Source organism: Callorhinchus milii, unplaced genomic scaffold (assembly GCF_018977255.1).
Source record: "Callorhinchus milii isolate IMCB2004 unplaced genomic scaffold, IMCB_Cmil_1.0 Scaffold21, whole genome shotgun sequence".
Taxonomy (NCBI): Eukaryota; Metazoa; Chordata; class Chondrichthyes; order Chimaeriformes; family Callorhinchidae; genus Callorhinchus; species Callorhinchus milii.
Genome location: NW_024704762.1, coordinates 7,366,194 through 7,438,282, shown reverse-complemented (window position 1 = coordinate 7,438,282; position 72,089 = coordinate 7,366,194). Strand labels below are relative to the sequence as shown.

Here is a 72,089-nt window from a genome sequence, read left to right as displayed (position 1 = left end):
TGTAGATGTTTCCTGTGTACATCGAAGCGTCCGGTGGAGTTACCGTCTCACCTCGTACACGAAGAGTGGTCATTGGGGCTGGAGGTAAATCGCTGCTCGTGGAACTAAGAGGAGGGAGGGCTGTATGATTACAAGCCAGTGTCCATTTGGTATCAAAAATGTACAACATATAAATCACAGACACTGCTTACTGAGAGAACACATGTGCTCAGGCGTCGTGAGCCAATGCCTCTCAACCACAACACTAAATGATTTGGTGACCACAGAATTTAATTTTTTTTAACATATCACTTACCATTTTTCCCTGTGATCCTCTCCACCTCAGGTGTAATCCCAAGAACAGAAGCCATCGCTGAGAGAGGGCGAATAATGATTTTTTTCCCGCAATCTTGCAGTGTTAGCCAGCTGGGATTAGTGGCTTGTTAAAGCTGGAGGGAGGGAACCTCATTTCCCCCAAATGAGGTTCACACTTTCTTCACTTAAACTGAGTTTATTTGAGAAAATTGTACCTGATTTTTATCAGGAGTTCCCAGGATTACCCTCCCTAAGGGGAGCTAGCCTGCCTTTGCAGATAAGCACTTTATTGGGAGAGGGAGGGAGGTCTAATGGGATTACCAGTTATTTTCAATCACACAAACAGAATTCGGCTCCTAGTTCTTCTATAACAGATGGTTTTGGCAGCAACCCAACTAGGAATGAGCCTCTCACGACAGACTCCACTCTCTTTCTCTCTCGCTGGCTCTTTCGTTTCGCCCACAAAATCTACAGCCAATTCACTTTACAGTGTATCCTGTGAAACTCCTTGAGACGTCTCGAAGACATGATAAGGCGCTATATCAAATGCAAGGATTATTATCATTTAATTGCTCAATCATTTGCACAAATGACGGCGTGTTAAGAAACTGGTTGACTGGACAGGTTTGTTGAACTGAGCTGCAAAACTAACAACAACTTGTGTAACAAATTACACTTCTACAGCGCCCTACAGAGTCCCAGTCTCTCTCGTGTGAGCTATCGGGTTCGGATCAGCTTTTTTGAGACTCAGGGCTCCTTTTGATGTGTTGGGAGCATATTTTTAACTCAAAACAAAAGTGCTGCAGCTGATTTGAAAACTGGGTTTCTGTCGCCATGCCCGGGCTGCACAACTTAAAGGAAAATAATAGAGTAAATTCATAGAAATATAGAAACGTAAACATTTTCTGCACAGATGAGAAATCAGTGCCATTAAATTCACTGTATTTTCTGCATTGGGGTGTGTGTGTGATGTCTGAGGTTTGCAACTTGAATAGTAATAACAATAATCCTTGATATAATGCCTTATCACAACAACAACAAATTACATTTGTTTAGTGCCTTTCATGTCGGGAGGATATCCCAAGGTGCTGGACAGTCAAGGATTTGGGGGTTTGGTAAACTCATGTTGTTGCGATATCTCAAAGCACTTCACAGGATATACTGTAAAGTGCCTTGACTGTGTTTTTTGTTACAACTTCTGGTACTAATCCTTCCCTGTGGTCACTGAATAGCAGACGCTTAGTGTAATTAGACTGAGGGATGCAAACCCAGATAAGCTCAGGCTGATTTACGGACACAAGGCGTTTGATTCTGATGATTACGCTTAACAACACTGCACACAGAGACATTACTAGAGGACGTACACCAGACAAAAAAATGAACCGGGCTTTTTGATCTGTGGGACATCAGCCGAGCCCGAAGGCATAACAGAGAGAAGGGCTGATAAGATAGGGAGTAGGATAGGGTGTATGTGTGTAAGTGCATCAGAGGCTTCTGGATGTGGTGGCTTGAATCCTAAACTGGTGGATTACATGTGTCATCTAGTCTGGAGCATTTGTGTCTGCAGGAACAGTGAGGCTGAGAGATTCCTACTCTGACTAACAGCAGTATATCTCCCTATGTGACTCAGGGTTTCTCACTCTCTCTCTTTCTCTCCCTGTGTGTGTGTCTGAAGGTTGCTGGCTTCTAGCCAGCTCTTTCTACCCGCTGACCCATGCTTCAAATCGAAGCTAGAGCTGCAGTTTGCTGGGCCATTTCTCCGCCCTGCCTTTTCAGTGTAAAGTTAATTCAGGTCTGCTTTAAATAGATCGTTCCGCAGTAATCAAATCAGTTTGTGTGCGTTTTAGCAGAAATCAGCAGCTCAGTCACAGTGCCTCGCTCTCATTTTATTTCACGCACGTATAAATCAGGCTACCGTTTGCATCTTAATCCGGATCCAGTTAATCTGGATCAAACCCTAAAGTAAATTCTGAGCTGAATTGAGGTGTTTTTGTTTTGCTCGCAGTGCTACTGGGTTTAGCCTCTGATCTTTGGCTGGGCTGGCGGATGCCAGTGTGTCAGTCAATCGCTTTTGTCAGTGAGTGCCATTGCCAGTGCTACTCCCTCGCTTGGCATCATGGAGGGGGCCTGGGTGGAATCAGAAATGCCAACTCTTGCGACCGATAAGGCGCCTATTATGCTGAAACGTCTCTCGAAGCTCCCACAGGGAATTGCTATCAAGCGTAGTGACTGTGTAGCTGTGTATTTAAGAGCTCCGAGACGCTACCCAGTGTGAAGGCTGCTATACAAATGCAAGTCGTTGCTATTGTATTTGTAGGTTAACGTAACGCTCTCCTCCCCACCCTCCACGCCCACCCCCACACCAACTCCCACCACCCGCTCCCCACCCAGCCCGGTATATCACTAGTGTCAGCCTAGACTCCAAGCTCAACTGCTGACATTGAGCTTGAACCTACAATCTTCTGGCTCAGAAGTGAATGCCCCGCAAATTGTGCCAGGCTGGCATCACATACAATGTGGTTTCACTTGTATACGACACACAGAGGTGCCTTTACTTAAATAACAAAAATTGCCAACCCCTCATAATGGGAGCACAATATGAGACCCAAGCAACGGGACCACGTACAGTTAGTACAGACTTGTACTTTCAGTCAGACTCGCTGACTGTGTCAACAGTGTTTTTATAAAGAGCCAATTTCCACGTCTCGCTACAAATAAAATAAACCCAGCTGGATTTAGCTTGGTGGTTTTCCGTGTCCGTCTCATAGTGTTTCTTAGAAAAACTCACTCACTGCTGGCAATTGTCTGATCCTGGCAGGCACACAACTAAATGAGCAAGAGGGAGAAGCAGCTTGCAGACAGATTCATTAACTCTCTGCCCGCGTATAGTGCTTTTACCGTGCATCCCACTGGATTATCATGAGGCTAACACCTCCTGTGTTTTACAACGTGAAGTTTCTGGAGCTACTGTTTACACAAGCAGCGTCCTTCAGATGAGACATTAAACCGAGATCCTGTCTACCTCTGCAGGAGACAGTTAAAGATTCTATCCCACGACACTATTCAAAAAGAGCAGGGGTTTATCCCCCCGTGTCCTGGCCAACAAAAATCAGGTGACTCAATCCAAGACTGTTTGTGGGGACGCTGCTGTGTGCAATTGGCTGCCGCGTTTCGCCCACAAAATACACAATCGATCCACTTTACAGTATATCCTGTGAAGCGCTTTGAGACGTCTCAACGACGTGATGAGGCCCTTTATCAAATGCAAGGATTATTATTAAGTAAAATTGGTTATTCGCTTCATGGCTATTTGGGGGACACCGCTGTGTGCAAATTGGTTGCTGTGTTCGCCTCCAAAATGCAGTCACTACGCTATGTGAAGCACTTTGACGCAACACACACTGTATGAAATGCAAGATTTATTACAACGGTCAACTTTGCACCTGCACGGTTGTTTCAAAGTCTTACAATATTCATCCTTACACTTGATTCAAGACTGAGATCGATAGATTTTTAAAAACTAAAGGGATTAAGAGATATGGGGATAGGGCGGGCAAATGGAATTAGGTAGTAGATCAGTCATGATCTTATTAAATGGCGGAGCTGGCTCAAGGGGCCGAATGCCCTACTCGTGCTCCTATTTCTTATGCTCTTATGTTCTTGTGATACAGCACCTATAATAGTGTAATAGTGGAAAAATCTGAAAACACTTTACAGGTAATTATTATCAAGAATAGTAATAATTTTTGCAGGCACACATGGCAACTATTGTACACACTGGAAGGTCCCACAAACAGCTGCGAAGCAATTGATCAATTTATCTGGAGGTTTGTTGGCCAGAACACCACGAGAAACTTCCTTCTCCTTTCTGATAGTATCATGGGATCTTTGAAAAGTTGCCCGAACAGGTGACTTAAACATCAGTGCAACATTTCAACCAAAGCACAACACCTCCAACAATGCAGTGCTCTCCCTCCCTAGTGCTGCTCTGGCGTATCAGGCTGGACTGTGAGCTTAGGTCTTGAAGTGGAGTCCGAATGTACAACCTTATTACTGAAACAGTAATGCTACCAACTGAACCAGGTTGACACCTGCCAGTGTGGCCTGTAGTTTGGGCCAGGCATCTGATAAGTACTAAAGAGGAGACCTTTACATCACAGCAGCACAGAGTTCAGGGTTTCCATGGCCACAGTGTTAGCTAAAGAGACTATAAATCACCAGGGTTGGTGTTCACATCCTTCTCCTTCTGGTGCAATGGAGCCTCTGATTAGCATAATTAAAACCAGAGTGGCTCTTGTTATCTGGCCTTGCCTCCCGTGTCATCTCATAAATTTCTGATTGATGCTGAGGCTAAACAGGGACGCTGCTATCTGTGACATATGGCATTCACGGCAGTAGGATCTGCAGAGGGGTCCGAGAGGTCCCTGAGCATTAAAAACACGACTCGGAGCAGGGTGAAGGTTTGATTAGGTTCCAGAGTCTGGCCCCAATCTCAGTGATACAATGAGGCAGTATGCCTCCGACAATCACTTGCTAATGAGCCTAATGGAAACTAATCAGCCCAGTGGATAAGGCTGATTCCAAGGTGCCTGTTTAGGGGACGGAGCCAAGGTTTGAAAGGGGGACCTTTACGATGGGTTAGTTGGACAGTCAGCCTCCAATACACTCATTGATTGGATTAACTTTACCTGGGATAACTAATTCATACTCATTGGGAACATGTAAAGCACCAAACCTGGAGGGTGAGGGCAAAGTGGGGATTACAGTCCTTTAATGACCCTTTAGTGCAAAACATAATGGAAGGTGAAAGTCAAAGTTCAAAACGTTCATCTAATCTCCATGGCTAGAAGGACACGCATGGTGAAGATAAAGATAATTTGTATTCTATCAGTGAGTGTATTACATGGCTCACTGACCCATTGCACTGACCCTGTTTCTAATCTCCCCAAGTACCTGATTATGAGAGTTGCTGCCTAGCTATCTTCCCATTTGGAGGTGGGTGGGGGGGTGTTCGGTTGAGAGAGCTCCAACAGTATAGCAGCTTCGGTTACCCCCCACCCTCCTTGCCCTCCACCCTTTCTGATTCCCAACCTCCAGCTCGGGTGTAAATCCTTGCTTGTCCAGCACCTTGGGACGTCAATTAACTGTGAAGTACTTTGAGACAATTCTCAGGAATAAGGTGCAGTAATAATGTAAACGCTTCCTTCTGTCTGATGCTATCAAAAAAAACACAGAGTCTATCGAGGACAAATTGTACAAGTCCCAGAAATAAAATCCCTTATCTCACCACTGCCCACCCCGCTTTCTGACTTGTGCTGGTGCTGCTGTTAGGCAGCTGCTGTCTTGGGCTTTAAGAGGAAATGTTGGTTACTTCCAAGGATAGCATGTGATTTGCAATCAGCTGATTTCCTTACTGTGCTGTCTCTTACAAAACCCGCTGGCACAACATGTTACAGTAAATCTCGTGAACCTGTTTGAGACATCGTCCTGTTGTGAAAAGTGCTACATCGAACATAGGGATTATTTATTTATCTATCATCACCATGGGGTGAGCACGTGAGCAGCAATGCAGAAGGGGGGTTTTTTCCACAGTTTTATAAACGTTTCTGTGTAATGGATGTGCTTGTCGAGAAGGAACTGGGTTCAATACAATTCCTCATAAGGTGCTTTTTGCAAAAAATAAATTACTTGTTTGGGTATTTTCGTGTTTGAAGTTTAAGAAAATTTCGCAAAGTTTTCCCAGAAAGCGAAAGGGACTTTGGGGGAGTACAGAAAATACCCGATAAGAATTTTAATGAATATTTCTGAAATGTTTCAGTCCTGGTCAGTGAAGGTCAATTCTATTTGGTGTTTCTTTTTCTCTCTTTTTATTATTAATGAGAGTATCTGATGAAACTGCGGCAAAAAATGTACATTTCTAGATATGCCCTGGCCAACAATCCCCCAAATAAAATTGGTGACTCACCCTGTAACTATTTATGCGACGGTGTGCAATTTGGTTCCCGCCTTCACCTACAAATGCACAAAGTCACTTCGCGGTAAAGTCCTGTGAAGCGCTTTGAGACGTCCTGATGACGTAATGTCAAATGCAAGGATTATTGTAATATGTCTTTATGTTTCACAGCCTTCTCAGCAGGCATAGCTTCCCAGGTACTCAGTGACTCATGAGCCATTCCGGAAATGTCCTACACGTGAATGCAGTCAATTGGCAAGCCAACTGTAATCTGTCACAAGTTCTCCCAAGCTGTGCGAACAGCCAGGCAATCCCAGCATGACTCTTTAACCTTTTTCTTCAGCGCGGCAGTGAGGACCGGAATAATAAATAAATAATCCTCGCATTCGATATCGCGCCTTATCACATCTTCAAGACGTCTCAAAGCGCTTCACAGGATATACTGTAAAGTGAGCTGACTATATTTTGTGGGCGAAATGATTAGTGTAATAAGAAAACACAGGCTGTACAAATCTTGCTTTTTAAAAATAATTTTTCACCTCCTATCTTGGTGTACTCACCGGTGTGCAAACGTATCAACATAAACCAGACATTAAATTGGCTGTACATTAAATCCCTGATCTGTGCTGAGTTAGTTTCTCTCAACAGGGGCAGTTTCCAGGAATAAAATTGGCTTTCAGTTAAGGAGCAGAAATCAGCCATGAGTTTCACCTTCACCCTTATTTAGAGGGATTATTAGCCCCAAAAAGTGATTCACCATGCAACTAACAACCAGGTTCCTAGTTAACGCTAGAGGCGTGGGGAATAAGGAAACTTGCCTAAGGTTTCGCTACGTCCAGGAATCGAACTTGGGTCCTCTTGCTTGCAAGGCGGGAGCTGTAACCAACATGTCACAGGGCTCTCCGTCACTGATAAATCACTGATCAAGTGATGGTGCGTCAGATTGGTGCTACTCTGCACCAGACGACTCACACTGTTGTCACTTAAATGTTAAGTGACAAGAGAGTGTTGGTCGCACGGTGGAGTCAATGCACCCGAATGGGATAAGTGAGCGTCTTTAGCAGTTTGAGATCAAGTGACCCCAGTTGCAACGAGTCACAAACCTGTTATGTCCTGTTTACACTGCTTCTCCCTCCTTCCTCCCCACCCACCCCGGACCGATCTACTTGCAGGGATCACATTACACCTGTGTCAGCCTGACCGCAGCTGAATGCGAGACCGCAAGGCAGCCAACGGTCAAGTTCAAAACAGGGAGATGTTACATTATCTGCCCTGACAAATGGCACAAAACTGTCCAGCATCTCTAAGCCAGTCCCTGATGCCTCCTCCCACACAGTGAATACCAGACTGATTATGGATCAGGTCCATACTGAAGGCTGGGGCGAGGGAGTGACATTCAGTCTTGGCTGCCAATGAGTGGACGATCAGCCGACCATCAGGCGAGAGATGATATAAGCGTATCTTTGCCATCAGAGTTTTGAAAGTTCCTTTAGCCTTAGCCCGTGTAGCTTAATATTTAAGATCACACAGATGTGTGAAAAATTCTGAAGTTTGATCTTAATTTGGAAGCCGGTTCTGTTTAAGAAGCTTCTGAATTAAGGCTGAATTTAATATATCAAATTCAAATTTATATCAAATTCAAGGATTATTATTATCATTATTATTATTATTATCGCACGTTACACCTGCCGTCTAAAGTTACGGATGAAAAACGGTCGCTTGGGCTGAGATAGCGGAGTGCGTTTGGTTTAACCCAACTTTTTATACAGAGATGGAACGGCAGAGAAGCCAACTCCACATCTAGTGGGGGTGGGTGGGGGGGGGGGACTTAGTAACAGGGACACAAACTAGCAGCAGAGGATTGTAGCTGCTGATGGACAGTCCCCGCTGGCAGGGAGTGGCGGCCGACACTACTTACTCATTGTACCGGCTCGCTGCAGAAACCCCCTGACTTTCAGTAACAGATGAAATTGCATTGTGTTCTCTCGAGCGCGTGTCTGAATGTGGTTGCTTTGCTGGCGTTTGATGGACTCTCAGTGGCAGATGGTGCCGTGACTGACATTGGAGCGAGCGGAGTGAATGGGGAGCCTGGGGACAGGTGCAGAGCCATGAGCCCTCGGACATTACAATGAGAATGCAGAGGGAATGAAACCCAATCGGTCTGTCCCAAGGCACGCGTCTAAACTCCGCCAGCATTACAATGACAATCCCTACACCCTGCTCCCTCACAAAGTACGGGCCATGACTCCACGGCATTAGAATAAGAATGCAATAAAGAGCTGCCATCCCCAGCACGAGCCGGTACCTAACACACTGTGAATATTAAAGACACTGAGATAACCTCGGCTATTGGGACTGTTGCCAGCACCAGAATCTGGGTCCTTCAATTTGTCCGCTCAACAGTTTTTCCAACGTTAACTCTTTCCCTTCCTTTCCCTGTGGCAGTTACTGCTTGCTCGAACAGCCTCTCTCACTGTTGTCCCCTGTCGTTAACGTTAAGGGAGAGGCACAGTCAAAGTCATTGGTAAAAGTATTTAGCTGTGCACAGATAGATAACCTCAGCGAGGGGCAGCGATAGGCCTGCAATAAATGGGTGGTGGTGGGTAGAACTCTCCGAGACACTGCCCCTCGTGAAGGACACTGTATAAATGCAAACAGGAAAAAAATCAGCTGGAAAGGTCACTCTTTCAATCACTGGACAGTCACTCTGCAGCAAAATACAATATGTCACTGTCAGGTGCAGGCAGGATTGGCCTTGCCTTACTCACTATGGGAATTTTCTTTTCTTTTCCGAGCAATAATAATAATCATAATCCTTGCATTTGCTGTAGCACCTTATCGTATCGGAAGGACGTCTCAAGGCGCCGTGAAATAGAGCGACTGTGTATCTGTAGGCAAACGCGGAGGCACAAATGCGCGCAGTAACTTCCCACAAACGTGTAGCTTTCACACGATGCACAACAGGGTATGATATTATTACGGTCTTTAGTGGATGGCTTGTTTTGATGCCAGTTTAGGCTGATCCACGTGAAGCAGAATGGGAAGGGTTACTCTGTGTGTGTGTGTGTGTGTGTGTGGGGTGGGGGGTGGAGAGAGAGAGAGCCTGTGTGTTCCAGTGGGCTGTGAAGCCTCGGAATGCGTGTCAGGCTTAAGACAAAATGCCAATTGTTGGACCGAGAGCCTTGTGTGGGGATCAGCTGTCGTGTGCCTCATCTGTCTGGCCCTCCGTCTGACTCGGGAACAGCTGCTGAAGGAGCTTTTTTGTTTTTATCTTTCATTGAAATCATCGATTCAATAGAGCGTGGCAGCAGGCACACGCTGGCTGCCCAGGTCTAACCCAGTTGAATGGAAGCGAGCGAGTGTGTGTAATTATTGACAAATGTCTTTCTGAGGCCGGCAAAACGAGCCTTAAACTGACCGTAAAACCCGGCTGCAGCCTTTTAATTCTCTTGTATTGGAGGTGAGGACTGAACTGATGGAGTGTGTAATGGAGGTGGGGGGCGGTGGGGGGGGGGGAGGTGGGGGAGAGCAACTCAAAGCTGAGCAGATGCCACCTGCACACTTTCTTTATGACACACAAACACTCACACGTAGGGACCACCACAGCAATTCTTTGTCCCAGGGGAGAATGGGGGGGGGTATAGTTCTATAACAATGTTATAGCAATGTGCTGGTTCTATAATGAACGACAACTTGCATTTATACAGCGTCCTTCTCGCAGGGAGGCTTCTCGGAGTTCTACAGGCGTGGGGAATGCGGGGGAAAGGGAGGGAGAGTGGGAGGGAGGTGGGGGCAAGAAGTGTGAAGAAAAGCAACTGGATAGCAATGAAGAACAGGATCCCTGACTACTGATTTTCTGCCATCCCTAATTCAGGGGCGTTGAGGCCAATTGCTGTCCTGGTTAATGTCAGTAACTCAGCACTCACTCACTGAGGAATACTACTGTTTAACAACTCCACGTGAGTCGTGCTCTCTATCAAAACAGGAATTGAGTGGAACTAGGATTTCTGTGTTGCCTTGTGATAAGTCGTGTTCCTGTTTTTAACTCCCTCCTGTGCCCTGTCAGTCCTCACACTGTCAGCTCAACATGTACGACAAATAATGGTAATGTTTTTCGGAAACACCAGCTCACAGAGGTTTTTAAATAGCAAATGTGTGTGTGTGTGTGTGTGTGTGTTTTTTAAATCAGGATTAACTGGCCTGTCAACCAGCCAGCATAACATCCCACGACAATAATAATAATCCTTGCATTTGATATAGCGCCTTATCACGTCTTCGAGACGCCTCGAAGCGCTGCTCAGCATTTAGTGTAGTATCCCACGTACAGTCGTGGATTCAGTGACCAAATTATTATTTATTTTGAAGGAATTATTACCCCCGGAAAGTCGATAAACCAATCGACTAAGAACCGAGTTCCTACTTACTGGTAGGTAAACAGAGGCATGTGGAGTAAAGAAAACTTGCCTAACGTTTCGCCCTGCCTGGGAATCGAACCCAGGTCCTTCACAATGTGGGCGAATGCAGTAACTAAAGGTCCATTAAACTTCCTTAGACGCGGAAGAGAGCCCCCGGGTTTGCCTTGCGACTGGGGTCACTGGCAAAGGTCAGCACTTCTGTAGCAATGTTGCCCGACTCAGGCGTCTGCTTGGGAGCACCCAGACAGCATGTGCCTACATCTACATAAGAAAAGCATTGGGTAAGAGGGGAATAATGGTTTCAGACTCTGTGGGGTAGAAATTCCTTTGTCCTCGACTGGCTGAGATACGGACAGAGCTGTGTTCCTATTTAGAGGCACAAAAACCACAGGACAGAAGTGAAATGTTCTTAATTATCTTGCAATGTTTAGCACAGCGACAAGATGACCCCCTCCCCGCCACCCCCCTACCCCCCCGCCACATACCCCCAAATCCATTACCAGACATTCGTATGAACCGTGATCCTAATTTAAGTGCCCCCCCACCCAACCCACTTCTCCACCCACCTCCCTGGTTCCCTATCATCGTTGTAATAATAATCCTCGGATTTGATATAGAGCCTTATCTCGTCTTCCAGACGTCTCAAAGCACTTCACAGAATATACTGTAAAGGGAATTGACTGTATGTTTTGTGGGCGAAACGTGGCAGCCAATTGCACACAGCAGCGTCCCCACATGGATTGAGTAAGGGTTCTGCCAGGGTGTTCCCTCTTCAGTGCTCGGACAGCATTGAGCTAAGTTGTGATGTTTCACCCAGTTAGGACTGACTGGCGCACACACGCACACTCTCTCTGACCTGGTCTGACACAGGGAGAAGGGCCCCTGGTGAAGGTACCAGTGCAGGGCTGGCAACGCCTGCCTGTTGAACTGTCCGCGAGCCAGCGTCATTACAACAAAGGAGACGGGAAAAGTGTGTGTGGTGGCGGTGGGGGCGGTGGGGAGAGAGGAGATAGGGGAAAATATCCTGAAAGGAGCCAGCTGTGGGTAAAGAAAGGCAGCCGGTGGTGGAGTGTGCCTCATTGCAAAGTACAGACAGCCTTCGAACAAAGCAAATCCAATCGTACCATTTCACAGCCTTCTGTGCTGCAACAATTATTGGCTGCTTCAGCTGCACAGTGCGATGATTGTTATGCAGATGCAGGCACATGCTGGAATACACAGAGACACAAGAGACGCAGAGATAGAGAGAGAGAGAGAGAGAGAGGGGGGGAGAGAGAGAATGCGTCAGCGATATCCAGGCACATGCAGCAGCAGATGTCTGCACACGGGGCATGTGTCTGCCCCCTTTTGCACGAGCATGTCCGCCATGACCAATGCGTCCTGCCTGACAGAATGTAACCTGTGGTTACCCTGACTATTATCGGGCTGTTCCTGCTCTGAATGTCTCGGTGTTCCACCAATTCCGAGTGACTTTGATGGATTAATCAATAAGTAGTCTGCCAGCTATGGGGGAGCAGCAACAACCCAGATTTATATTAAAGAGGGCATTGTCCTCCACCTCATCGGGAATGCGTAGCTACTTCACTGGGAACACATCAACTCCAGCGATGCAGCCAGTGCACTTTAGTCTCTTGTTTGGAGAGAAAAAAATAAAAGTTTTGCTCCTCCGCTGAAATTTTCGGTGACTTGTGTTCTATTAGCCATCATGGCCGCCTGTCCTCACCGCCCCACGTCCTCACACACTTACTCGGGGGTTTGCCTTTGGTCTCAAAGTGCCAGTCCTTAAAAGTCGCTCAATCCTCGAGTGTTTGTGGGACGCCGCCGTGCGCAATTGGCTGCCGCGTTTCGCCCGCAATATACACAGCCAATCCGCTTTACGATATATTTCCCTGCAGCGCTTTGAGACGTCTCAACATTGTGAGACCGGCCACATCAAATGCAAGGATTATTTTTATTAAGGTTCAGCGAGTTTAATTGCAGCTGCTTTAAATACAATGTTAACAGAGCTTTGGCGGAGTGGCGGGCGGGTGGGGAGGGGGTATTTTTTTGTGGGTGGGGGGGGCGGGTGTGCAGCAATGTGTGGCAGCAGTAGAGCTGGGCTCCGGGAAGTAAGATTATTCCTGAGTTGTTCAAAGGCTCCAGATGCCAACAGCCACAGTCTGACTGACCTGTCCAGAGTCCAGCTGAATCATACGTTTTCCGTCACTCGCAGACGGCTCTGAACTGATTACTTTCAGTTGCTATTTCCAGTCATGACTCCAGCCTCCCTTTGTCTTTGCAATGGGTTGGTGCAGCATTTGTCTGGAAATGCATGTGCTTGATTACTCCCTTGCCTGCCCTGCTGACTGCTTGGGTGTGTTCCCTATTAAATCCCTGCAGCGTAGTAGAAAAAAAAATCCCTCGCCAGCCGGGCCATCTCACTAAACCAGCCCTTTCTTTATATTTTTATATTTTTTTTCTCCCCATCAAATTTTTTGGGGGCTGCCAATTTTCTCCTCTGTTGAAAAGCCACAATTTCCTGCTTTCACGGTCTCTTTTCGGCCTTTTGCCAAAGTGACTCTAATTCAATGTCAGGCTTTTTGTGGGCAGGATATTATTATTTGACCATGAGAAGGGGAACATCAAAGCGAAGCCAGATCCTGTGCACACACACACACACATACACACACATGCACAGCTATCTTTCAGCGAGCCAGATCATGATCAGGAGCATGCTGATTATTATTCATCTCACAAATTCAGGGCAAAGCAAATTGCGAAATCTCCAAACTGTCCGCTTGCTCTGATCAGCTGCCCCAGCACAAACTGACAATTGCACTGGTGTTTCTTGCTGGGCAGAGGACAGTCAGTTACTAACAGGATAACACCTCTAAACCAAGGGGAGGAGCGTTCTGTGACAACTGGTAATGATCAGGTGTGTCAGGCTTTAATCTCCTGCAAACAGTAACCAACTGAAGCGTACTCCACACGAAAGTTTTGTTTCAGGATGAGGCTTGCAGAGTATTTATTAGTTTGGTGTATAACTCATTACAGAAGCATTCTGCCCTAACTTCTGTCAAGATCATTAGTTCTGAGTTGAAAGCAATTGATGAGTCAGATGCAGTGTTGCTGGTGGAAGTCTAGACTGCTCATTCCCAACAGAAACAATTTAGTCTGCAGACACACATGCAAACACAGGCTTCCTGGGAGGGAAGTAGTCTAGCTCCCAGCTTTCTGACAGTGGGGTTCCTGGGAGTGGAGTGATGCATCATATCCTAAAAGGCCACTGCAGTCTGTTTGCTGACCTTGGGACCTCAATCATCTTTTATTTTACACAGTCAACTCACTTTACAGTATATCCGCACACGTTCTCACGTGTGTGAATGTTCAGAGAGGATTCTTCTACGTGTGTAAACAGATGTAACTATAGAAATTAAGGAAGGCATTACTGTATTACCATCTTTCTTCGCGTTCTCAACTCACGGCTGTTTGTGGGACACTGCTGTGCACAATTGGCTACCGCGTTTCGTCCACAAAATACAGTCACTACTTTATAGTATATACTTTATAGTATATTCTGTGAAGCGCTTTGAGACATCTCAACAACTTGATAAGGCGATCTATCAAATGCAAGCATCATTATTAATAATAACAATAATTAATAATAAAGTATTTGTTTTGTTTTAATCCACTACTACTAATAATAATCATTGCAGTTGATATAGAGTCTTATCGCGTCTCAAAGCGCTTCACAGAATATACTGTGAAGTGCAGTGACTGTGTAATATATTGCCTGTATATGCCAAAATATCTGAAAGTGCTTCTGAAGTATTCTGCAAAGCACAGTGGCTGAATATTCATAGGTGAATTCGGCAGCCAATTTATGCACAGCAATGTCTCATAAACAGCCTGGAAATAAACAAATGACGAACTTTAACTGGAGGATTGTTGGCTGGGACATTGCAAGAAACTCCTTTCTCTTTTTTTCAACAGTATCATGTAGTGTTTAGCTTCAACCTGCACAGGCCAGACAGGACCTCATTTTAACGCCTCAACCAAAGGATGGCACCTCCAACAGACAGTCTTCTTGCTGCATTTTTCCTCTAAATGAATGTGCACTTGACATTGTATTCTGGTTTTCTATTTGAGTTGAAACCGCAGCCGCAAGACAATAGCGCTGCTTTTGGCAACTGCGCCACGGAACAGGAAACTGCTTCTCAGAATGAACAGGAAGTTTATTGGCTTCCAATTTGCGCACAGTGTGAGAGATCAGCATGAGTAGAAGTGAGAGTGTTCCACTCGTCTCAGCCCAGGTCATCGGGGAGACATCTTCACTACATTTCCATTCCAGGGGGGAAAAAAGGATGACAGCTCTAATAGCAGAAAGATTAACTGCCAATGTTTTCAACAATTCTTACAGCACAAGAATCCCTCTTAAAGGGGATGCTATATCAGTCATAGGTGATTGATAAATAATGTGAAAAACTGGTTGCCGCATTTGCCTACAAACACAGTCACCAGATGACGTGATAAGGCACTCTATCAAATGCAAGGATTATTATACAGTTGAGCAACAAGTGGCACAGAGTTAATAATGATAATAATCCTTGCATTTGACATAGCGCCTTATCACATCTTGGAGACATCTCAAAGAGCTTCACAGAATATACTGTAAAATGAATTGACTGTATATTTTTTGGTAAGCGAAAGTTGGGGGTGTGGGAGGGGCGAAGGAGGAAGGGGGCTTACTGGCTGCAATTTCTGCAAACTCAGCATTTCTGTTCTCGCACAAAGGCAAGGCAGAGGTCAGCAGAACAAACCCTTTATTACCCTTAACTGTCCAGTGTGCAAGCAGATAGATAATCATTGCTGAGAGAGTACGTAATAGTAATAATAATAATAATAATCCTTGCATTTGATATAGTGCCTTATCACGTCTTTGAGACGTCTCAAGAATATATTCGCAGAATATATTGTAAAGTGAATTGATTGTATATATTTTGTGGGCGGAAACCCGGCAGCCAATTGTGCACAGCAGTGTCCCACAGACAGTCGTGGATCGAAGTGACCAATTTTTTAAATTATTTTGTTTGAAGGAGAAATGCCCTACTCACCCTCAGTAGAACACAGGACACAATATAAACATGACACATTTGTGGCTGGCAGCTGTATGAGGAAGCAGTGAAAAATCTACATCAACTGAGAACCAAACAATTTTTTAAAATTTGTATACCGGTGCCCTACAAACCAGTCTATTTTTAGATGCTGATCCCTAAATAGAAGTCGGGGAAAGATTGTGTATTTTTAGCACAAGTAGATTTCAATGCTGCCCTTTGTGCAGTTTCTTGCCAACAAAGGTTTCTTTATAATCTTTGGCAATGAGCAGCTCAGTGAACACCTTTCTTTAGCCCGTTTGCATCATTCAGTGTGTAAGTTTTCCACAATCACAGCACCTGTGTAGTGTGACATCACTCACTCTTTCTTGGCTGTTGATAAGGAAAAGCTTATGAGATCACAAACACACACACATACGCACACAGACACAGCCGGAACCGGAGAAGGGAAAACACAAGGCTTTGTTAACTCGCGCATAGTTTCAGAGAGAGTGTGAGCTCCAAGCTACTGAAAAGAAAGGATTCCTTTTTTTTTCGGTGCGGCATTGAAAGGGGATCACATTTCTGAGGTGGGTTTGATTGATAAAGATGACTTCAGTATTGAGTGGGCTGCAAGGTTCATAAAGTCATTGAGATAATCGCTGCTGCTCTTGTAGTGCATTGTAGGCCCACTCTCAACGTCTCAACTCCATCCAAGCATTTGGCTCGGGAGCTGGTGACTGGTGTCACTGTTCTGTTCAGATGAATCTAGGTCAGGTCCTGAGCTTTGCAACATACATCGCTTTGCCACAAATAGCTATTATAAGCCTTACATCAACAACAACTTGCATTTATATAGCTCCCCTCACCCAGGGAGGCGTCCCAGAGCATTTTGCACATATATAATTTTGTATGTATATCTGAACTTTGTAACTCTTTGTAAGTTTGAATATATGGACCTGTACATATGAATCAGTTCATTGATCAATTGAGCCTGATCCTGTACACACACGCGCGAACACACATTCCAGTGGGAAGTTTCTGGATCAGGAGTGGAGCCCTGGCTATTCTTTTCTCTTGTTTTGTTTTAGCCAAAGGCTTTGAGACTAATTGTATCACCCCGTTCTGCTACCTTGACTGAGATTAACTAACTTCACAGGACAAGCTGGAAATTAAACCCGGGACCTGCAGATCTGTAAAGTTGTTCTGGGAATCTGCCCTGTGCAAGGGACTCATTTATAAAAATCAATTTGGTGTTGTTGTTCTCCACAAGATAGTGGCTTACACACTGAGTCATTGGGGGACTTCCCTATTTGGCTTTCTTTTAAATTGGTTTCAGTTCATTCCTTCCAAAAAAAATTGGACACTCACTCCACGACTGTGAGCTATTTGCTGTCGAAATGATTCAAAGCGCGTCACAGAATATACTGTAAAGTGAATTGACTGCATATTTATAGGCGAAACATGGCAGCCAATTGCACACAGCAGTGTCCCACAAACAGTTGTGGATTGAAGTGACCAATTTTTTATTATTGTTTTTTTTCTTGAGGGATTAGTATCAGGCTTGTGGAGTAAGGAAACTTGCTCAAAGTTTCGCCCCGTCGGGAATCGAATCCAGGTCTCTCGCTTGCGAGGCGAGTGCTCTAACCACTGAGCTACAGGACTCCTCACTTTACAGTATATTCTGTGAAGCGCTTTGATATGTCTTGAAGGTGTGATAAGGCACTATATCAAATGGAAGGATTCATATTATAAACTTACACTGTGTATTTAAATCTGAACAAGGAGCCTTTTTTTCTAGTGTGAAACATGAGACATACAGAACCAAAAAGTTCCAGATCTAAGTCGACTGAGGCGGGAGTTGAGGGGAGAAAAGTCAAAGGTGTGCTATATCAAATGCAAGGATTATTACTAGAGTAGTATCATTAGTATTATTATTCTCTGGCTTCTTCCCTTTATTTCTTCTGTATTCTCTATTTAACATGCAGTCCTGAATATTATTTAAAAAAATTATCCATTGTTTTTTCCTTTATTTTAGTTGGGGTCGTAACCCAGGATATCTAGTGACTGGGGTTTTGTGAATTGAACCCCATCGTGGGTCATTGTTGATCCAGGAGAAGAACAGAAAGAATTGGATAAGTGGTGGGGGGGGGGGGAATATATATGTTAAGCTACAAAATTTAGAATTGCTCGTGAAGCAGCTAACTGAACTGAGAACAGAACAAACACAAATTCAGCAGCACGAGCTGGAGACGCACGCTGTTGACTGTGCTGTGAGTAGGGGCCACAAGGACAATACACACACTGTCTGCGTGCTTCATGCCTGCCCACATCAATGATGCCCTGACTGCGTCACACAGGATCAAGCCATTGTGCGGCTGTAGCTCCAGTGACTGTGAATCACTAGCAACTCGGGAAGCTGAGTGGGGAAGCAACTCTCATGTCTGCGTCTCGAAAGTTCACTTTCCCTCTGTTCCCAGCTCAAAGCAGCGACTGAATTTGCCTTCCAATGAATTAAGCAATTACAGCACCCGCTCAGTGTTTACCCTTCCACGTACTGTGATGTCAGAAATAATCCAGTTGTTTTTCTCTGCCTCCTGACTGTGAATCAAACTGTTCTGCAAAACAACAGTTTCACTGGAGAGATCGGGTACCCAGGCCCTTGCAGGGTCAGGGGTGATTTATTATTGGATGGATTTGGGCTGCTTCTGATTTCAAGATACAGTATTAGAGCACTCGCCTCACAAGCAAGAGGACCTGGGTTCAATTCCCGGGCAGGGCAACAGCTTAGGCAAGTTTCCTTACTCCACATGCCTCAGTTTACCCAGCAGTAAGTAGGAACCTGGTTGTTAGTCGATTGCCGGTTCACTTTCTGGGGGTCAATAAATAAACTTGATCACTCAATCAACGATTGTTTGTGGGACACTGCCGTGTGCAATTGGCTGCAGAATTTCGCCCACAAAATACACAGTTAAGCTACTTTAAAATATATTCTGTAAAGCTCTTTGAGATGTCTCAACGACATAAGGAACTATATCAAATGCAAGGATTATTATTAGTAGTAGTATAGATATAACTTTACAAAGAGAGTGACAGAGACATTGGGATAATTACAGCCTGTAGCTGATCAAAGAGTTCATAATAAGAGTTCAGTATAAGAGTTTATACTGGGAATAATGGATAGCTGCAAGTGAATTGGAGCCTGAAAGCTAATTGAGAGAGTCGGAAGAATTATTTATAGAATAATGAATCTTGTCAATTTTAGACACCAGGAAATCCATGACTTTCTTGTATTTGGGGTTGGTGAGGATGGAGTAGGGTATACAAAAGAGGTAGTTGGTGCTAGAGAAGTTTAGCCTGAGGTTATCAAATCAAATTTCCTGTGTATTTATAGTACAAACGTGATGGACTGAAGAACTGTTCTGTACTTAATATTCCATTGTTCATTAAAGTACGTGAGTATGGATACTTCTTAGAAGTAGTAGCTGGAAGGCAGCTTAAAGCCACAAAACAAGTCCTGCCTTTCACAATCCACGTCCCACTGGCTCCAACTCATGAACACTTCACTCAAGAAGCTCCATTGCCCAACTGTTGTTTTGTTAATCGCACGACAAGATTATTGGAGAAAGCTACCGTGTTGCAAAACGCAGAGCTGTGGCAGAACTGAGGACAACACAAAGCTTCGATATTCGTCACTCTTTACAGCACTTCTCTATTTCTATTCCTGGAAGACTAGTACACGTGTTCACAATGCATGTGCCCACTGCAAAGAGATGGAAATCATGTGGCAAGTCACGGTCAAACTGCTGATTGTGTTGTCAAGTGATTTTTATTTGAGGATGACTGGAAAAATATTTTGGAACATATGTTCGGGGAAAAGTGGGTTAAGTAGGCCGGGGATCCATTAGCGCTGTGTTGTCTTGTGGAAAATTTCTTCGGCACAGTGCTGCCTTTGTGTGTGTGTGTGTGTGTGAGATCAGTGCTTATGAGTGGCCTTCAGAACTACCACTGTCCTAATAGTCCTTTAATTACCGCTTCTCAATAAGGCAAAGAAAACAAGGTAGAATCCACAATGGCTCCTCCGCCTCCACCGTGCAATAAATTCAGGTAACTCTGCAATGGAAAACGGGCTTGAGATCAAAAGACCAGGAAGAAAACCTGGATCCTGTGAGCGCTATCTGGTGTGAGGGGCGCTGTATAAATACAAGCTGTTGTTGTTGCCCTACCCATTCTTAACAACAACTTAGATTTCTATAGCAACCTTCACGTGGGGCAGTGTATCGGATGAATAAAGGGGGAATACATATGGGGAATACATATTCCATAGCCAGTAGCCGATCTAAAGCAGGTTACTTTTTGAGAAAGGAATAGAAATAGTACTGAACATTCGACTCCCAAAAGCATGGATTATCCCCCCATGGAGAAGTAAAGTTAGCTACTGACCTCTTAACGTACAATAAACAGAACAAGTTCATCAAACGGTTTAAATACTACAAAAAGCATAAATGATGTAGTCCCAAAAACTGAAAAACATTTGTTCCCTATAAAAATTAAGATTCTTACAATGGATGCATTGCCAACCCCCCAATAATACGCATCCCATATTTTCCACACAGACAATAACAACTGCAACGTGTGTTTTTCTCAGCACGTACTAAATATAGGATTGATAGTGGCATCCACAGACCACAGTGGAATTTGTAAATCCTTTCAGTGAGTTACTCACGCATGCCTCAGGCCAGCTGCGGATTTCAGACACAAGTGCTGGAGGAATCGGCTTGAGGATCAAGCTACTAGCTTAGCTTTGATTTGCTGGGTTGAGCAATGGCATGTTGTTTGCCAATACCCCGTATCAAGTCAGGCTGATACAGTGCACAGGCAGCATTACAAAATACAACCCAAAATTACATGTGTATAGCGCCTTTCACATTGGGAAGATGTCCCAAGGCATTACACTGAACATAGGTTTGTAGGTTAGACTCCAGCAGTTACCCCCAACGCATGCTCTGGATTCCCCCAAGCCTTGGGTCTTGCCAACCTGCACTTGATACTTTCCAGAATTAGGTAAGCAGGAAGTGTCCCTCCAGGGAGAGAGAGAGAGAAAGAGAGAGTGCGCATTCCATTCCAAGAATCTATCTTGATATTTCCATGTGTAGATGGATTCTCAGCTTGGTTTAGATAGTCTTAAGCATGTTGGTGGGTTTCTGCATTTGTCAGATAACCGGCTGATTCCACCCCACCACCCCCCAAAAAAAATAGGTTAAGCAATTTCTTAAGAAAATTTCATCAAACGAAGCAACATCTCATTGCTGGTCTCAGAAGACTATTTCGAACAGAGAAGCCTGGAGTGTAGGGCTATGAGCCACAGGATACGAATGTGGTTTGGGAGACCTGGGGGGAAAATCTTCAACAAGATAATATGTGAAAAAAAAGAACTTGTTTCTTTCAACTCTGGTTACTCTCCTCGTTTCCAAACACATCCTCCACTTCCCCACTGTGATCAGCAGGACCAGCCATGCTTCCTGCTCCCAGGACTCCGGCCCCTGCAACAACCCAATAGGGGTTCATCAATGGTGGCCAACCGTGGCCCGCGGGCCGCAAGTGGCCCTTGAGGGCCGTGAAGAAGTGGCCCACCTAACATTCGCACTGGTCTAGGTGAATCTGTTTTAAATCAATGTTACTGAGAGGCGATGTTCATGGTGTGGCCATGAATCAAGAAATATTGAATCAATACATTTTTTGGTGGTGGGGGGTGTCCGACCAAAAGGGTTGCTCATCACTGGGGTACATGTATCCCACAGCAACTCTGCCCATCTGCATTTGTCTCCCTCTGAAGTTTCCACTAACTTGGTCCAGCCACGGTGAAATGTAACCTCTTCCCTTTTCTCCGGCTGGCTTGAGATGAACACAGTTCAGAGCTGTAACTCGATTTCCTCTGCTCGCTGACACTAACAATGAGGTGGCTAACAACAACAACAACAACTTGCATTTATTTAGCGCTCTCCATGCAGGGCGGGGTCCGGGAGCATTTAAGATTAGGAAGGGCGGGTGAGCATGAAACCTGACTCCTTGCATATTGCTATTTTACTGTTCAACAGAATCACCGATTTAGTTTAAAAAAAACGAGTAGATTAGACACAAGAGGTTTTCAAGTCTCTGAAAGGCCCCTTTAACACGGATGACAATCCCACCTCCTGTTCTAAGAAATGAGCAGTGCTGGCAGCATAGTGTGCATTTATTAAAGGCTACTCCGGCAGTTAGACTGGGACTGGCAGAGTCCCGAGGGGAAGGAGCAAATCTGAAACAACTTGTCGTCCAACAATCAACAAACATAACAGCTCAAACAGCAGTTTTGAGTCAGAAATAAAGCCCAGGAATAACCCTGTACCTCAGCCCCCACACGTGGCATAAATATTCATTAATCAGTGGATGTCTACAGTCACCAGCACAATTAGCTGCCTCGTTTCGCCCTTAAAATACACAATTTACAATATATCCTGTGAAGCGCTTTGAGACGTCTCAACGATCTGATAAGGCGCTATGTCAAATGCAAGGATAATGATTATTATTATTAAATATCATGAACCGAGAGTCACTAGAAGCCATGTTTGTGTTTACCTCTTTCCCCTCTAGGCATCTGACACACACTGCTGGTATGAGAGGAGTGTGTAACACAAATACTCATGACTCATCATAACAAAATAATTAAAGGTTTACTTTCTTACGTGTATTTAACTTAAGTACGTCCTTCATTTACACTTTCACATACAGAAACATCGCAAAAGTGCTTAACACAATGAGATTAATCAGAAATGAAGGTTGTGTAGGAAACTGTAGCAGTCAAACATTGAGATGAGTAATCCAAGTACAGTATTGTGAATTTTCTCAGTTTTGATCTCCGGTTTGCGCTGAGTAAAGTTATCTTAATTTTAAGACCAACAGGGACAAAATCTGGCCTTCATGCCCCTGGGCTATGGAGGGTCAAAGAAAATCAGCCAAGGCTTTTTCCCAATCATTGATTGGTGACCCCTGCTGGAAAGTTCATGTGTTAATGTGGATAATTCAATTCATTTTGCAGTATATCCTGTGAAACGCTTTGAGACGTCTCACAGACATGTGAAGACGCTATATCAAATGCAAGGATTATTATTATATGTTATATAGTAGTCACATTCGTGAGTTATAGGAATAACAATCTTACTATTACATAGCTTGATTGCCCCATACTATGATTGATAGAAAGAAGCATGACAACAAAGTGACTAAGCAAGACAACTGGGTTCAATTCCCGGCAGGGCGAAACCTTGGGCACGTTTCCTTACTCCACACGCCTAATAATTCCTCCAAAACAAAACAATAATAAATTGGTCATTTTCAATCCACGACTGTTTGTGGGACGCTGCTGTGCGCAATTGGCTGCCACGTTTTGCCCACAATTATACAGTCAATTCACTTTACAGTCTATTCTGTGAAGCGCTTTGAGACGTCGAGAAGATGCGAAAAGCGCTATATCAAATGCAAGGATTATTATTATTAAAGTGGAATGAAGAGAGTTAAAGAAGGTGTCATGTTGCTACAGGCATGCTTGTGCTTAATCATTGCATGATGTTATTGTCGGGACTAGGATCGGCAGATCACCATCGAGAACCAGTCTGTCTTTGCAGGTGGTCATGGAGCAAGTTTTGATAAATGTTGACAGCTGGCTCGCTCGTGCTTTTATTCAGTGTTGTTTCCGACAAAACAAAAATGCAGGAAATTCTGCAATGCTGTTTCCCCCCCCCCCCTCCCATCCATCTGGTGTTTTTTTCAGTCATTATTTTATTATTATCTATATCAGGTTTTCAACAAGAAATGTGAGAAAATAAACTCCACTGAACGGATGGAACAAACACGAGTCTAAAAAAACCTCCCCCTCAAACATCATCTGTTCCAGGAATCAGCTGGAATGTGTTTCAGAGCTGTAAAACATCAAGGCTATGGATAGTAGTAGACGGAGACTAGTTCTTTAGTCTCGAGTGGGAAGGAAGGGCTATTTCCTGAGACTTCTGGTAAAGAGAAGAGTTCAAATGATTTCCATAGAATTAGGTGAGGTCAGACAGTGTGAGTGAGAGGCTGGAATGCTAGGAATTTCCACTCTGTTAGCGGCCAGAGACGATTGGGACAGGCCAGGGCATTTTGCTTTCTCACACACACACACACCACACACACGAGTAAAGCAAAACACGAGCAGCCAGACTGTCAGGAACATATCGCCCTGAAAGCACCTCCTTTATACCAAGACTCGTTCGTGTCTGCAAAAAGACAGCGCAACAATGACAGCATTTCCTCTGTTGTGAATGGGTTTTATCCTCTTCAATCTTTCCAGTCTGGAGCTTTCCCCCCACCCGCTATAAAACAACGCTCCACCTAGAATCGTTAGACAAGGAGTATTTAACATTAAAGAGGAAAGCTTATGTTATTGCAGTTTCAGCTGCATAGTCTGGAATAGGTTCCAGGGGAATGGGCCAAACCGTGGGGGGAATCCAGACTGGGAAAAATTTGCAACGGCTCTGGCTAGACGGAAGATATTTAGGAAGACAGTGGAGCAGACTGGTTGTATTTTATTATGCAGGTGGAGAGACTGAGTACTAGACAGAGTGGGAGAGTGTAACAATGATGAGGAAGGGGACAGAGGAGCACTACAGGTTCGATTACTCACAAGTGATTGTTTATCTGGCTAGGAATTTGAGAGAGGTGTTACAATCTGATCTCTCAGTCATAGGATGTCTAGGACATTGGATCTGCTTTTCATATGTCAAGCATTCCAGTTATGATGTTGATCAGTTCCTCCGGCAAATAGTTAATTAGCAATACATGACCCAAGAGAGATTTTATTGCAGAACACGTCACTAAAAGATTGAGGTAAATCCTATTGAAAAATGCACTTTCTCATAGTTGTCCCATAAACCAACCCCTTAAACCTACTAATCACACTACGCTACCAACAGCTTTCTGCTAACTCAACAACAAATTACATTTTGGGGTGTCTTTCACGTCGGGAGGGGATCCAAAAGCGCCTCAAATTCTATATTGATCTGCGTTACAATGCACTATTTGGTATCACAACTGCCTTTCTATTAAAGATAGTGGAGGGGCTGAAAATCAATACTAAAAAGGAGCATTCAAGTTCTTTTAATTGGAATTGCATTATAAAAACAGTCTGAATTCTATGAAATTCTGTAGTATAAATAGCAATTGCAATCAACCAGTTTGTACTTTTTCCTCTTCCATAGTTTCCACAACTGTATTTATGTGTGGACAAAGGTCAAGCTCACACCCATGAAACACAAAGGTAGTTAAGCTTTTAAAAAATAACCATTTGTTTGCCTGCTTCACCCCAACCCACATTTGCACAGGCTTTTGGAATATTAGCACCAGCTCAACTGATGAAATACACTGAACAGGACAGGAGTCAGCCATCTGGCTAAGATAACTCCAGGTTCAATTCTTGGTCTTTGGCAAGTCTGTTGATCTCATAAGATATCGACAACAATTGGGTTCAACAGCCCTGATCTAGGGATGGTGGGGTGAGGGGGTATAATACGGTTTGGGTTAAATTGACAGTTAACTCTTCATACTCAAGACCTTTACTGCTTTCCATTGTGTTTCTTTGTTGACAAAAACTCTCTCAGCTGCAAGTACATGATATCAAGTGCACGAAAGATGGCCTGATGCCAGGGCAGCTGTCCCTTTGGTAAACGGTAGTATGAGACACGTCGTATTAATGGTGACGTATATATAACAGGATAGCCACACCTCACTTTGTTCTCCTGAAGCCAGCTTATTGCTCAACAGTAAACAAAATGGACCCTTTACAGTCAAAAGGAGAGCAAAGGTTTGTGATCCTGATGTAATATGTTCCTCGAGGCTCCCAGATTCCATCACTCACGATAATGATGACAGCAGTTTGGACGAATTTTGGCTCAGGAGCTGAAGGATACAATTCCCATCCAACAGGATTACTGGGAACTGACGAACTCAGAGGCCACTTGGGGATGATGATGACAGCTTACTGGTAGCTTGTGTGGAAATGGCTCGAACCATTAGCTATTTGAAAAGCAACTTGGGTGTGTGGTATCTGTTGGCCTTGGCTTTTCACAGGCCCAATCTCAAAACATTAAAAAAACTCTTCTGTTTACATTTCTGTCAGCACAATATTTTGTCCAGATATTCCCAAGCTACTTTTAACCTTTACACTGCCCTTTCGAGAAGAGTGGAATTTTCTCAAAAGTCACCCTGGGCAATGGACCATTCCCTATTCCATGGAGGAAACGTGATCTGCTCCCAAGCTTTCTGCCCCATAGCCAAATTCGTGAGAATTGGGTTGTGTTCAACCAGGTTTATGCAAAAGAAAGCAGGTATCCTACAATTACACAGGCAAAACCTGGGTACCAGGATGCTACAGCATGGTTGAAGCTGGAGCTAAAACACTGCACTATTGTAGCACTACACTTTAGCTTGTGGAGGGCAGCATTAAACAACAACAAATTACATTTCCATCATGCCTTTCACGTCAGGAGGACATCCCAAAGCGCTGGACAGTCAGGGATCCGCACTCGAGCTGGTGGTTTGGATCAGGAGGGGTGGAGGGCGGGGAGGGGCAGGGAGGGTGACCGGACTTTTCAAAGCAGCACTGGACTTGTGTTTGAAGTTGCTTGGACTCGAACATAGGGGAATGAGTATGCGGTGTGGGAAAAAGTTTCAGCTCATCCACCTTTTGCCACTCTAACGCAATGCAACGGCACAATCTGTTCGGCCAGTATCTGCATTGTAAATGAAGACCGAAACCGAGAATGAAAATGTGAACATTTTATTGTGTTATCGATCCACTTGGTAACAACATTTCCACGATTTTTTCTTAAAACACTACGAGGAAGTGGACTATGGCACACTGGAAAGAAATCGAGGCAAATTAATAAAATAGACAAAAAATGTTAGCTTATTGGACACGTTTTTACAGCAGTCGGAAAACTCACAGGTTTGGCAACAAGATAACAATATGGCAGAGAATTTGTTACAAAAACATTCTTAAATTACATGAAAGCCACTTTCATTTAAACACACTTTACCCGAGTTTGATCGACCATTTGATCAGCCTTGGAATTATCTGCAGAAGAGCAACTTTTTGATGGTCGATGTAATGGCAAAGTAGTAGATTTTCGATCACACAACATTTCGGTAAGTTCAACAGGTTATACATTGAAGTCATATCTTTGGTGCCTTATTGTTAAGCTTTAGTAGGTTTTTTTCTATCAATATAATTTAATAGTTTTGCTGCCTGAGGTTTCCCAGTTACTCCCACATCATGCGATCTTATTGCAGGTCAACTTGTTGACGGCAAGTAAAACCTGACTTCGAATTATGCCGGTATTGGTTAGAGCCAGATTTTCATAAAGAGAAAAAACATTTTTCTCTTTCATATAATAAATCAGCTTTGATCCCTGTTCTGCTTTGACTTAACTGATCTGAGCTGGACTACAAATTAAGAGTCAACGTCCTTGATCTGGTGGTTGGGGGGTTGGAATCAGCCAGGGTTCCCACTTTTGATTATTATAGATTGTTATTATTATTATGATCTCTTCATGTGTGGAGATTGAATGAGGGCAGGGCTTAGCTGTGACATCTCCCGCAGTCAAACATCCTTCTGATTCTAACTACTTAAGCTGGGAAGTTTTAAAAATGGACGAAACTGGAAAACACTTGTGGAGGAGGGAAAGGGTGATTTAAAAACGGGCTATACAGGATTAATAAGATGTGAACACACAAAGAGAGGGAAAGGGACATAAAAGCACCATTTATATACTCTGAGACTTGACAATTGAGTGCAACTTCAGTCACCAAAGATCTGATTTCTTCTTGCTTTTCTAGGTTTACTTAAAATAAAACAATACCAATACAAAACAATCATAGGTCTGAATAACCCACAAGGAAGCAAATCCAAATGGGTTATACTGTTTACTCAAAAGTGGAATACACATGTTGGAAGCAGTTAACAATCTTGACTATAGTATTAAACAGCTCTTACAGAACAACATGTAAAACAGCTCCTGAATGTGTATGGAATGTGATCAAAACAACCTATGCAGCTCTCCTGAAAGAGGTAATCAGTTCAGTCCCTCATTGGGAGAACAGATGAAACTCTCCTCAATGTGCAAATTGATTACTGCACATCTGTAGAATTAATCTGGGAGGGCACCACAGATATGAACAGAACGTTACACTGACAACGTACAGCATTACGTTTTTGAGTCTTTTTGACATTAAAGGCGCTACATCAAATGCAAGGATTATTATCATCATCATCATCATGAGTGACAGCTAAAAAAGAAGGGCAAGTAAAGAAGTAATAGCAAATAATTGAGGTGATAAAAAAATGTCATAAGTTTGCAATACAGATAATCGTATCTCAACAGATGGGCTGGCACTCTATCAGTTCCTCTCTCTGAGAATACCTCTGGGTTATTGTGTGATGGCCCTTTAGAATAATGAAATAGGGATACCGAAATACAAAACAAATCGACTATTTATTCAGAGAACACTGTGAATTAGGGCTGGTTTAGTGGTTAGGCATTCATCTCTAACACGGTTTAAAAATACACCAAGTCTACAGAGATTATTTTGGCCGAAGAAATTTTGTAGGGTATTAAACACTCAAAAGACTGGGATGATGGTTTTGTAGATAATGGCAAACTCTTAAATATAGGCCCAAACCTGAGTTTGTGCACCTGGCAAAGTTCCTAATCTCAAGCCCGCCATTACAGTTGGTTGGCAATCAATGGATTCTAGGCACTTTCCTAAGGGCGGGGAGGGAAAAAGACAAGAGGACATGGTGCACTTTGCTCCTGTGGTTTCAGCATGCAAGAAGTCTCCTGATCAGTGATGGATGATGTGGAGAGAGAGGGAGAGATCTAGATATGGTGCTGGTGAGAAAATACGTTTTTTTTTAAACTTAAAATGACCATAGCACATCAAAGAAAATCATAAGAAACATTAAATATCTTATTTTTTTATATAGCACTTGCATTCATTTTCTTTAGCAAAAACCTACCCGTTTCTAATTGCTCTAAAACCACATAGCTACTAACCCACAGAAATGTCCTACACGGTCACCAGCACCACTCCTGCTGCTCAACAGACCACAGCTTCAATAAGCCACCGATCACATGCATATAAAGAATTAAGCAAAACACATCGGTGAGTGGAGTTCAATAACAAGGCAATAATTTAATCCCGAGTTCAGATAACATTCATCACCTGAAACTTGATGGACTTACTGCCTATAATTCACTTCATGTTATGATTTGGCAAATTATTTCTTGGCAAGTTCAATGTTCAGAGTTAAGGAATTTGGGGATATACTGTACAATATTTGAGGATTACGGATGGTGTAGTTGAGGGTCACAGGACATCATAACCTACAAAGCTCAAATTATTTGTTTACTGTCTGTCTGAAACTGACTGCTACTTGAAATTCATTTTCAGAAACATACTGGTTATCATTCATAATATATTATACACAAGACAGTGAATTTGTATCTTAAGTGTCTTATAATTGCATCAGTCGATTTCTATGATGTGGGCAATCTTCCAATGTCAGAGGACAAAGATTATTCCCAATAGTATGAGATAGGACTGGGAAGTAATATTATATCACTTTGCAACACCTGCAGTATTGCCAGTTACTTTTAAATTGCACTGTAATTGAGAGAGAATTCACCATTTGAGTAAATATGAATCCAGATACAGAAGATGTGATTAGAAAGACCTACAATTCCCTTAAGAAACAAACTGAGATTCTGTTTTCTGTGAAGTCAAACGATAACAAGGTAAGAAGCTTTGTCTGATACTCAGCAGTAACCAGCATTGCAGTAGGAATACCAGGATTTTCCTGGGTACTTTTCCCATATTGAAAAAAGCACCTAAAGTTTGACTGCTGGCTTAATAATCAAGGATTGGGATTTTTCAACAATTTAACAGCTTGACCGAATTTCCCCTCTCCATTAAACCAAGACCATTTAAGACAGAAAACGTTCTGCCAACAAGCAATTCGGTGAAATCAGAAAAAACCCATCAGAAAACACACATCTATGGGCCAAGAAAAAGGAACCAAAAATGACTTAAAGAATAAAGAATAATATTTTGCCACATACTCATCTCATGAGCTTGTCCTATTTTGAAACAAAAAAGGATAGACCTGGAGATTAGAGAACTGTTATTACTACATTTAAAACTTAATGTTTTCACCCATGGAAGTTTATTAAACCTTTCATAACACTACCATTTGGTGAACACTCAAATTTGAGCATATAGTTTGATTAGAATTAGCCTTCACCAAACAAAATCCTTGTCTGATGCCAATGCCATTATTGGAGATATCAATACAAACTAATGGCCACTGTAAATTAAGAAACTGCAAGAGAGTACATTCTTCAACTCACTGGTAAAGAATTAAATGATTTGCAGTTTATCACACATCCATAATGTTCTGCTCTGGGAAAATATATTGCACCCTAGAATACTAAACTAATTATGATAATTTTTCCAAAATATATTGGCTGATGTGTTGTCCTTCATTGAATTGGAGGTTAATGCTTGGGGCAAAAATACAAATTCATTAAAACACCAATCATTGAACAGAATGAATCAAGTTATTAATCTTCCCCTGAAAAATTAACAGTATTGAATGAACCAAAGATATAAAAGCAACTAATTTGTAAACCCTTCCGAAGTGTTTAGGGCTATGTACAAATGGCTAGCTTTGAATGGTTTAGAAAAAGATTTCAAATTCTAAATTTAGGATCTCAGTTTGGTCACTTGAGGACCTGAAAGTTTCAGAATACATTATGGTGCGCATGCTATACAATTCCACTTCTCTGTGTTTCTGGCAGTTTTATAAATTAAACAGATCCTCCCCTCTCCAAAATAAGAGAAATTCAACGAGGCAACTAATTTGTCAACTTGTAATCCAGTCAAAACTTATATGCATTAGAAATCATAATATCTATGATCAAACATACCCCATAAAGTTCCCTCCCCAGTCCCGAAATTCTGATCTCATCTGTTGAAACTTCTAATCCCCCTTTTTTGTTGCTTCTGAATTAATTGTTAATTCAACAAATCCCATCTAAACCCCATGAAGTCATCATTTAGTGTTTCTCACACTGTTGGCAATTGTGAATGGTAGGCATCTGGTTCTAACATACTGCACTTAGTTTGGTCGTGGACAGAGCTATAGGATGATGCAGGGTTTTTTCTCCTTGAAGGGATTCTCAGATGCCGGGACTCCAAGCAGCAGAGGGTCATTGCGGGCGTGCTGCTCGCAGTAATTCATAAGGTCCACAGCAGCTTTGGACACCTGTCATAACAAAAATGAAAAGGTTGACAGAATGGGTTTGCTTCATACGTTTTACTTCCTGAGCATTTACGAGACTCGATTGTTCGGGCTCATTGTGAGTGGGGGCGATTACAATGAGGACTTTCTCCCAGTACAGGGTAAATGGAAAATTTCAAAAAATGCTGGTGTGACATCGGTGCAAAGTGAAAAACACAGTAAGGTCATCAGTGAGGACTTACTATAAATGATAATTTTTCAGGTGGATGTAAATTTTATGTGATATTCGTACAGTCAATTACTGTGAGAGAAAAAGCTAGAATGAGCTCAGTGTGACTGAGAATTTATTTATTTTTAAAACATGCCAGCAACTATGGATAGCCTCGACGAGCCTGTGGTATACAATTCTCAGTCCAGACACCCCCAGCTGAAAAGGAAAGTGTAGCAGGAGGAGGAAGCGATGGGAAGCCTTACAAATGTTTGGGGAAGAAAAACTTAAAATATCTAGACATGGCATTTCCCCATATGCCTGATGCAAGATTTACACATGAGTGTAAAGATAAAATCTTCCAACATAAATGTGTGCTAAATAAGCTTTCTAAACAGGAACTTGATCTTACAAATATTAAAACCATAACCCTGGATGATCTCCAACCAAGGGGAAAATTATTTTAGGGTGCAATTTTGGTGCTAAGTAATCACATGCATTTCATGTATAGATTATTGATGAATATATCAGAAAAAGAGAATACAGTTTTAAGCTAATACCCAATATGGGATCTGCTGTTTTTGTCTATATAAATATTCAGATATCAAGACAATGTTTCACAACACACTTCCTGCCTCCAGAAGCTTGAACAATTAGTTTACGCTCAAGATTGAACGCATTGCTAAATGTGGCACTGAATTGTTCTTTACCGAGATTTCCTTTGTCTAGAGATGATCGTGTCAGAGTACAAATATTCCTGGTTTGCAGTTTTGATTTGCTGGGTGAAGGGCCAAGAAATTCTTAATGATGTAGTAATGTATGGAATGCATTACAGTGGGTGACACAAGTGTCTGCAATTAAAAAAACTGTTGATCTGCCCACCAGCAAGTCTGATAAAGCTGCCTTCAGCCAGATATTTATGGTCTGGGAAACATCCTAAGAATATAGCTTCCCTCTTAAATTCTATTCCAGGTAAGATTCAGAGAATGAAATCTACTGAGCGCACATTTGTCCCCACACAATAGATTATCAGTACTAAAGTGTACTTACCATCTTCTCTTTGAAGAGGTAAACAATTACAGTAACTGCTTTAGCTCAGCATTAACCCAATCTAAAGGTATCCCGCCCCAATTTAATAGTTTTAAAATTAATTTAATTTCCCCCCCAACGCCACTCCCAGGGGTAATGGCTCCTCTGCTGAAGAAGGCTCTTGTATTGGGGATTGGTTCCGTGGATGCTGGCTGTTGTCCAGTTCTCTGCCAATCTTCATACAATGATGCGCGCTGATATTTTCTTTAAACATTTCTGGTCATAATGTGCTGCTTAGTTAAACCAGGTAAAACTGTCTTGTGAGTGGAGGCACTGCACAAGACATTTTACAAAAGTGATGTCCAATCGAAACATCACAAGCTTTCTTCCTCACGTTGGCAAAAGAGTATAATTAATAATCTTCTGCATACGAAAGGACAGCCGAATTTTATTGCGATCTCTTTTCTAAAATTTTCATGACCCAGATTCTTAGAAGTATTCCTGCGGATAGTCTCTATTTTGCAAAGACTGTGAAAAAGTTGAATTGGAACTAATTTGCGTGTTTCATGGGTGGGAAACCGTCTAGTTAAAAAAAATACTGTTCGGAGCTTGTGAGTCGCAAGTCATTAACTGGCTCCAGCCGCCAGACATTTATGTCCTTGGCCTGCAGGCTTTCCATTTAAATGGGGAAATTAGAGCCAGGAACTCAGAACTCAAGCATTAAGGCTCAGTAAATTTTAAAAAGTAAAACAAGCTAAATTAAAAAAACACATTGCTCTATTATGGCTAAAAATATTGCTATTGAGAACATTTTTGGGAGTTTGGGGTAAACATTAATCTCTTGTATTCTGTGATTGGCAGCCAACCAAGTTATAACCAAGACAAGAAACAAAGGCTCCTTCAAGCAAAAATCTAGAGAAACTGCAAGTCAGCTTGTGAAGAAACGCAGTCTACTTGGGAACTGATAACATTTGTGCAGAAAATGCAAAATGCAAAGAGCATAGGATTTAGGCCACGTGCAAAATGCACCATGCAAGGTAGTCAAAATTGGTCACTCAATCCACGACTGTTCGTGGGAAGCTGCTGTACGCAAAGGGCTGCCGCGTTTCACCCGCAAAATGTACAGTCAACTCAGCGATTTGAGACGTCTCGAAGACGTGATGAGGTGCAGTATCAAACGCAAGGATTATTATCACATATATTATGATTCAGGCTGCTTTGCAGAACATTCGTTTGATCATTTATCCATTGTTGAATGCACTCTCTCTTAAACCACCATTCCCTTGGTCACAATTCAGCTTAGCTGGGTTGTTTTCAAATGCCACAACATTCTGTTGCAATTTTCTTAAGATGCTTTTGATGAGGAAATAACTGACGGCCTCAAAACCCATTGTGCAAGCTACCAAACCATCGCACGTTAGCTTGTGGAAAAATGCAATGTTCTTGGGAGGTTGAAAAAGAGTTCAAGAGAAGACGATCAATATACATTGAGTAATAATAGTTTGGTGTCGCCAGGCTTGGGGATTAAAAGACTGCAAATTGTAGGAGGGAGGAAGTTATTTCACAGTTCTGTGGTCCTGGAAATGCGTAAGTTAGGATAGGAGACAGTGGGATGTATCATTCGGCGTTGACTAGAAATAGCAATTTTTTCATTATGATGCAATGAAAGGCTAGCTATTTTTAGATAGCAGTGTTTGGTAGACCTCAGTGTGACACTCGTGAATTATCTTACCTTGATTCTCTCAATGCCTGCCTCAATCCTCAGCTGTTCCACCAGTTTCCGTGCATGTGCTATGTTGTTATTTGTTGACATTGTCTGCCATCTGTTCTAGGCTAATGCCAAGTTCAAGATGCTGCAACAAGATCAAGACAAAGATCAGCATTTTTTATTCTAAGTCCCGAACAATCGGACAACTTTCAACTCTTATTTGCACTATGCAGCTTTAGCTGGTTAGACTCCAGCACTACCCCAACGCACACTCTGGGGTCCCCAAGCCTTGGCTCTTGCCAACCTGTGCCTCATACTTTCCGGAATTAGGCAAGCAGGATGCACAGCTCCAGGGAGAGAGTGCACATTCCATTCCAACTATCTATCTCTGGAATTTCCATGTGGAAGTGAGTTGTATGGAATTCTCAATTTGGTTTGGATCCTCTTAAGCATGGTGATGGGTTTACGCATGTGTCAGACATCTGTCTGACTCCCAAAAAAATTGCCTCAAAGGCGAGAAGCAGATTCTGACAGTTCTATTACTTCCCATGCAGAATTTCCCTGGCAACTGGTTAACTGATTCAATTTAATAATTATTTTTTTTGTTGAAATCCTTCTTGTAATGATTTTAAAATACCTTTAAAACCCCACTGCAGAGATTAAAAAGCTTTTTTGTGCTGCGCCATGTTTTGGATTGAAGTACGAGAATTTCATTTGACTCCATACTGCAGCTTGCTTCAGCTGGGATAATAACGTTTGCGTTTGTGAAGCACTCCGAGACATTATCTTACATGAAGGGCATTGTAGAGATGCAAGTTGCTGCATTGTGAGTGCTTGTAATTCCCTCCTCATCGGCCTTCCCAATGCTTCCCTTCACAAGCTGCAGACCATCCAAAGCTCTGCAGCTCGTGTACTGTCACGCACCAGGCTCCACGACCCCATCACTCCCACCCTCGCCCGACTCCACTGGCTCCCTATCCCCCAGAGGATCGAGTTCAAGATCCTCAAGATCCTCGTCCTCACCTTTAAGGCCATCCATGGCCTTGCCCCCTCCTACCTCTCTGACCTGCTGACTCCCTGCCAACCTGCCCGCTCCATCCGTACATCGGGCTCCTGTCTGCTCCATGTCTCCCGCCCGACCCGCCCTACCATCGGTGGCCGGGTTTTCAGCCTCTCTGCCCCCACACTCTGGAACTCCATCCGACGGTCCCTTCGCCTCGTTTCCTCCCTCGCATCCTTCAAGGCCGGTCTCAAGACTCTTTCTTCGATCGTGCCTTTGGTCTCCCTCCCTCCTTCTCTGCCTTCCCTCACCCCTACACCACTGACTGTTCAGCACTTTGGGATGTCCTCCTGACGTGAAAGGCGCTCTATAAATGTCATTTTGTTGTTGTTGTATTGACATTTCATGTTAAACATATTTATGTAAATATGTAACTGGTACCTTTAAACAATATTTAAACACTTAGGAGTTTCAGCTTCTAAAGTGAATTTAGATTTGGTAGCGAGACAACCACTAGCATCGCTCAGTGGCTCCTACAAGATCTCAAATAGCCTGCACGAGTTACTGAATGTTGCTGTACAGCTTTAAGTTGTTAGCAACTAATCTTTTCTTATTTCAAATTATTTCTTATTTTTAAATGCACTGTCTTCACAGACCTTGAACCAGTGCAGTGGGGTGGCCTGTCTGCTTTTGTGGCCAAGTACAGAATATTCTAGTGTTGAGAACAGTCTGAGATCTGCAAGTTTTGGGCTGGTTTAGGTTCAGAAATTGCATGGTTAAGGTTTGTTCTGTGTTGAGAGCTTCACATATACGGAGGACCACGTTTTTTTTAGGAGAGAGACTTTAACAAGCCAAATTCTATTATTATCTCAAGGTATTTTTATCAAGATTTCAAGGATCAAATTCTAGCCTTTGATAACAGGGAGTAAGTTAAAGTGCTTTGCATTCACTTCATCCTATATCTGACCTGGAAATGTCTCATATTGACAAATATTCAGTGCATTTGATCTAGTACCCAATGTTTGATTTAATGAAAAGTGCAGTGACTTTACAGTAGTGATGCTAGGTCAAAAGAGAAAATTATATTTTCAGCATTGATATGCTTCACCATGGAATCCTCTTTCACACACACCCTCCCCAAACAGTTTAGAAATAAAACTTAAAATCAACATAAAAAAAAATATTATTTATAATTAAATTATTAATGACTACACTGCTGCAGTTATAATACATCAATAAAACAGGTAAGGTGAAAACAGTAAACAAAGAAGAAAAACAAATTAAAATAAGTACAAACTGGCTTGAACTGTACTATTATGTGAGTAATTCAACCAGGTCAAGTTCTATATTGAGCTGTACTAATGATAATGTACTTTGGAAGCTATGAAGCATAGATTGGAACAGGGAGGACTGCTTGCCTGGGTTACTGAAAACAAAATCGGGAACTGGGTGTGGAACTAGCTAGAATTATCTTTAAAATAAATTTGAGAGGGGAGCAGTGTTGAGTTTGAGCAGAGTCTATACTGAACCAGCCAGCTATTCCTCTAAATGGAGTACGCTGTGTTGAATGTGGGATCATTAACTTTGCAGAACCAAATAGATTTCTGCACCAGAATAAGCCAAAAATGCAAAGTATGCAGACTGCAACGCAACATGTTCTGCCTTTGCCTCAAAGGCTGAAGGGGCACTGTCCAAGATACTTCAATGCATGATGTTTCGTTGATTTTTAAAAATATATATATATAGTTTGGCAAACAATTTTTCTAAGTATTCTTAGAGTGAATTCGTGGAAATAAAACCGCAAAGTCCATCTCAAAAAGCCTGGTAGTTAGTGGCGACAGATGCAGACAACAGGCTGAATACACACAACAGTAAACAGACAGCTGCTGGATGATCTCTGCAGTCTGTCTGCTAGATTCTGTGATTACATTTTGCAAAAATACTGTAAAATTAGTAGGGGTGGAATGAAAGCGTTCAGAGCGAAAAAATGGCATAATTATACATAGACTGCCACTCCTACCCGGAGGACAAACTAGGACATTCATACTGTACAGGGAATCCGCTTAGTTTGATAATTATTAGAAGCCCGTATATAGTAGAAGTCCCTAAACATGAATTAGACCAGTTGCAGCCAATCTTACAGGCAATTACATTTATATTTTCAGTAAATGGAATGCTAGGAAACTCCTTACTGTCATCAAAAAAAACTCCTTAAAGCTATTGTCTTCATAAGGAATTAATTGTCAAAACTCCTTTTTGGGATGGTGGGGGTGGGGGAATTAAGAGTCTATACAATAACGATACGTGCAACTAATGGTGTGCAGTTATACAAGCAGTGGGCAGGTACTTTCTGCTACTCTGCCAAGATGGACTATTCACGGTCTATGGAGGAACCACAGCCAGGTTCAATCGTTTCCTGTAGAAATGCTCTATTTGAGATCAAATAAAGTACAGTAAAAAAACAAGGATTGAACCTGGGCCATTCCTGATCTATACAACCAATACTTGTTGGTGCATTTTCCTCACTGAGTTACTGGAGCAGTTCAAGGTGCTACCCAGGTGAAGGGTGCTTTATAAATGCAAGTTGTTGTTATAAATGCTATAATTGGCCTCGGCATCCCTATCCCTACAACAGGGCATCTATTGTACATTTCTAATACCAATACCACTGAGTCACAAGGTCGAAGTCTAAACAAATCTTGCCACAAAATTCTCTGGGAGACTCGAGTGCAACAGTCTGAGTTCTCATAGTTCCCCCAGCTCAATAAATTAACAGTGTATATACACGGTATTCCAAGTCGAGTGGTATCAAGGAACTGTACAAAGAGTTTTTATCTGCAAGAATGTCTTTAAAATTTCTTGAAAAGGGTTAGTGAAGCGACAGGTACTGCTGGTACTTCACAGAGAAGCTGGATCACAGCAAATCAAACTTGTATTTAGATTTATACCAGGCAGACAGGTACTCAAAACATAGTGTACTTGGTGTAACATCCTGAGACCAGTAATTTGCCAAGATGTACAATGCCCTCAATATCAGACATGCCAAGGCCTTATTTATTATTGAAAGTTAGCTGGCTGCTAACTAACACACATTAAAACATTTTAAAGTTGAAGTAGCCCACCCAAATTTTCAGCAATAGTACCTTTATTCAATCTTTATTTACCTGCTCTCTCCCCCTCCACACTACACCCCCCCCCCCCCCGCAACAGAGCAAAATTAATGGGATTTTAAAGCTTATCTGAATTACAACCCAAATCATCCGGATTTGAACCAGCTACAAGTATGCCCATGCTTAAGCTCTTTTCCTTTAATCCAGATTACATAATTTTGCAGCAAAAATTTAAACAAAATTCTAGATAAAGTTTTACAAATGGTTGCAGCCGTTGCAGTAAGGAAGTCAACACACTAGTGCAATAGCATCTGTCACGACATACTATGCGAGCACAAGAAGTAGGACTTTGGCTCATGACCAGATTTCCGTATAAGGTGAATTCCTGATCTTGTCTGTCAAAATGAGGAGGAGGAGGAGAGTGCATATTAGATGATTTGCTGCATAGCAGGAGCATGACTTCAGTAGGCAAACCAATTTGAGCTGCTTATTGTTGTTTCAAGACAGGATCGGAACTACCCCACACTCACTGTCTAAGCTCACAGATGCACTAAAATCACTCTGCAAAGCACCAAATAATAATAAATTGGTCACTCAATCCACGACTGTTTGTGGAACGCCGCTGCGTGCAATTGGCTGCCGCGTTTCGCCCACATAATATACAGTCAATTCACATTACACTATATTCTGTGAAGTGCTTTGAGATGTCTTGAAGACGTGATAAGGCCCTATATCAAATGCAAGGATTATTATTATTACCAGAGGGCCAGCAGCAAGAGAGTCCTACTGGCAGTGACTATTAAGGTGGTTCATAAGGCTTAGCATGTTTTTCATCATTGGAACAATAATTAGTAAAATTTTCCTTCTAAATGTTAAGGTGGTATCAGTTTAAAAAATCATTGCATTGCTTAGTCTGTTTTTACTGTATCGTGCACAGCCTCTCTAACACAGGCAAAAGTTCAAAGTAGTAGAAGTTTCAAATTATTCTTAAAGCGTTTTACCTAGAATATTTTGTTGGAACTATGCACATCTATTTGTTTTTAATTGGGTAATTAATAAACTGGTGGGCATGCTGTTCAAAGAAGCAAAGTGCAGAGGCTTAATTTAAAAAGGTGGCAATGGAATGAAAAACCTGTCTACTGAAATCAAATCTGAGGCATGTAACTGCCTTTCAATGCACATTCCATAGCTTTCACCTCAATTAAATTTCTGAGACGATCAGTCACCAAGTTGCATGAGTCATTTCATACTTAAAGCTAACTTCAACCTTTAGGGTAAACAGGGAGCCATAGAACTCTCTGCGTAGGTGCAACAAAAACTGGATTAAGCTGAAAATTTGAATTAGGGTTTATCGCACAGTTGAATTTAGTTGCATTTCACTGTAAGAGGTTGCCTCTGGTGGATGAAGGGGCAAGATGCTAGCTACACTGCTTCATGATTTCAACCCAATTTGCACTATTTGCCGGAGGAAAGCTGCATTTTAAAGATTGGTTGTAATTCAAAGTTGGCATTTGTCCTACGTTTTAAAAAAAATCAGCTAATGCTGCTGATCATTTGCAGTGACCATGACTGGAATATGCATGAATAATGGAGAATTACGGGACTTGGCATGACTACAATGCCAACCAATGTGAAATAGTCAACCAACATACGTTGCCTGGGATCAATGATTAAAAACAGCCTCTTGCGAAAATAACTGAAGGACTTGCTGGGGTGGTGCAATTGTATCACAGCACAAGTTGTTTCCTTCAAGAGGTGAAATGATAAAATGGGGAAAATTAAGACATTATATCCATTTTTAGTTTCGCTCACAAAATATACAGTCAATTCACTTTACAGTGTATTCTGTGAAGCGTTTTGGAGATGCCTCGAAGACATGATAAGGTTCTATATCAAATGCAAGGTTTATTATTATGATTATTTTCTTTGAATGCAACTAGAATTTGCCTAGATTCTGAATCAGTTTACTTAGGTATCTTGAAAGGATGACAAAAAAAAAGGGTGTGCCAAAATTTCTACTGCATTTTTCAAAAGGTTTCAATCATTTGTTTGATCCCAGTATCCACCGTACTAACACTTCAGGACAGCAGAGGAATCAACTTTGTTACTGTAAGGGTGTGGCAAGATTCATCGAAACTTTGTTCAGGATTGAGAGGATGCTTTGCATAACTTCAATGCAATTTACATTCCTGTTTGCCCAAAGTCAGATTGAACTCATGNTTTTTTTGTAGTTTTGCATTCCTTCATGCCAATGTACTACATTTTTTGATGTCAGTTTTTGTAGGGCCACCTAGTGTTTTAGAATTGAAAAAATAAAATATTTCAAAAATGCCACACACTTTCTTTTCATGTTTTCGTTGACAGATGAACAAGGTTTCAAATGTTTTCAAACAGTTTGCTGTATTGCTGAATTTGTAGGTCATTTGAGATAGCGTTCAAAGTACTGTGGTACCTTGAGATGAAGCTCAACTGTATACAACTGAGACATTAAGTTTTTGAAGATTGCAACAGCTTTTCTGTCGCAAATTCACATGATATTCATGTTTTTCAAGTAAGAAATGAGTCATCTTGTCCATAATGTTTCTCCCGCCATTGTTTCACAGTTACCTCATACCACCCCAGAGAAACAGCAAATTGGTTTTGAGTCCAGCTGTCCCAATGCAGTCTATCCTGGCTCCCTTATTCCCAACTATGACAAGACATCTAGCGCAAGCTTGGTGTCTTCCCAAGTGCATAAATAAGCTAAGTAATACTCGGGAGCTAACAGGAAGGAGGATCACAGAAACCCCTATCCTACACCCTGTGCCACAGTGTGTTGGTTCAATAAGTTTTTGCATGGCTTAATGAAAAAAAGAAAGCTGCAAGCAAGCGGACACAATTTAGATACTGGTGTATAATTAACCTGGAGTGTCCTTCAAGTCCTTGATCACATGCAAACAAAGTTGGTTTTTCAGATTTACGATGAAAAATGATTTCATTTAATCAGTAAACAATTATATGCCCAGAGAACGCTGGCAGGAACAGAGACTCTGGTGTAACGGCCTACACTTCCTTTTTTTTGTACTTGGCCCCTGGACAAAAGCGTTTGTTCCATTTTTAGCTTCCTCCAAATCACTGAGCAGTTGAATAAGCCATTCAACTCAGCAACCACAGCAGTTTGATCTGAATTCTACAGATATGAGAACATTAGTCACCCTGATTATTTGGGTACATTTATAGTTGATGAACAATTATGAGCATCTTCATTTACATTTGGAGAGAATGGTGTATTTGCTGTCCAGCAGCTGATGCTGAATCATGCAGTGTGAAAAACATGTTTTTGTGTGTGGTGATTTTTTAAAAAAAAAACAGCATGTTGAAATCTGGCCCATGCCCAGATACACACAAACTATCTTAATTTAAAAAAACTGAACTAATACGAGTTCTGTAACTCGCAGACCAGTAGCAGCTTACGAAGAAGTATATAGAACATGAACCATTTCGAGTGTGGAGAGTTTTGCAACTTTGAAAATGCTTGTGTTTTTCCTTTCGTAATTCCTTCTCCACGTGAATGATACATTTGCGATGCAGAATAGTCTGCGTATATTTGCAACCTGGATTACTGTGGGAGACAATTAAAGATGCGTATAACGCAGTAAGATATTGTTCAATTCATGGTGCAAATAAAAAAATCCTAAACAAAATTTTCAACAAGACTGAGAGTCCAAATCATACATTGTAAATCTTTGCTGCACTTGGTTTTTCTGCCCTCATTAAATTTCGGTTAACTAAAAATCAACTTGTTTCCACAGAAGATTTATATGCAAGCAGGGAAAGGGTTAAACTATGATACATGTGTCCTTTAGATGAAAGTATGGAACAACAGCTAAAGTAACGCAATACACAAATGCTATTGCCAGGTTCTAACTTGGTTCGTTGCAAATAAAATGTCAGGAATTTTCCTCTGCGTTGGTAAAGAACCTACTGTTATTGTCCAAAATACCACAGAGGACAAAGCACAAGTTAATAAAAAAAAATGCATTACTTAAAAGGTTTTGTATGCAGATACCTCTGTAATAGATGTGTTTTTTTTTCTGGATAGAAAAAAATTGCGAAAGAATGTCCCCTGCCAGTGTTGTGATACAATAGACCATTGCCAACGTGAGGCTGATGCTGCCAAGCTGAGGGCAACAGCTGTTCCACACAATGACTATCACCAGTTTAAAATGTGAGTGGATTGCAATTACATCATTCTGAATGCTGCAGGAACAGTGTCACCACATAGCTTTGCAGGATTCTTCCTATTATCCCGCAGAGAGGCAGCATTCCCATTTATGGCTGCTAGGCTAATACCTGTAGTACACTGCAGCTGGATGGCGGGGACAGCTGAGCTAAGCGTGCATTCAAAGCTAGGTTGCATTTTAAATACAGATAAAACAAAACCTAAATGGTAAAAGTCTGAAGTAAAACCAGAAAATGATGGAAATATACAGAACATCAAAGCAGTATATGAAAGCGAAAGACCAGCTTGCTATGACCAGACAATGGAAGCCAGGCTTTTATTCCTAGGTTTTAAATATACTTTAATTTCTGTACGTTTAAGTAGAAAGGCTCCTGCAAATCTACAGGAAACATAGGCGAGGAGCAGAAAGAAGTATGCAATACATACAATTTTGATTAATGCAGAGTCCTTATCAATATAAAACCAAAGAGGTGGTAGTTAGGCAGCAGAAGTGTGTCCCGTTCTGGTAACTCAACTTTAGGAAGGTTGTCAAGGCCACAGAGAGTGTTCAGAGAAGATTTACTAGGATAAGATTAGGGATAAATGGTTTGTTCTATAATGATAATAAACACAGAGCACAAACTAAAGGAACTGGACCCATTTTCATTGGAACAGAACAACTGATTCAGGTATTTTGATTTATGAGGTGACTATAGACAGCGATCTATCGAAACCAATTAGCAAGAGAGCAAAGGGGGAGACTAAGAGGAAATTTTACAAGGAAAATTGGTAGGTTATGGAATGCTATGCTGGGTGTGGTAGTCAAGGTCATATTAACTTTCAAAAGGGAACTTAATAGATACCTAAAAAGGAATAATTTGCTGTGGTATGAGGAAATAGGCAAGTTAATTGGACTGAATGGATTAATCTTTCAAAGAACCATCACAGATACAATAGGCTGAATGACCTCTGTGGTTCTATTTTACCACAAACACCGCCTCAGGAGTGGCAATGGGAACCTGTTGCCCAGAGTAAAGAATGTATTATGTTTTTTTAAAATAAAGATACAGCGTTGCAAGGTTAATTTAAAAAAAACTCCCAAACTGAGACCTCACATATCAGGAGAGTTTAATAGACTTGAAAATAAGCAGAAGTATGTATAATATTCACAGCAGCACTGTAGAAAGATATGAATTTGCAGTTTACAAGGAAACAGAAACTGCATTTCATTTTCACAGAGATCCAGCAATGGGAATTTTCCTGATCTGCAGCACTTGTCTCACTTTTGTTTCACTTGAAAAGGGTTCAAAAAGCTCATTTCTTGCTGTGATGAATCTGCAGCAGAGAACATATTGTACTTGGACTACAGTTTGGCAATATTTGAAGGCAATCTTATTCCAAGGAGCCAGAAGAATGGTTGTTGGCAAATGGTTCAAAGCAAGCTTGTTTACTTTCTCCTTCCTTTAGGTCTCCTCTATTATCAAGCCCCATTGTCAGACAGACAAACGACAATACTCCCATTCCTGGTAACGTAGGCGGCAAGTCAAAAATATTCACCTGGGAGGAGGGGCTTAGTAAACCTGAGTCAAAGGGTCGGTCCTGTTTAAGACAGGTGAGCTGTTGGCTTGACTGACAGGTCTGTCAGTCAATCAGAGCTGAGGTCCTATTTAAGACAACAACAATAACAACAACAGACGGACTTTGTTTTGACGAAAGATTATCGACGTGAAACATTAATACAATACAAAATTACATTTGTACATGGCTTTTCACGTGGGGAGGACGTCAATTCACTTTCCTCTCTCCATAGATGCTGCCTGACCTGCCACATGCTCCCAGCGACTTCTGTTTTTATTACAAGACAGACTGGAATTGGGCACGCGCCACCAATGAGTTGGTAGCGAGGCAAGCGGGGGCACAGGGTTGCCGCTGGCTGGAGCAGCTCGGAGGACTGGCTGTGGTACTCCTCAGAGAATTTCCCCTTAGATTTCCCCGTTAAACTAGTGAGCTATAGATAACTTGTGGGGGAAGAGCCCTCTCTCGCATTAGCCACCGACTGCCTATGCCTGCTGTGCTTTCTGTAAGATTAATTTACTTTCTATATTTACGTTCTATTCAAATTTCGTATCATCACTCCCTCTGGGGAAAAAATGTGCTACTTTTCTGACAGCCCAGCTCAGACTAGGTACTTGTGCGCCGAAATCACAGGCAGGAATGTAAACTTCCATTGTTCTGTAATTTAACAGATGTTGCACAATAATTTAATGCATTCGCTACAGATCTTGCATTTTATTGGTAAAATTACCCAGTTATAGTGGAAAGAATGCATTTGTATATCAGGTCAAGTTAGGGTGACGTTATCGTTCTGGTGCCTATCCAGTAATAATAATCCCTGCAATTGATATAGTACCTTATCACATCTTCGAGACATCTCAAAGTGCTTCACAGAATATACTGTAAAGTGTAGTGACTATAATTTGTGGGCGGGTAGTAGTGCCTTTGGCAAGATGTGGAGGAAGGCGGAGAAATAAAAATTATTTCTTGTTCAGTCAGAAATGTGCAGAAATTGGGATTTTATGGTGACATAGTTGCAACTCAAATAAGCACAAATAAAATCCTTCATTGCTTCCCCCCCCCGAGGAAAGTGGATAATAATTTCCAGTGATGTTCACCCTTACCACTACTTGGAACTGAGCAGTATTCCCTTCTGGTTCCAAAAACTTCAGTTGTAATGCATTATAAATCCAAAAGAGATCACATGGCTTGACCAACTTATTTGTGTGAACTACTTTGTTGTGTATGAAAGGCATGAATAATCATCATGTGAGACCCCTGTGTCCCAGAAAACTCCTACAGTTTCCTTCAGAAGTAGCAAACACAATACAGACATGACTTCAGACTATTGTCTCTTTCTCAATTAAGCATCCTCTTGCTTCTGACTGGACAAAAGATCAAGGCATCATCTAGCAATTAGTAACACGAAACAGTTAAGGCCAATAAGTGGCATTGTGAATGGTTGGAAAGTCGCTCTATAAATAGTAACTTAAGTAAATCATCATGTGCAGAGTTTTGTGACACGGGCAGAGTGAGTAAAGTTCCAATGGTTGTGCAATAAACATCTAGATTGGGAATTGACAAAGAATTGTAAAATAAACTTAATTAAGCAATCCAAGTTTCTGCCCTCAACTCTCTTCCTCGTCTGAAGGCAGAAATCATCACCATGTAACACATCTCAGCACCACAGCAGAAATCATTGCTCTATTATAAACAGAGTGATCGAGAAACGAGACACTTTTATTCTCATAATCACCTTCAAAAGAAAACTTAAAATGCAGCTGATTATAATGATTGAAATATGACATATTGAAAAATTTAAAAACTAATGTTTCGATTGCAAAATTACTGCATATTCAGTACAATTTTATGTAACTGTACATGATGTGCACACTCTCCATGGCACCAAATATTTCCTTGCTTTAATATGGCATCCAAAACTGTGCACAATTCAAAAGGTAATAGTTTGTACTCACACAAGAATGCTGCATTTACTTTACAGCATGGACACTGATGGCAGCCCCAGTTTAGCAGCAGTAAAGAAGGCAGCACTGCTACTCCTGGAGTGTACAAGGCCACTCCAACAACAACCCAAGGTTCCTATACTTCTATTTTAAGGAGGTTAGTTAGGACGCGAGTACAAGTACAAGTTGTTCTATGCTGTGGGCAGCGATGCTTTTCCCCAGCTATTTTCTCACAAGTAACCAGTGATTAATATGGAGCAACTTGTTCTTGATTTTTGGCTCCAAAGTTGACAGTGTAATGTGGGAATATGTAACAAGGAATTATGATCCTTCAAAACACATTGTGAATACTGGAAATAAGTAAAATAAAAAACTGGAATAAGTTGCTAGTAATTGTTTTCGAACAGATTTTGTGGACAAATGCCATCGGCATGAATTAAGACCTCAGTATAGCCTGGATTACCATGACGGAAAAAAAGTTTTTTTAAAAAAAACACAAATCATGGCATCTTTGAATGCCAGCCCTTTACCAATTGGAAAGGTGCTCTCACTCCATCTTGTGCACAATTCTCACAGTGTTGACACATGATGCCTAAATTCAAATGGGAATAATAATAAAACCAGCCAAAATGTACATTTTTTAGCAAATGGAAACCAATGCAATTAGCGATCCTGGAATGCACAAATATGAATTTGTATGGGGTGGGTAAAAGAAAATCAATTACACATTAAATATCTATTAGCTGTTGAAAGCAACAAATAGTTTGTGGAAGACAAGTAACTGACACAAATTGAATCTTTGATAAATTATGATCTTATTGGGGACAAACACTTGAGTTTTAATGCTGCTTTCTTTGCACTCCCCATAAGAGGGCTATTGAAGATTTCATCCTGAATGTCAGTGTGACACGCTGAATCACGCTGAATTAACAGTTCTTAACGGTCCACTGAACTGTTGTTGTCCTTTGAACCCAGGTATTCCAGATAGCAAGTGGAATCAGGGAAACGGACATTCAAGAATGTAAAGAATGTGGCCTTTGAGCAGCTCATTGGAACTGTACGACCAAACACATGCTGGTTACATGGCACTATAGAAACAGTAGCTATTTACTTTTAGGCACGGTTAATTAAACGGTACATATGTGGATGTACAAACTTCATGCATTCCAACAGTATCAGGTCAATAGGAATGGACAATGGAAGTAAACAGCCAGTTTCATTGCCGCTGAGAGGGTATAACATAAGATTACTCGTGCTCTCAATCATCATCCAGTGACAGCTGCTAGAAAAGGCAGGTGATTTGTTTTGGTCAGCTGGGTGTCTGACACATGTGGAAACCCATCACCATGTTTTATAGAGTAAGCCAAACAAAACAAGTTTCATATATCTACACCATTGACACATGGAAATTATGGAGGCATCATTTACATAAGATCGTTTGTTCTTATAACTGATTGTGAATATCACAAATATACTAAACCATGTGTTCACTATACATATGTATATTATATATAATGTAGCATTTATAACATTTTTATATTTAGGCAAAGCATTCCTCTTCACTTAACATCTGTAAATGCTCAGGGCATTCTGGTGAGCTTCTTTGTCAAAGAAAGTCGAGCAATGAGTCAGTAATTCCTCCGGTCAGGGCAGTGACCAGGTCAGTTTTTGTGCTACTTACAAAGCTGCATTTGCCACAGTTAAAAAAGTGTCTAGATTATATTTTGTTTCCCTTTCATTTTTCTAATCGATGCTGCGTCTGCGAATGAGAGATTGCGGGCAGTATTTTTTTTAAAACACCTCTCAAAGTGGCATCAGGCATTAACACACCAGCACCCATGACGAGCAGGTTATGTAAATGCAATGACGCAGTTACTGTAGAAGGCCTTGAAGCAGAGGGAACCCTCCTACACTACATCACAACCACCCACACACAGCGACGTTGTCAGCCTACATCTCTGCTGTAGTTCTACTACCACACATTGCAGCAGCCACATTTTTTTTGCGTAGCCCAAGCGAAAAGGCTGTGAATCACACCAACACACACACACAATGAAATATCCAGCCTTTACACAGATAAAGGTTATGGTCTGGGATTTCTTTAGCAAACAGCAGATTCACATACACGTCAGATAGTGATGATGATGCACATGAATGAAGCCTGTTCTACCCTCACCATTAACAACCAGTGCTGCGCAGTGGCATTTTGTGGACCTGCTTTAAAAAAAATCATTCTTTAAATGTGTGAAGTTTTGAATCATGTCTGGATTTTTTTTCCCCCACTTAAAATTGAACAAAGAAAATGCCATTTGCAACGGATTCAATCACGAACCCCATCACATACAAACTTTTCACTAAGATGAGGTTACTGAATGCTGACTGAAACTCAGTGTGTATAGTGTTGGGTGGTACCAACAGTGGCGATTCCCGGTTACAATATATGACGTGTCTCAATTTATTACAAAGTCTTTCCAAAGCGACACTCAAAATAAATAATGTACTTTGAAAAGTTGCTCAAATCCGTGTTCTTGGAAAAACACTTTCAGAACAAAGGGAAGCAATAAAACTGGAAAAGAAAGCCAAAGAACTGCAACAAACTGATTCTGCTAATCGTAAAACTGTACCTCGGGATATGTCAACTACAAAACAGAAACAAGAGATTTTAAATGTTGCACATACATAACGCCTCATTGCTACTGCCTCCCAGAATAGACAGAATCCAGGCCAATTTGCCAGTTTCACCTGAACTACATTTTGTAGCTCATCACGAATGCAGGTTATCCAGAATTTACATTTCACGAACAGCGAGTGCTTTTGAACAGTTTTGTTTACAATTTGTTTTCAATGGTAAACAAAACTGTTCAAAAAAATAGAAGAGTTATTGGGTGGGGGTGCCAGCAGGAAGAAATCATTCAAGTTTCCTGCTCGTTTTGCTATCAAAAAGCACTTTGAGACGTCCTCCCAACATGAAAAATGGGTTGTAAATGTAAATTACATTGTTAAAAGCATGCAAAGAAATGACTGTTCTACTGAGAGCAATACTTAAAATAAATAAACTAGTGAATTCTATTTACACAATACTATGGCTATTTACTTTTGATCAGATTTGCAAAATAGATTGCTTTTGAAAACTCTGTAATTTCCCCATTAAGGTTAATACAGAAAAAATATACACCCACGTGCTGTGTACATGCTCAAACTAATACGTTCACACGAAGATTCCAAAACACATAGGCTCGCCTCCACTTTCACCGCCCATAGGGTAATCCCCACCACAAGATGTCGTCACCACGTTCCAACCACGCAGGTTTTAACTATTCCACTGCTCATCAAACCTGCGAAAAAGTATTTGGTCACAAAGCAAACACTGGAGAATTCCGTGCGCTGTTTCATCTTAAGTTTCCTCCCCTCACCCAACCCAGGCACCCAAGATAAGGAGGACTATTTATGAGCATGAAACCAATCGTCCTTTCTAAAGGGGGCTTGGGGAGAAAATAGGGGGAATAAAGTCTTTAAACATACAAAGTTTTCGGTCACTTTATTTTTATGGGGGTATTCAAGCAAGTTCCCCTTCACATTTGCATTGTTATCTATTCTTAGTCTGCCCGCCGTGGTTGCAGTCACTGAAAATGCTTGTTCTCAGGATAATAATCCTTACATTTGATCGAGCGCCATCATATCATCAAAGTGCTTCACAGGACTTTTACTGTTAGGTGTAACGCTTGTATCTGTGGGTGAATGCAGTAGCCGATTTGTATACAACAATGTCCCACAAACAGCCATGAAGTGAATGACCATTTTTATCTGAAGGATGCCACCGGCGTTCCTTATAACAATTGATGGAAAGTGCCAGAGACAACGCATAATTGTCCTTGCCTCCTCTACCTGAAGATGTTAGAATATTTGGGGCCTCCAGAGACTCAGATCGGAATGGAACTCAATCCTTGGCCTAAAATCAGCAGCAAAGTGGAGTCCAATGTCTATTAATTATCAGTGCACCAACTTGTTAATTTAAGCATACAATAAGACAGTCAATGAGGCTTCAGGATCATTCAGCGATTTATATTTTTTTCCACAAATTGTCAATTCAGAGGGGACATTCCACTGTTATGAAATGTGTCATGTTCCTGCAGGTTGCATGGCACAGATTAAATATATGTGCTTTTCATACATGTGGTGTTTTATTTTCAATAAAGGATTATAATGTTGGGGATACTGAAACAGTAACGGATGTCTCAGCATATCTGATAAGCAGCACTTCCTGAAGTTGCTATTAAAAAGCTACTTTTGCATAGCAGTTTGCAAAGTACATAAGGTTACTGTACATTTGATTCCAAAATAGTAACCATACTAAGTAACAGCGCATTGCGAATACAAATAATCATCGTGGCTCTATTGTATTCCTTGGATTTTTGTGCGAATGTTGTGCTCAAGGTGATAAATGTTAAGTATGGCTGAAAGAATATTTTTAAAATAATATTTGTGTCCAAGTGACCAAGACCCCAAGTGCTCCCTAGTCAACTCTGGTTACATACTAACTTTAATCATCAGAACTCTACACCAAACAAACAAACAATTTCCCTTAACTCCATCTCTGGAGAATAATTTCTTGCTCCTCCCTTATATTTATATTTAATTATATTTTTATGGCAATTGGCTGCCACGTTTCACCCACAAATATACAATCAATTCACTTTATGGTATATTCTGTTAAGCACTTTGAGAACGTCTGGAAGACCTGAAAAGCGCTATAGCAAATGCAAGGATTATTATTATTATTATGTTCCAATGTGACATTACTGCATTCAACACCAGTTGGCAAATGTCAGCTGAGAGGGTAACTGCATGCAAATGATAATAATATAAAAAAAGCACTCAGTGCGTTAGCTGAGCGAGAGGAAAATTATCCAAAGTATTAAGTTATTTGCTAGTCATCAATAACCAGCAAACCCTGTGTGGGGTGTGTGTGGGGGGGGGGGAAGGGGGGAGGACTGTGTGTGGGAAGGTGAGTGTGTGTGTGGGGTGTGTGTGTGGGTAGGGTGGTGAGTGTGCGTGTGAGGTTGGGTGGGGATGAGTGTCTGTCTGTCTCATGTGCACTTTGGAGAGAGAAAAAAAAACCATTGTGGATGGAACAGCTGGTTCTTTGGTGTATAGCTTGGTGTCTAAGCTTTCCTTTTTTTAAACAAATGGTCCTCCTCTGGCTTTTCTATCTCACACACCACTCTAGTCCCACTTTGGTTCTTCAGAAGGTTTATTTTCATATAATCTGATATGGCGCGATTGGATTTGGCAAATTTAATTTTTGTTAAAGAAAATCATGCACAGGATACACTCACGGCAACCTTGCATCCTGGAAAGGCTCCAGTTTAATAATAATACCAATCCATTCACTTGATATAGGATTTTACAGTATTTTACTGTAAAGTGTAGTGACTGCGTTGGTGAGTGTTATCAACACAATTACTTTGCAGTGCTGCCGCTGAACGATGGTTAGTTACAATGTTGGAAGAAAAACGTGACACAAAAAAAAACTTTGAATTACTACTTCCAAGACTCACATGTTCCCACATATAGCCAAGCTGCAAAACTCAATCATCAGTTAATTTAGACAAGGATCTCGAAGCACGACTGAATATCACGTTTCTGCAGATAATTTTGTGTTTAATTCATACCCTCCGTGAGGAGCAACTGAAAATGCTGCTTCGGGACGACTTTCTGCAGGTAAATCAGTAAGTTTCAGTGAAAACAAAATCTCAGAACTGTGCTATTCATGATGTGAAACAGTGCGTTCCTGTTAATAAGAATCAGACTTTTAGGCACAGCACGTGGTAATAGGATTGATTCACTGGAACTAAAGCAACTGAACATTCTGTTATTGATTCAGTGCAGAATTCACAGTAATGGATGGACTGGGCCACGGAAGAAATACATTTTTAGTTGCAAAGAATCAGACTGAAATCATAAAACTCCATAATTTATTACATTAATAAATGTCACAATATGATACACAAAAATATTTTAGGCAAGTTATTGGCATTCGAATCCCCACGGCCAATAATAAACACTTAAATGATGTTCCAACAGTAGCTATTAATATGACCTCAATACTAGCAGTGTGCGTTTTTTAAAAAAAAAATCTAACACTCAATAGTTCTACTGGTTCCAAACCGATTACAGCGGGCTCCCTTTTAGTTCACTGGCATCAAGACACTAGTGGTATAGATATAAAGAGCAATGATATTGTAATCTGAATTGAGAACATTGAAACACAGTTGGCTAGATCCAAAGGCTTATCGATCCCGTTATAAGCAAGGTGCAGAGCTCTGTTGTTGACGTCACTCCTTGGGAGCTGTTGGACATGGTCACTCACTGTGCTTTGTGGAGGATGCACACTCTTGTCACCATTAATGAAGTGAAGTCAGCAGTGCATCAAGCACAGCACACATGTTCCACAGCAGACCGCACCGCACGCATTGAATAGCGCTACAACAGAATTCTCCCGTATACAGTTTTGCAAGTATAATTTATAATCACTGTTTTGTTTATGCAGTGCTTACAAAGATGGTAAAAGCTGTATTTACATGTGCAGTCTCAGTTGTCGATTTCTGCAATTGAACCCGTTGGCTCTAATTGACCTAACACCAATTCACTCTGCACAGATCAAGTACGGGTTCACAGCAGAGTTCCATTAAATCTCAAAAAAAAATGTAAAAAAGAAAGCTGTATGAACATGCACTGGCAAGGTTTGATTCACTATAATTAACATTTGGGCCATATAATTTGGCCACGCAAATTCCAAATTATATACAGAAATAATGTTAATTTCATCATTCAGTCATTTCCTTATGTATACTGGTGAAAGATGGGTTTGTATTTTGTCACAAACGGCAACTATTTTCTTCACTGACCTGCCATGATCCCAACAGCAAATACGGCAACCCAGCATTAACAAGCAGAATAAACTACAACCAAATTATGCCTCGCTACGCCAGAACCCATGGCAACCGCATTATGTAAATGCAATGATTCAGTCACAGAAGAAACGTGGCCTTTACGAGCAGGGATCTCTCCTACATGCTTCACACCACCCACAGAATGAAATATAATGCGCTCCTTTAGTCCACTACCAATATGTAGACGATTATGGAAATAATAACTGCTTAACCTATAACCTGTTATTTCACCCCTAAGGGATGGGCAGAACTTGGGTGTGGTCGTCTCAAAACATTGCTCATAATTCATCTGCACTTGTTACCTAAACATCAATCTCACTCAGAGAAGGACTTGAGATGAAGCTGAGCAGAATGATTTTGTATCTAATCTGTATCTAATCCGGAGTGTACCTCCTGGCTCAGTGTTAGCACTCTCAGAAGGTAGTAGGTTCAAGTCCCACACAACACTCAAAATGCAGCACTGTGAGGGGTGGGGGGTGCAGTGTTGGAGGTGCTCTTCTTCGGGTGAGACGTGAAACCAATGACCTGGCTCCTTGGACGCTAAAGATCCTATGACACTATTCAAAAAGAGAAGGGAGTTTCTCTCTCCCGTTGTCTTGGCCAACAATCCCCCCAAATAAAATTGGTCAGAATTTCTGGCCGTTTGTGGGACATTGCTTTATGCAAATTGACTGCCGTGTTCAACCGTGAATACAGTGGCAAAGTGCTTTGGGGCATCCTCTGACTTGAAAGGCGCGAGACAAATGCAAAGGTTATTATTACCTGCATTAGGAATGATTAATGCTGAGGGAGTACATAAAACAAACATAAATTTGTCAAGACATCCATTGAGACACAGACTCATTGAATGGTTATTTTCATAACAACAAAAAGGGAACTCACAGTAACAATTGCAGGATAGATTTTTGTAATCACACTACACTTTTGTGTATTTTTGCTACTGTAACAGTTAGCGAGGATCTTTTTGTTTAAAAAAAATAAACATTGTTTTCCAAACACATTTGGAATTATTTTCTAAGTTGTTTGGACTTTCTAACATGTTACTGTTCTAACACGTGATTGTTGAGGCTTCTGATTAAATTGCCACCAACCTCCCCCACCTACACACTCGCACTCACTCACTGCACTTCAGAGTGAGAGCAGTTGGTTTCATTACTACTGACTCACATTGACAAAAACTCAGCAAACATGCTGATTTCAACCTATGACTGGAGACTTCAAATGTCAAGTGGGAGAGTGAAATATCAAGCTCTCCACATTCAAAACCTCAAATTTCAGACACTAAATGGCAATTAACTAACAGCACAAAACAAAGTTCACGTGAAAGGAACATGGAATGCAATCAGATTAGATTTGATATCTAAATTTTTATCGAAATTATTAAAAAAAAAGCACAAATGCATGGTTTTGGTTACAGCTGCTCCCTCCGAAACAGTTGGAACATTTTGTCACACCTTCCTCCTCATGACTGGGGGCAGGGACGAAAAGGCGCTCTAAAATTCTAGTGACGTTATTAAGGGGGGGGCTAAGACAAGGTTTCTGCACCCACACTGCTGACATACTTGCCTTCCCCATTCAGTCCGCACAACAAATAAACCAATCCCTGCAGAATGCCCAACACAGGTACCTGACTTTTGTGAAAAGGTGCCAGTGCAATTTTAGCATTAAACGGTTGTCAGATTTTCCTTCCAGATTCAATGAAAAAGAGATTGAAATAATTAAATAACTAATAATCAATCAACTAAGGATATTGATTTCTTTGAATAAATGAAGTAAATGAAGTATTTATTCCTTTGAAGTAAATGTACGAGTAAGAGGCAGTAGTTTACAATGAAGAGCACAGCACACCCATTGCTTCTGTGTTCAACTGCCTGCTAAGAAAAACACTTAAAAGAGTTCAGTCGCTGTGTTGGCAGCTGGAGAGAGAGAGAGAGAGCGCGGGAAAAGGGGAAAGCTTGGCTAAAAGGGCCTTAAATGTAGATTGCAGGCAGTTATAAACAATAGCCTTTGTGATTGGTCAGTTTTGCACTATTGCACTCTCCGTTACCAGAGCATAGGAAAATAATACCACACCTTCAATGTATTAAATCACGTCACTCTGCAGGGGAGCTGCTCAGGTTACTGGGTCAAGGTTAAAACCGTTTTTGATTCTGTAATGGTTTGGCTCAAATTACCCTCTACAATGCAAGTTCTTGAACAGCGACATGATACTGCACACCAACAAATCCCACATGCTCTCAGTTGAGGTCAGTAAACTGATTATTCCTCTCCGTCCCAAACACAATACACAATTCTTAGCCCATTTTTCGCCCCTTTGCAAGAAAGCAATCAAGACTAGGATAGCAATCAGGAGGTCAACAGTAACCTACAACTTCTATCCCAGCTGAGATCAGTAGAGATTTGGATTTGAATCTGAAAATTCTGGAATAAATGGCCCAAAGGCAGCACCAGGCAGTAAATTTACCCACAACAAAGCCATATAATATGGGGTGCGGGGCGACGAGTAGAGAACAGAATCAACTTCTGTTGATTCAATCTGAACATCAAACATTAGCATGCATGCAAATCAAGCAACCTTTTCAATTTGGGAATCAGCTGGTATCCATTACAAAATATCAAGCCATTCCTGTGAAGAAACCCAACAGCAGAACTCAGTTTTGTTGACCCTGACCCAAACTGACTGCAATCTCCATGAGGCAAAATATAAAATGGGTCTCTGTGGTAGGATTATTAACCATGTGCCCCCATTATAAGACTCCTTGAGTCATATTTCCTAAAATTGCTTCCTGTCCTGAACAATTCAAAATCATCAGGAAACCAACAGATGGATAACTTTGAATACCCTGTCCACTAATAAAGTGCATATTCCCCCCCCCCCCCCACCCCAGTATACTTTTGATAAATGTCAGTGGCCTGCTCATTCTGATATCTATCAGCTTTCAGTAAAAGCCATCAGGCTGTGTACGACAGATATGTGTCAGCATGCTAATCTTCATACAGTACAGTTCAACCTCCTCCTCTAACCAACCTACATTTTCCCTTTGATTCAGAAATACAAGCACTCTCATTAATGATGCCATAATTCACCTCTGAAACTCATTTTCATTTCTGAAGACCATACCCTTTGAAAGTGGCTTACCGTTTCTATGTTGCTCAGTACTTATATTGCACAAAGCTTTTTTTTCTGCCCGTCACCTTCCAGAAAATGTGTAATTGGATTGGAATCAATAGTTAGGCATGACTGCTTATTCAGTTTCAAAAGGGCTGAAGCTAACTCATTACGAATGTTTTTTCTTGACTGTTTTTGGTGCAATGATCAGTAAATCTTCCACTGCAGATATACGCTTTCATCAGTAATGGCAGTTTTATGACTGTTTGTGGGACACACACTGCTGTGGGCAATTGGCTGCCGAGTTTTGCCAACAAAATACAGTCAATTCACTTTATAGTATATTCTGTGAAGCGTTTTGAGACGTCTCCGAGATGTGATGAGGCGCTATATCAAATGCAAGGATGATAATTTATTCTGTGCCTCCCAGTGTAAATTCTGCTCCTGATACAAAATGGTGCTTTACCATCATTTTGTTTATAGCTATAAATGGAATATATTACCCTACATTGGATAACAGTCTCACTCGGCTCTCACAACAGAATTAGAGTTTCACACTTGTACAAACAGCAACACCTGTCTGCATCTGTGTGGAAGTGTGGCCTTCTTCCACATCTTTAACACCACATAAAGACATCTTCCCCCACTACAATAAACATACATTTGAATATGACCCACCCAGTGAGGTGACAACTGGTTGCTTGTTGCCACAGGTGAAGAGGATCTACAGCTCCCAATGCATGCACAGTTGGAGAGGTGATGGAATGCAATAAATTAAACCATTTTATCACTTCGGAACTGTTCATGTGAAGCTGCTTTCTGAAAGCATCTGGTGTTAGGGAAGCCAACGCAGTGAGAGAGCAACATATTCTACTACAGCGTGATAAGTTGCGGGATCACGATTTATACGGCATGCTCTGAATCTCAATTGTACTATCAGGGTATGCCCAGCGCCTGCCACAAGCAGCAGCAGTATTGGAGACACCAAATTCTGTTTCAGTGTTATGCGCTATGACCAGCATGGCCTTAGCTGATACAACTACCGACATCAGTTTATGCTGTAAAGTGTTATGCACCCTGCAATGCAACTGGGCGCACAATTTGTTTTCGCTGTAAGAATATTGGTATGTTAAAAGTTCCATCACCCAGTGCTATCGAAAAGCTACTCATTTGGTATACGAGTTTCTGCCAGATCACACTCTCCCTCTTGCTTCCCCCATTCCCTAAGAGGGGAAATCTCGTTTTACGCAAGTTGGTAAATTTATCAACAAATAAACTTAATCCAGGTCTCTTCCACTTCCTCTCAACCTGCAGCCACTTCAGCAAGTGGCCTGAGAAACAAGTACTACATTCAATCATTTATATCCCTTTTAAAATGCATGCAATTCATGGTGCATAACATTACATGACGTGTGTTAAAAGTTTTCAATGGAATCCGATAAAGTGTTAATCCTCAGATTTAAATTATTCAGTGCAATATATTCCTGACACAATGTGGAGTCACAGCAGGGTTTATTAAATTGCTTTTTCCAATTAAAAACAAGTTTGAATAGCCAGTGTTGCAAAGTGGAGGGAAGCGAATTCTGGATTCACTTAAACGTCAACTCAAGATTAACTCGAAAGGCTGCAAGAGGTTACCTGGCAAACAATTCTGCCAAGGGATGAATTGCAACACTTGGAGAAGAGATGTGGTAAAAAAAATTCTACGGAATGACAGTAACCTTAGACTAAAGACCAATAATGTAAGGCAAGCCTAAATCTAATCTTATTACAAATAATTTACTGGCATGCTGTAATGATGCATTGTAGGACCTTTGTTAAATGCCATCTAATTTAACTTCACTTTGTGCCGAGTTTCTGAACCAAAAGTTTATAGGAAAATAACTAAAACATACAATTAACCATTTTAGGATGCCAAAAAGCTACCAAATGCAGAGTCAATAAAAATGGCATATGGCATAAGCTAGTTTAGTGATTTCCATAGTTGTTTTAAAAAAATCTTATCATATCAATTCTAAAGGATTATAAAAAAAAATTCAAGAAAAACAGCATTTAATAAAATCTATCATCCTAGGATCATTTTAATCTCAAATGTTCATTGCAATTTTTTTTCTTCAAATTAGTGTTTTTGTAAATCAATTTACAGCGTGCAGTGTAAGCCTAAAGGAACAGGTGTTTACCTTGTTCACTGGGATTCAGAGTATGTGCTTCGCAACGATATTAGCATCGACATGATTGGGAGCAACCTCCTCCCCAAACCCCAACCACACTCAATAAAACTCGCAAGAATTAATTTTGTGTGCAGAAAGAGACGTCATGGTGCAATCAGAATTTAATCTTGGCAATGCATCACGAAAATTCAAAATTAACTAACACTTTCACCTGACAGCAACAACAACTTGCATTTATATAGCGCCTTTCACGTCGGAAGGACATCTCAAGTCGCTAGACAGTCAAGGGTTTGCACCCAAGCTAGGGGTTGGAATCAAGAGGGTATAACAACAGGTGTTGATTTTTCTTACAGTGCTGAACTCTTCTGACAGTCACTGCTGAAGGATTCAGAGCAGGCTGTTCTTGGAGCAAGCAGAGCACAACCAAAACCTTCCCATTCAAGCCAATAACTCCTTCACGTTCTCACAGCTAGTGCAGAAAAGCACAGGCTGTTTTGGAACACATACATAATTGTACAGGGCATTGAATTTCCTCCCACCCAAAATTCTTAGAATAATAATCTTAATCCTTGCATTTGATATAACTCCTTATCACGTCTTTGAGACATCTCAAAGCTCTTCATGGAATATACTGTAAAGTGAATTGATTGTATACATTTATGGGCGAACCTGGCAGCAAACCGTGCATAGCAGTGTCCCACAAACAGTTGTGGATTGAGTGCTTAATACAAATGCAAACTACAGGCGAGTTCAAACTTTTGCATATAGCTAGCCACTGCATATAGCTGATCGACAAAGCTGGTGTTAATCATTATGGTCTAAATTTGTTTGCTTGGTAAACGTTAACCACTGAAGAAACTGCCATTTAAAATATGGTCACTTTCATAGAAAAATACATTTTGCTGAGAAAAAGCATGATCATAAATGACAATGCCGACGTTACGAGAAATATGTAGATGAGTGCACTCATTTTGTTTTCGAATATTTTTTTGGGAGATTCTCAACATGACTCATAGAATAGCAGCCAGGTTACTTAAAAAAGCAATTTCATGCAAACCGCCAACGAAAGCAAGTTTGCTTGCTTCAGAATGTTGTTTTTCGAAAGAAGTTGGCAAACGGCTCATAATAAAGGCTCAAAATATGCCAGTGCATGTCGGGGAACACAAATTCCATTGCCTCTGCTCATCGAGAAGCAAATCCCAAAAGAAAAAAAAAGGTTAAGTTTCGCACGGATGGTGCCTGTGTGGGTGAGTCAGAGCTCATGAATCAGCACCCAGCCATCACCCCCTCACCTATCCACATTAAGATCATTAAGTACAAAATATCAGCCTGGCTCAGTGGTAACACTCAGAGGTTTGTGGGTTCAAGCCCCACACCGGGTCTAAGCTGACACTCCAATGCAATACTGGAAGAGGTGGGGATGTGGTTGCATTGTTGGAATTGCCGTCCTTCAGATGAGCTGTTAAACCGAGGTCCTGTCTGCCTATTCAGGTGGACATTTAAAATCCCTTGGCGCTATTAGAAAAGAGTAAGGAGTTTCTCTCTCCCAGTGCCCTGGACAACAACTCCCCCCCACCCTCAAATAAAATTGGTCACTCAGTCCATGGCTGTTTGTGGGACATGGCTGTGCACAAAAGTGGTTATAACATTTCGCCTACAAAACAGTCCATCCACTTGACAGTATACCCTGTGAAGCACTTTGAGATGTGTCGACAACGTATCAGGCGCTGTATCAAATGCAAAGATTTATCATCATCAGTTTGTGGATAACATAAAATATTATACCTAATTATTAACCCTTTCTTCACCGGTTCTTTGAGAGGCTGCAAATTTGATTCTAGTTGGTGCACTGGTTTGTTGAAGGTATCTTCTGCCAATCTTTTTAAGGTTTTGATAAAAGTGCACGTTAAAATTTTAACCAATCCATGTACACTTCAGTCATAAAATGACCATCTAAACTAAGCTAAATATTAAAGTGTAAAATATTTTAATTGATAGATCAGCTCCTAGCATTGTAATTTAATGTAATCCTCAGTCTATCTAATGAATTCACAACCTTGGTAATTTAATACAGACCAAGTTATATGAGCAGGGTAAGTGAATTCCAGATGTGGTGCATTTAATTAAGCAAATTAATGGATTAGTCATCTCATTATTAGTGCAAATTAACTGCAGTGTTTGCCACCGACATCTACTTTATCTTGAATTAATCTATCTGATCTGCAAGCTGCTTTGCAAAATTACTTTTACAGGAAAGGTGCTATATAAATGCAAGGTGTTGCCAATGCAGGGTCTGGGGGAGAGAAAGTTCTTGCAAACAGATGTCACATACGAGCTCCTGATCTTTGGATGAAACAGACAAAAGCATAACGCCAAGTGCTCTAGACGTCTGCACTTCTGAGCCACTAGTTAAATAGAAGAATTGGCCTAGGTGGTCAATGTGCTTCCCCTCTTGGCCAGTGAACAAAATGCGTAACAGGAGGAATGAAAACAGATATGTATTGAAAATGGTGGCTAAAAATACATTTTGTATGAATAGCTGCCTTGTTCAGAATACAGAAACTGATTTTGTAATGGCAGTGCTACAATGCTACTTAAGTTCCATGTTTAGACTTTGAATAAAATAACTTATCCTTCAACTGAGCAGGAAACAAAGAACACACCCGCGTAGGTTGACACCCATAGTTGGATAAATTCCACATTAGGTTGTCAAACATCAAGCTTTCCGTTTATAAGCTGGATTTAAAAGCTCGGTTTGAAAAAGAGATATTAAAGCAATTACACAAAAGGCAACAAGTCTTAGCGTCATGCTAGATGCCAATTGTACGCAAAGGAACATAGTTCCATAGATGGCAGGTTCCTAATCTCAACTAGTCCCAATGGACAAAGCATTGTCCAGAGAGGAGAGGTGGAGATCGTTCCTATTGGCGTACGTACAGATGAAGAAGCGATCACCTGTTAGTTTGTTCAGCCAGGGAATTCTGTTTAGTTAATTGCAGAAGATAACTGCAGTGACAGTTTGGCAGGACTCTTACCTATACAGCGAGCTGATAATTTAGACTGATCACTGAGGAAATATTGCATTAGACAGGTGCGGTCTTTCTGGTAAATTAAACAGAGATCTTGTCTGCTTGTTTTGGTGGTTTAAGAATGCGCTAAATAATCCATGAAAGGGAATTCTCAGTGATCTGATTAAGATTCCACCCTCATTGTTGTTTAGTTGCACAATTTATGACACAAAGGACTTTGTAAGCTTCTACAATCAAATATAAAAGAAATTCCCTTACAAAGAGATGAAGCAGGGGGCTCTACAGAGTTTATCTAATAGAATAACATCGGGACCTACAATATACATTGGAAATAAATGTACAATCGTGCTATGATTTTTAATCAGATGGTAAACGGCTGACTAACCGGAAGCCTGAAATATTCAGACAGCCATGAATTTCTGACAGTAATCGCTCCATGAATATGCTCAAAACTAAGTCTGCACTGCCCTCCAGTGGGTATTGGAATGAATACTCCAGCCTTTCGTGAAATAATACAGATCATAATGTGTGTGGCCAACATGCTGAATAAACAGAAATATTCAGCATTACCATTATTACTCATAAGGCTAACTATCAATATTGTTTTCTTTTCAATGTTGCAACCACATTGTATTTTTGTTAGCACTGTTTGACTGTTCAAGATGCCAATAAAGTGATGCCTTACTTTAGGGAATAAAGGAATAAATTGGGAGTGTTTTAAATTTTATAAACACTTAATGCACTTGTTTCCAGGGCACGAGGAAAGAAATAGAACTTAGAAACCAAGTTAAGAGCATTCAATACAATGAGATGAATACATAACTAAAAATATTTGGTCTGTGTTCGGCTCAAATTCCCAGAGAAATTCTAGACACACCACGTGTGCATGTTTGACATACACTGAAAATATTCGGCATTCCTACATACAAGATATTTTAGACTTGGCCCTCAGTCAGTAATGGGAAGAAAAATCTAGATGCGCGTTTACGGGCAAGGCAAACAAGGAAAGATTGGGCACTGTGGAACCCATTTTCAACAAAAGTCCTTTTCTACATTCTTAGTAGAGAGATAACTGGTCAAGGCAGACAACTAGGTCTTGGAACTACACTAATGCCTTATAAAAGTGGTAATTCACGATGGTACAGTAAAATAAATAACTGTTAAGTGTATTCAAGTCTTTTTGCCTAAGTTCAGAAGTTTGTTTGCATTCCATAAAATGGCATGGAGCCATTCAGACCAGCAAAATCCAGATTAAATTCCTAGTCTATACTAAATTAGTGGATAAAATTGGGCAGTAGCAAAGGAACCAAAACTTAGTACAGTACCCTCAGGGTGGAAAGTCATCTACTGTTCCTATTCTTGGTGTAAGCCACACATGAACAGAAAATGTTCAAGGGAAATTGGACTGGAAATTGGTTCACATGATAACAACAAATTGTATTTACATAGCGCCTTTCACTCTGCGGATGAGGGGTTTGCACCCGAACACCTGGGTGGGATAAGAATGGGTTGGAGAGTAAGGGTGGGTGGAGGAAGGAAGATAACCAAAGGCTCGGTCAAAAAGGAGGGTCTTGAAATGGGATTTGAAGGAGGCAAGGGAGGGGGCTCAGAGATGGAATTCCAGAGGGTGGGGACAGAAAGGCTGAAAGCCCGACTGCTGATAGTGGAAGGACGTGGAGTGGACGGAATGGACACTTTGGTGAAATTTTAATAAGTCGCAGCAGAAGGGAGGAGCAACACCATGGATGATTTTACAGATGAGGACGTGGATCTTGAATTTGATCCTCTGGGGGATGGGGAGCCAGTGAAACTTTGTGCGGGAGAGGACACGAGCTGCAGAGTTCTGAATAATCTGCAGATTGTGGAGGGAAGAGTTGGGTGAACAGGAAGTTAGTGTAGTCAAGACTGGAGGTAATGATGATGCCTTTATAAATGAAATAAATCTGCTGATTGCCACTGATCAAGTTTAGAATGACAGCATGGTATTTGTGGAGCAATACTGGAGTTGAGACCTCAAGACAGAAATGTGCTGTTCACATAAGCTTTGACTCCTATCATGAGAACATTGCTAATTTTGAGATATCCTGTTTATTGCTGTGTAAAATATAGCCTTTGAGGCAAGTTATTACACAGATATACATTGCCCACACACACATAGGTCGTCTTCAGTCATCTAGCGATTTTTCATATGATGAATTTAGATTTCTATTGTTTGAAGGTGATTTTGCAGCCTTTATAATAGCCTTTAAATAACATAATGGGACTGGAAAATTGTTGTTCTGCTCCAGCCCAGAATGAATTCTCAGCAAGTGCAGAGATTCTAGTCATCTATGCGGCAGCATAATAGGCAGTGAACACGTATTCTATTAGAAGGGAGAACATTTACCAGCAGCATTGCAGTAATGAGTGCATTGCCAGGAAGATTCCAGCTGACTTACTGCTCTAGTGAGTTACCTAACTCATACACAAGAGTGTGGAAGTTTCCAGTCAGCTTTATGTTTTCCAGTAGTATCTGAGCAGGATTTATAGATGTATAAATGTATTTATAAATTTATAGATTTATAAATGTAGCAGATGTTTCAGAATGTCACCCTGATGTATGATTCAGAGAACCGTTTGCTCCAAACACAGCACCTCCACATTAAGATTCGTACTATCATGAATTGCTTTTAAAAGCACAAAATTTACTTTCAGCTTTGGAAGAAAAAAAACATCCGTAGGTGTGCAGATACTGAAATACAATTAAACCATTCATCAAATAGAACAATGTGCCAGTAAAAGTTTTCATAGCAATTTACGGGAAGATTTATTTTTGAAAGACATCTCTATTCCTGTATATTAAATTATATTGATGAGAAATCTAATTGCCAACTCAGACAGCACAGTATACATTCAGTATTTAATGTTTAATTATCTGAACATCTTAGGTGTTAATCTGTTTAAGTAGAGGTTAACAACCTAATGATACTATTCAACAGCAAATAACTTGCATTTCTATAGCACCCTTCATGTTGGATAATGTCTGAGTGCTTTACAAAGGTGGATTTGGACAATGTAGGAGGTGGTCATAGGTGAAGTCAAAGAAGTAGGGGAGGGGGGAGTAAACCACAAAGCTAAATCATATCACATAAGCTGACTCATAGCACAACAGTCATTTCTCCAACCAAGGATTTTCTCACCAGCTATTTGAAACCTGACTGTTCACAGCCCAGCAACAGGTGCCAAGCCCCATAACAACCCTGGAGCCTAAAATCACATGAACAGATTCATTCCATCACCCTATCTTGGATGAGCCATCTTGCATTACCGATAAACACAAACACAAGAACTAAGTTTATTGCAATGACTAACTCAGCACTCAGAATCTTGTATCTTGGCCTTTGGCCCTATCAGGCAACTTCAAACTTCAAATTAAAGTTTGTATTACAACAACTTTGATTTATACAGTGCCCTCCACGCTGGACGGGGTCTCAGAGAGCTTTACTGTTTTGGATCCCGGGACCGAGCCGGGGGGAGGGGGGGAAGGTGACCAAAGGCGCGGTCGAAAAGAAAGGTCTTCAGCAGAGACCTGAAAATGGGAAGGGAGGGAGCGAGACGAAGGGAGTGAGGAAGGCAGTTCCAGAGCCTCGGGGCATATGGCTGAAGGCACGGCCCCCGAGGGTGGAGCGGAGGACTCGGGGGACAAGGAGGCCAGACCCGGAGGAACGAAGGCAACGGGTGCTGTTTTGAGGAGAGAGGAGGTCAGAGAGGTATTAAAGACAGTAACTCCAGTGGCACAGTTGCAAAGTATGGATAGAATATTATAAGAACATACATCAAGTGGACATTTAACCAATAAGCTACAACAGATTTTGAAGGACAGTTACTCTAACTGTTGTTAGTGTTCGGTGTTAATACAAGGGACTAGAATTTGTTCCTCGTCTACAACATCAAGAATTCGGTATATTAATTTGAATGCCAAACTTTTCCTTTAAATCATCCCTACATAAGCAGCACACATTCCAGGGGAAAATGCTGACTTGCTGCTACTATTTCCATACAACTATTTGAATACATATCTGATTAACCAATTCAATAACCAAACGTATTAGTCAAAGATTGTAGTCAACAACTACTAGACTAATGAGCTGGAGTTTAATAATATCTGGCAGAAGGCTAGTCTGAGCTTGATTTCCAGGAACACAAACACTTCCTCTGGTTCTATTGGAATACTGTTCAACTGACACATGACTTCCAACAACATCTGAGATGCACAATAAATTTCTGACCTAGAGAAATTCTCGTAAGGGCAAAGCTACTAGAAGGGGACCGGGAGAGGGAAGGGAAATGGGAAGAACTAGATTTATTAAATAAGGCAACAATAATCTCTTCTGGTAATACTATGGAGTTTCAATGCCAACTGTTTTTGATTTTCAATGTCCAATTTTACACTTGTTATAAATCCACTATTTGATAGGAACGAGAAATAGCACCTGTGCATCATTTATGATGCCTTATTGTACCAGCATTATTCATGTCCACTGTCAGTTTGTTAAGAGATAATTCAAAATACAGTACTGACCTTGTAAGCTGATCCAACAGGAACAGTCTCTTCTGAGCGAAAAGGTTTCAGAAACAGATGACCTGGGAAATGGTAAGAAAGATTTGTATTAAGGATAAACATTTTTGAATGCATTTAAAACCAACCTGATGGAATCAAAACCTTTCTTGCTGCAGATCAATTATTTTAAACCGACTTGCTGAATTGATAAGAGCCTATTTACCAGCACCCTCAAATAGATGAGGAACCTAAATTCTTTTAAAATATATCGAGAAATTTACAACGATGGAAGTGGAGTAAAGCGGTCCTGGTCAGCAATTGAGTTCAAATACAGCTGTTAATTGGCAGCAAATAATATTTAAGCCAAAGTATGAGCAGGAAGGATATTTTCAAAATTGGCTAAGAACAGAATGCCACACCCTAATGTCACTAGGTTTGAGTAAGGCATCCTTCATCCTTCTGGTGTGGTCTGAAAGAATAAGATTTGATGCCACTGTGTGGCAGGAAAAAGTATCACATCCAATACTGATAACTCATTCTTATGTATTATTTTTGCAGCATTAACTGACCTGTAACGCGTCACCTCTACTTGAAATAACCTTGCAAGTTGCGAACCGAATAGGTTTTACTCGGTAAAAACCTTTCACTAGTAATTATGTTGGGACAGAACTCTTCACTTGTCAGAAAATAATGGATAAACAAAATGCACCATTTAAAATTGAAGTGGAGCACTGACGAGACAAGTTCTACCGATAGATGGTGCTATAGACAAAAGAACAATTATATAGCTTTAATGTACAGAAATGTCTATACAGATCAAAGCTACACAATGGGAAGATATAGTGTGGAGGGACAAGTAAAACAAAGTCCCTATCAGCATTTTGGGTGGGAAGCAGCCGGGATAGTGACAGCAAGGAAAAAGTCAACAGTGACAAGTTAAACCAGAGTTAATTTATCCTGAATTTTCTGTACGCGTGCGTTTAGGGTAACAGAGAGAATATATAATAATAATAATCTTTGCATTTGATATAACGCCTTATCTGATCTTCTAGATGGCTCAAAGCACTTCACAGAATATACTGTAAAGTAAATTGACTCTTTTGTCGGCAAAATATAATATTTATATAGACATACACAGGCACACTATATTAAAATCCCCAAAACTCCACTTAGCAACTAGGCTGGGAAAGGAATGATTATTGGACAAGCAAGACCAATACTTTAGGCTAAAATTCCTGCCAACAATTGAAGTTCTATCCTAATGTACCTAAAGGTTGCATTTCTTACCCAAAAATTCAATCAGGAGTCTTTGGAAGTTACTGACAATAAAGGCTTTGTGTTTATCAACAGAATAAGTCAGATGTTCAAAAGTATTTATGTTCAAAACATTCAAGGAGCAAACAAAGCAAAAGTTAAACAAAAATCTCACTGCAAAGAAAATCTAAGGCGTGACTGTATGTCACTTTAGAGTTACCTTGTAACAAAGATTCAACAGTTTCCAGTAAATAAATTTTACTGGCAAGTAATTCCTAATGATCAGAGATCATCAGTTTCAACAATTCTAGGATGTTCTAACAACCACACCCAAAATACAACGAGCCAACTGAAATATTTCTCCTTAAAACACAAGAGAATAAAATGTCCAAAACCCTGAATTAAAAAGCAGTCCGTACCAGGGAAAATATTAACAAAAAATAGAAAAAATATATAATTAATCATATAATTTCAAAACTTATTTTTATTTTGCCAAGTCTGTAGGACAGTAGTTAATCATTTTCAACATAGGAAGTAAAATACAAAGTATTTCACCCAAATCAACCACAGTATGCTAAATATCCACCAGAATGCCATATATCCACATGTGACTTAAGTGGTGAAGTCCTTTTATCTGCATTGAGTCTCTGATGCAGAAGGTCAATGTTGGCAAAAGGTAACTGTTCTGGACCACAAAGTGCTCTTTCCCTCCACCCACCACTCATCCTGCGGATGAGATTTAAACCAAAGTCCCCTCTGGCTGTTCAGATGGACATAATAATAATAATAATAATAATAATAATCCTTGCATTTGATATAGCGCTTTTCACGTCAGGAGGACGTCCCAAAGCGCTTCACAGAACACACTGTAAAGTGAATTGACTGTATATTTGTGGGCGAACGCGGCAGCCAATTGCGCACAGCAATGTCCCACAAACAGTCGCAGGTTGAAAATGACCAATTTATTATTGTTTGGGGTTTTTTGGAGGGATTATTATTAGGCTCTGTGTGGAGTAAGGAAACTTGCCCAAGGTTTCGCCCTGCCTGGAATTGAACTCAGGTCTCTCGCTTGCAAAGCGAGTGCTCTAACCACTGAGCTACAGGACATTAAAGATACTCTGGCAATAGATGGCAAAGATGGTCATTCTTTGTATTGCTGTTTGTGGGACATTGCTTTGCACAGATTGGCAGCCACATTGATCTACAAATAATAATCCTTGCATTTGACATAGCGCCTTATCACATTGTTGAGACATCTCAAAGCGTTTCACAGGATATACTGTAAAGTGGAGTGACTGTATTATATGGTGAAACGCGGCAGCCAATTGCAAATAGTAGTGTCCCACAAACATACGTGGATTGAGTTACCAAATAATTTTTTTTCACATGATCAAGGCTCCTCCCCCATACAAACAGTTATTTACTTCCTTTCTCCATCCTCTTTGCTAAATGTAATGATTTCCTTTCCATACCCCTAGCAATTTCTCTCTTCCTCCCAGCCCCACACCCGCGCCCCCACTAGAACGTCACTAGGAGACTCAGTTTTTGTTGAAATAAGAAACTGCTCTGCAACCGCAGTCCATTACAATACGAATGCAGTTGTCCTCGTGGGAATTTCAATGGACCTTAATGATAACGGTTTAATGGTTAGTTAAAACGTACACTCTCCAAAATAGAAATGGCTTAATTTAGATCCAAAGGATTGGCTGTCAGGCAAACCTGTTACATTGTCTGGGAGTCTGTTTGCAAATGGCCCAATGTTTTTTTAAAAAAAAATTACAACAGCCAATACAGTTGTTTGTGTATGCGAAGCCGTACTTACTGTCTGCTACGACAGTCAATCAGTAAAATATGCTTACAGAAAAGTTGTGTGCGAACAGCAACAACTTGCACTTATATATAGCGCCCTCCTCGCAGGGTAGCGTCTCAGAGCACTGAACAGTGGCAGAACCTGAGCCGGGGGGGGGGGGGGGGGGGGGGGGGGAGGTGGCCGTAGAGCAAAAACAGGTTTGCCTAAACTGTATTATAGCTGAACAGGGTTCTCAGGGTTCAGGTAATGCTAACCATTTAATTACAAATAGTTGCAACCCAACTGTTGCTCTAAATTCACAACCGAACACTGCCCACTTTGTTTTTCGTAGACAGATTGAAATCTGCCAAACAAAAAGTCTTCGTTGGTCTAAATATATTATAAGAGCTGAAATCTCTTTTGAAGAGAAGACGTTTGCTGGTTAATAAGTGCTACAAACGTATCATCACATTTCAGCGCAAAACTCCAATTGAAAATGAGATGGATACACTTTTCAGAAGAAACTTTTGTTTAATTTCATAAACCTGAATCAAAGTAACTGAAGTCCGTTGACACACGGCAAATAAATAAGCAATTTTTTGTATCCCACCACTTATGTAGCAAAACGATTAGAAATAGTCAACTGGATACGTTCTATTTCGTTCAATTTTCACAAGGTTGCATTTTGAAGTGGTGAAGATAATACTGTACCCCGTGGCAATGTTGCCACAAAGCACTCAAACTAGGGGCGGGGGCGGAGGGTGGGGGGTGGGAGAGAGAGAGAATTACCAATCTCAACTGCTGTCCAACGAACGCCATTTCTTCCCCACTCCCCCCATGCTTTGCTGCGATGCTGCTTTGGGTGTTAATTCTATTCAAATGCCCTCCTCACTGCTTTCCCCAACTCCACCATCCACAAAATCCAGCTGATCCGAAACGCTGTTGCCTGCATACTCGCCCGTACTGAACTCCGCACCCCCATCGCACCAGATCGAGCCAGGATGCACTGGCTCCCTATCGCCAAACTGATCAATTTCAAGATCCTCACACTCTTCAAATTCCTTCATGCCCTGGTACCACCTTCCTCACTACCTGTTTACCACCTCCCCACTCCCCAACCCACTGCCTCCTCGTGACTGGCGCCCCACTCCCGCATGTCCCTTGTGCCCTTCGTTCCGCCCTTGGTGGCCACACTTTCAGCCACTGTGCCCAAAACTCTGGAACACTCTTCCTCTATCCCTCCGCCTTGCCCCTTCCTTCCCCGTCTTCAGGTCACACCTGAAGACCTTCCGCTTCAACCGTGCGCCTTTGGTCACCTCCCACCGGCTCAGCATCCCGCTCCGTCACTGCCAAGCATTCTGAGACGCTACCCTGGGTGGGGGACTGTATAAAAGCAAGTAGTTGTCGTCGTCGTCCTACACAACAGAGAAGCTTTGCAATTTCCTCTTATTTTCTTTCACCATCGGGGTGTTATAGAGGCAGTGGTTGAATCCTGCAATGAAAACTTGGCAAGCTGTTATGTCAAGATTGTGTTTACCGATCAACTGTCAGAACACCAGTAGTCTATTTAACTTATTTTAACACATATTTCGCATAAATAAGTGCAACTGCCAGTCCCATCCTATTTTGTATCTGCACGTTCCTACATCGACAATTCCCCACACTCCCACTCCCATCATCAGCTTTTTGGTGCAATATCCAATCGCGTATCGTTCACTGGCAACTGGCTGTATTTATTAATTTTATTATGAGCAACAAAAATATACTCCACCAATATATTTCCCAGACGGTCGCTGGGCTCCAGTCAGTTTGGAAGAAAAAAAAGCTGCTGTTACTTTTCCTGGAGTGTGTTTCGAGATCAAAATCAACACTGTGGTAGAATTGCACCCAGTGCATCGTATCCTGTCAGTCAGTTGGGTGTTATTGTAACATTGCAATGGTTTAATAACATTTTTCAGCAAAACAAATAACATCCGGACCGAACTGAATGGAGAGCCTAACTTTCAGGTACGTGTGGCTCTCGTGACTTTTGTTTAAGAATAATAAAACTGGCGATAAAATGCAAAATCAACAATTCAAACTGTAAACACACTCCACAGACTGCGCACTGTGACCTGTGCTGTCAGGATTGCTCTCTCCACTCCAAACCTCACCCCCCCCCCCCACCCCCCATACACACACCCCACCTCACCCCCTCACCCCCACACACACACACAGCCCCCCACCCCACCCTCACACACAAACACCCCCCCACCCTCATACACACACCCCACCTCACCCCCACACACCCACCCTCACACCCCACACAAACACCCCCCACCCCACCCCCCACACACACCCACCCTCACACCCCACACAAACACCCCCCCACCCCACCCACACACCCCCAACCCACCCTCAGCCCCCCCACACACACACCCCCACAAACACCCCCCACCCCACCCTCACACACACCCCCCACACACCCTCACACACACACGCCCCATACACACAGCCCCCCCTCACACCCACACCCCTCACACCCCTCACACCCACACACACACACCCCTCACACCCACACCCACACACCCCTCACACCCACACCCACACACCCCTCACACCCACCCACACACCCCTCACACCCACACACACACACCCCTCACACCCACACACACACACCCCTCACACCCACACACACACACACACACATACACACACACACACACCCCCTCCCCATACAAATACACCCACATATATACACCCCCCCCTCCCGGTCTGAGTCCGGAACCTCCTCTAACGCAACGGTTTAACTCGGCAGCTCGTGGCAGGGCCTCACCCTGTGATGTCCTGTGACGGCTCCGCGTTACTTACCGCTCACAACACAACACAACACTGGGGTAACGGTGAGGGGGAGAGAGAGAGAGAGAGAGAGAGTGGGGGGAGAGGGGGGAGAGGGGGTGCAGGGTAACACCCGTTACAACTGAAGGCCGGTGAAGCTCCGGGGAGGGTGGAGGGAGGGAGGGGGATGGGGTGGCGTGAGGTTGGGGGGGTGGTGGGGGGTTCTTTTCCTTCTTTACGCCTTAATTAATTGCTCCTTCCGTCTCCAACCGTCACTCTCCCTGCCGTGCCCCTCCCCTTTAACCACCGCCCTTCCCTTTAACCACCGCCTTTCCCTTTAACCACCGCCCTCCCCGCTATTCCGCCACTCAACCGCCCCCCCCCACCCACCCACCGTCTTGATTGACATCCCCGCCGACCAACCCACAGCGCCGGCCCCGCCCCTAGCGCGCAGACCGCAGCCAATCAGCGCGCAGGAGCTGGGGAGGGCGGGGCTCCGCCTGCCTGACGTCAATGGTTCGGGACGTCGGGGGTGCAGAGGTGATTGAC

At 41.7% G+C, this 72,089-nt stretch overlaps 1 protein-coding gene across 2 annotated transcripts; it reads right to left on the bottom strand.

The window, feature by feature from the left end:
• Window positions 1-26,567: 26,567 nt before the first annotated feature.
• LOC103181958 (guanine nucleotide-binding protein G(I)/G(S)/G(O) subunit gamma-7) lies at window positions 26,568-71,602 on the bottom strand. 2 transcript variants are annotated; one of them, XM_007898772.2, is made up of 4 exons: window positions 71,574-71,602; window positions 65,702-65,763; window positions 34,074-34,194; window positions 26,568-31,128 (listed from the first exon to the last, which is right to left on the bottom strand). In XM_007898772.2, exons 3-4 carry the CDS (start codon window positions 34,152-34,154, stop codon window positions 31,003-31,005), a joined length of 207 nt encoding a protein of 68 aa, XP_007896963.1. In that variant the 5' UTR covers window positions 34,155-34,194; window positions 65,702-65,763; window positions 71,574-71,602; the 3' UTR covers window positions 26,568-31,002. The 2 variants fall into 2 exon arrangements, with proteins under 2 accessions (XP_007896963.1, XP_007896964.1); XM_007898773.2 differs by lacking the exons at window positions 65,702-65,763; window positions 71,574-71,602 and adding an exon at window positions 45,891-46,001.
• Between the last annotated feature and the right edge of the window lie 487 nt (window positions 71,603-72,089).

Excerpts from the sequence above, each read along its gene's own strand:
- LOC103181958 (XM_007898772.2), bottom strand. The coding sequence starts at position 34,154 with ATGTCAACAAATAACAACATAGCACATGCACGGAAACTGGTGGAACAG. Across the intron at positions 31,129-34,073 it reads CAGGCATTGAGAGAATCAAG|GTGTCCAAAGCTGCTGTGGA; the intron begins GTAAGATAATTC and ends TTGTTATGACAG.